The sequence below is a fragment of the Pseudorca crassidens genome, chromosome X (assembly GCF_039906515.1).
Source record: "Pseudorca crassidens isolate mPseCra1 chromosome X, mPseCra1.hap1, whole genome shotgun sequence".
NCBI lineage: Eukaryota > Metazoa > Chordata > Mammalia > Artiodactyla > Delphinidae > Pseudorca > Pseudorca crassidens.
This window is the reverse complement of record NC_090317.1, coordinates 50,601,600-50,673,688: the sequence shown is the minus strand read 5'-3', so window position 1 is coordinate 50,673,688 and position 72,089 is coordinate 50,601,600. Positions and strand designations below refer to the sequence as shown.

The 72,089-nt window shown below is 36.0% G+C and overlaps 1 long non-coding RNA gene and 1 pseudogene across 1 annotated transcript; one reads left to right on the top strand and one right to left on the bottom strand.

Annotated features, from left to right (window-relative positions):
• Window positions 1-16,651: 16,651 nt before the first annotated feature.
• Window positions 16,652-53,875, bottom strand: LOC137216425 (uncharacterized). The gene is made up of 2 exons (XR_010939768.1): window positions 53,761-53,875; window positions 16,652-19,079 (listed from the first exon to the last, which is right to left on the bottom strand). It is a non-coding gene; the product is annotated as an uncharacterized lncRNA (long non-coding RNA).
• A 16,556-nt stretch (window positions 53,876-70,431) lies between these two features.
• On the top strand, window positions 70,432-71,277 carry LOC137216628 (heterogeneous nuclear ribonucleoprotein D-like pseudogene; annotated as a pseudogene).
• Window positions 71,278-72,089: the final 812 nt, after the last annotated feature.

Sequence of the window (72,089 nt, the reverse complement as noted above, 5' to 3'; positions counted from 1 at the left end):
ATTCTTTCATGTGTTTGTTGGCAGTCTGTATATCTTCTTTGGAGAAATGTCTATTTAGGTCTTCTGCCCATTTTTGGATTGGGTTGTTTATTTTCTTGTTATTGAACTGCATGAGCTGCTTGTAAATTTTGGAGATTAATCCTTTGTCAGTTGCTTCATTTGCAAATATTTTCTCCCATTCTGAGGGTTGTCTTTTGGTCTTGTTTATGGTTTCCTTTGCTGTGCAAAAGCTTTGAAGTTTCATTAGGTCCCATTTGTTTATTTTTGTTTTTATTTCCATTTCTCTAGGAGGTGGGTCAAAAAGGATCTTGCTGTGATTTATGTCATAGAGGGTTCTGCCTATGTTTTCCTCTAAGAGTTTGATAGTTTCTGGCCTTACATTTAGGTCTTTAATCAATTTTGAGCTTATTTTTGTGTATGGTGTTAGGGGGTGATCTAATCTCATACTTTTACATGTACCTGTCCAGGTTTCTCAGCACCACTTATTGAAGAGGCTGTCCTTTCTCCACTGTCACAGTGTTTTCAACATCTAACATTTGTTTTGATTCTTAGAATTCCACATCCCTGTTTACATTTTCCAACTGTTCCTACATGTGTACTTTTATCCATTATAGCCCTTAGCATATTAATCATAGTTTTTCCTTTTCTTTTTTTATCAAGTTATAGCTGACTAACAACATTATATTAGTTTCAGGTGTACAACAGACTGATTCAAAATTTTTCTAGATTATACTCCATTTAAAGTTATTATAAAATATTACCTATATTCCCTGTACTGTACAATACATCCTTGTAGGTTATTTATTTTTTACGTTGTAGTTTGTACCTCTTAATTCCCTACCTTTATCTTTTTTCAACTTTTTGGTATGCTTTGTAGTTTTTTTTTGTTTGTTCTTTTTGGTATGCTTTGTAGTAATTTTTGTTCATAGTTGGACATAATATACTGTGTGAAAAGAACTGCAGTATATAGGCCTTTAATAAGGTAGTTGTAAGGTGATTAGGTCTCAGTCTAATGGTGAGCCTGTGCCCCTGAACTGTGGATATCACCACTGTTCTCAGTCCTTCCCTCCCAACCTCAGGTAGGAAAGGATGGCTGTTGGTGGCCATAATTATGTATTGCCTTTCCCCACATAGGAAAGTTACAGGAGGCTGGAGTTGGGTGTTTCCCTTCTCCCATGTAGAAGGCTAGAGCTACCTGGAGTTAAGTTTTCCCCTTAGGCTCTGATAGAAACCTTGCAAGTTATTCTCCGGTAAAATAGCTTCTACTTGGGGCATGCCTCGTTAAGAAGAAAAGAATGCTCTGCCATATTTCAAAATGGTTCATTTTCCCCTCTGGCAGCCAGAAACATGAGGGGATTTTTCTCCAATATTCACTGTGAGGACCTGGTAGAACTCCTCTAGGTAAATCTAACAAAAGTGTATAGGCCCTTCTGTGACTGGGTCCTCCTAGAGTTTTAACTCTCAGAGTTGTCCACACTGAGCCTCTAGCATTTGTCAATTACACTTCAGGTTTTCCTACCCTGGAATTGGTCCCCACAGAAGTTTTTGCTCATGGATTTCTGCTCTGTAAATTATGATTCTCTGTATCTGCCTGTCTCTCTCTCCAATTTGGGTGCATTGGTTTGCCCTGTGACCTCACTTCTTTGATGAATCAAAGAAGAATGTTTTTTCTTCAGTTTGTTCAGCTTTTTACTTGTTTCTAGGATGGAGTGGTGACTTCTAAGCTTCTTGCATGCTGGACCAGAAACAGGGAGTCTCTAGTTTTTAAAACAAATTTTTAAAAATAGGATAAAATTAATTTTTTAGGATAGTTTTAGATAAACAGAAAAGTTGCAAAGATAGTGCAGAGAGTTCATATAAACCTCAGGCCTAATTTCTCCTATTGTTAGCCTCTTACACTTGTATGGTACATTTGTCACAACTAATAAAGCATTGTTGATAAACTATTATTATATAAAATCTATACTTTGTATGGGTGCCCTTAGATCTATCTAATGTCCTTTTCCTATTCCAGAAACTCCCATCCAGGAAACCACATCACATTTAGTCATTATGTCTCTTTAAGCTCTTTGGTTGTGAGAGTTTCTCAGACTTTCTTTGTTTTTGATGACCTTGACAGTCTTAGAGAGTATTCATCAAGTATTTTGTAGAAAATACCTCAATTTTGGTTTGTCTGTTATTTTTCTCAGTGTTAGACTGGAGAAAATTTTCTCAGGGGGGAATAATACCACAGGGGTAAAGTGCTATTTTCATCACATCACATCAGGGATACATGGTATCAACATGAATTATCACTGATGATGTTAAACATAATATCCTGCCCCTGGTAGTGTTCTCCAAGTTTCTCAAAAACATTTACTTTTTTCCATTATTTATACTCTATTCTTTGCAAGCAAGTCACCAAACAAAGTTCACGTGCAATAGGAAGAGAGGGATTAAGCTGTACTTCTTGGAAAGAGGAGTGTCTACAAAAAATTATTTGGAATTTTTATGTAAGGAACTGTTCCCACTTCTCCCACATTTATTTATTTAATATTTATTCAATCATTTATCTATATCAGTATGAACTTGTGGAGATTTGTTTTACTCTTTGCATTATAATCAAATACTATATTGTTTATTATGTTGCACAAATTGTTCCAGCTTTGCTTATTAGGAGATATTTTAGGTTGGCTCCTGTGTCCCTTTGATATTCCCTCATCCTTTTATTTTCTGAGCACTACTCTATTTTCTGAGCACTACCTTACTTTCTGACCCTACAAGATGTTCCAGGCTCATTTGTATATTCCCTACCCCAGCCCTAATAATTTTTCCTAGGAGCCTTGATTTTCTTTTATTGGGGGAATGGTACCTAGAAACCTAGATATGGCACTGCTGTGCTCAATGCTACTGGGGTCATTGCTTCCCAGTTCTCTCAGTTGATGGATTTGGGAAATACATGTATGTATACTAACCCATGTATACACACCTATCTATAATTATTTCTTTATCTCTCCATCTGTATCTCCATCATGCTGATGTCTTCAATCACAATGCAATATCATATGGCTCATACCAGCCTTTCTCTCCTTTCTTATCTGGAACTTCCTTCTCCAACCACAAAAAACGTAGTTGCTACCATGCACTTTCCACTTAGTTCAACCCCATTATACATGTAAAGTAGTTACTACTACTATAGTAGTACAGTAGTAACCTATACCTCTGTGAGAAACAACTTTACCAATTAGAGAACAATGTTTATATATAGGTCTTTCTATATTTAGCCTTAAAGTTTCTAGTCAAATCACCATTTTCAAAACTTACTTAGGTCAGCTTTTTTTCCCCCATTCCTTTCAGTGAATTCATGCTGTTTTAATACAGTTAGATTCTGCATTTCATCCTTGGATCCCTGACCTACTGGTTGACTTTTTTTTTTTAATTTGCATTCATTGAAGTTCAGTCTTTGCAATGTTCAGTACTATGTGGCTTGACAAATACAGTGTTATGTATCTACCACATCAGTACCACATAGAAAAATTACATCACCCTAAAGAATTACCAGTGCATACCCTTGTAACCAACCACTCCCCTCCAAACCCCTGAAACCACGTTTGTCTTCTTTCTCTATATTTTTGCCTTTTCCAGAATATCATAGGAATGGAATCATTTAATATGTAGCCTTTTTGATCTTTTTTCACTTAACAAAATGCATTTAAGTTTCATTCATGTTGTTGCATGAATTAATACTTAGTTCTTTTTTTTACTGAATAATATGTTCTTTATAATTATATCCACAATTTGTTTTTGTATTCACCTATTGAAGTAAAAAACAGACATTTTGGTTGCTTCCATTTTTGGTGATCATGAGCAAAGCTGCTATAAACATTCATGTACAGGTTTTTGTGTGAATATAAATTTTCAGTTCACTGGGGTAAATACTTCGGTGTATGATTGATGGGATTGTGGTAATTCTGTATTTTACTTTATGAATAACTACTAAACTGTCTTCAATGTGGCTGTCCCATTTTGCATTCCCACCCACTATGAATGAGAGTTTCTGCTACTCCACAACTTTGTGAGCATTTGGTGTTGTCAATTATATTTTTTTAATTTGTGTTTGTCTAATGACATATGATGTTGTGCATATTTCATATATTTATTTGCCATTAGTATATATTTGTCTGTTTAGGTCTTTTATTCATTTTTTCATTTATTCCCCTTATTATTGAGTTTAAAGAGTTCCTTGTATATTCTAGACACAAATTTGACTGTTTTCATCAGGTATATAATTTGAAAATATTTTCTCCTAATCTTTCACTCCTGGTCTTGTCATTCTCTTAACAACATATTTTTGCAAATCAAAGCATTTAGCTTTGATAAGGTCCAATATGTTGGGGTTTTCCCTTCATGACTCATGCTTTTGCTGTGTCTAAAACTCGTTGCCAAACACAGGCTATGCAGATTTTCTCCTAGAAGTTTTATATTCTTTTAATTTTATAATTAGGTCTGTGATCCACTTTGAGTTAATTTTTGCAAAAGATGTGAGGTATAGGTATAGAATTTTTTTTTTCATATGGTCTTCCAAATTTTTCAGCACCACTTGTTAACAAGACTATCCATTTCCCATTGAATTTCTTTGCATCTATTTCAAAAATCAGTTTATTTGTGTAAGTCTATTTCTGGAGTCTTTATTTTATTCAATTTATCTGCATGTATCCTTTCACCACTACCACACTGTCTTGATTACTGTAGCTTTATAGCAAGTCTGTAAATGGAATAATGTGAGTAATCCAACTTTTTTCTTACTTGAGCCACACAAGGAAGTCCAAGAATTAGTTTTAAATGTAAATAAAATGTCCAGTGCTTATCAAAGTAAAATTAAATGTAATTAAACTATCACTAATAAGATTGGTTGAAAAGGTTTGGGTTTTGAGATTCTTTTCCCCAAAACTCCCTCATTTGAAATAATTTCTAAAGCCATGTTCAATTTCCTTTGAGCCTCTATTATAATAGCTTTATATCTTTTGTCTTATATCCTCATCTTTTCCCAGCCAACCTTCTCAAAACATTATGCCTGACAGCCATTATTAGTATCCCTGCTTGATTATATAATTATTGGCATTATTAATTTCAGCAATATAAAATTCAGCAGAAGAAATTGAGAACTAATCAAGATGGAATGTTCAGATCTCAGCATGTGAAGATCTGGAGTAAATATTCATTTGGATATTGGGAATTTAAGGTGTGCAACTTTCATTAATATTTTATAATATCCTTTCTCATTTTCCAGGTGTTGAAATTGGCACCCATAACATGGAGTGCTCTAACAGATCATCAAAAAGCATCAGCTGGGGCTTCCCTGGTGGCTCAGTGCTTAAGAATCCACCTGCCAATGCAGGGACACGGGTTCAAGCCGTGGTCCGGGAAGATCCCACATGCCACTGAGCAACGAAGCCCGTGCACCACAACTACTGAGTCTGCACTCTAGAGCCCACGAGCCACAATTACTGAGCCCGCGTGCCACAACTACTGAAGCCCGCGTGCCTAGAGCCCGTGATCCGCAACAAAGGAAGCCACTGCAATGAGAAGCCCGCACCACAATGAAGAGTAGCCCCCACTCGCTACAACCAGAGAAAAGCCTGCGTACAGCAACGAAGACCCAACGTAGCCAAAAATTAATTAATTAATTAAATTAAGTTTAAGAAAGCATCAGCCAATTTAACTTATGCCAAGACAGGTTTACTATGTTCAGCAAATAAGCAAGCAGTTTTTTTCTGTGTGACAAAGAGTTGGAGGCTGAAACTTCATTTGTGTTCTAACTCTGCATAAGAATATTATGTATTATCAGGGCTACTCCACAACATACAAATATAATGGGAACCAGGCGGAGCACTAGTTTTTCTTATCTATATTCAATGCACCTTGGGTCAGAAATCAGAGTGGAGGCCAGAGGCAGTATTTTAATGATGCTAGTGCAATGCCTTGAATTTTAATAGCACCTTTCTGGTGAGAAACTTGAGGCTTCACTCATCTTCCAAGAATTCAAATAAGTGTGGCACAGAGTGTATCTTAACAGACTTGAAAGTTTGGAATTTTAGTGGGTCATTTATTTAAACAAATAAGATAAATCCCAAACCATGACCCTCTTTTATATTTTCTTGTTCTTATTGGCACCACTGAGAAGCAGAGCTGGCCTTATATGGGAAAAAGAGTGATGTGACTTAACAGTTGTTATAGAAATTTAAAAAAAAAATTTTTACACTACCATCTGCTCTGGATATCTTTCATTCATCCTATACATCCATGCTATACTTTACCCTGTGTTCCAGGAGACTTACCTGCAAGAATCACATGAACATAGTCCCCTTCTCCTCTAGCTTAGATTGGGTTTGATTAATGGGGAGCCCTGGTAGGAGACTAGCAGGTGTGAGGAGAATGAAGGTGGCAAATTTACTCTCTTGTCTTTCTCCCTATAGACTCCATGGGCTGGCTGTACCCTTGACTAAAGGTCGCAGCTCATATCAGGAAGCTCTCCCTACACAGTTCCTTTTCTCTCTGTTCCTTCTCCTTTGACCTTTCAGACCTAGGAAGGTAACTGTCACTCTCATCCCTAACTCCGTGTTATTAATCCTAGAACCCTACACCATCCCTTACGGTTTTTGTATGGCAGGCTTACAGCTTTGTAAATAGGCCCTTTATTATTAATCCCTGAAATTATTTAATTGGGGATTATCAGCTATTTTCCACCAGCACTCTGGCTGATAGACTATCCTGTGATAACGTCTGACATTCTGTCATTGGAAATTTACTCTTTTGGCTTTCATTGTACCACCAGAAGAACACTGTTAAGAATTTTAATTCTTTTATCAATCACTTACATATCCATAGAAAACATAAATGTTTTCCGATTTAACAACTCACCATGCCTGGCATCATTCAAGGTAGGGCTATAAAATAATCTATCAATAGACCATTGACAGAAAATGTTATTCATTTTTATATTTCATTGTTGAAGACAGTGTTATATAGTGATTAAAAGTCATGTCACCAGAATTATTTTCTTATTGGAGTAGAGTTTATTTACAATGTTGTGTTACTTTCTGCTGTACAGCAAAGTGAATCAGTAATACATGTACATATATCCACTCTTTTTTAGATTCTTTTCCCATATAGGTCATTGCAGGGTAATGAGTAGAGTTCCCTGTGCTATACAGTAGCTCCTTATGAGTTATCTGTTTTATATATAGTAGTGTGTGTATGTCAGTCTCAATCTCCCAATTTATCCCTCCCCTGCTTCCCCCAAGGTAACCATTAGATTGCTTCCTACATCTGTGACTATTTGTTTTCTTTTTTAAATACACCAAAAATATTTTTATTCAAAATTTTTTATACGCAGCAGCTCAAAATTTTTTATATTCAACAGAAACAGAGATGGCAAATTCTATGAGGCTTCATATTCAACTAAATTCCAACTCATTAAAATTGGTTTTCTTTTACTTTAAAAACATTATCATACAGTAAAATTGACCTTTTGGTGTACAATGCAATGAATTTTAACACAGGTCTAGATTCACGCAGCCACCACTACAATCAGAACACAAAACAATTCTACCAGTCCAAAAACCTCCCTCCGTGCTCTCTTTGTTGTCACAATCTCTTCCCACCCCTAACTTCTGAAAACTCCTGATCTGTTCACTATCCCTGAGATTTTTCTTTGTGAGAACGTCACATAAACGGATCTTTTGAGATTGGCTTCTTTCTCTCAGCATAATGCCTTTAAGATTCATCCAAGTTATTGGTGTATCAATAGCAGTTCTTTCATTTTTGTCACTGACTTATTCCATGGTATGGATATACCACACTCTATTTACTCATTCACCACTGGAGGGCATTTGGATTGTTTCCAGTTTGTGACATTTCTGTGTGAACTGAAAATTTCACTTTTCTAGTGCAAATACCCAAGAGAGGGACTGATGGTTCATATGGTGAGTGTATATCTACTTGGTGAGAAACTGCCAAACTGTTCTCCAGAGTGGCTGCACCATTTTACACTCCCGGCAACAATGTATATTTGCTCTCCAACCCCATCAACACTTTACCAAGTGTCAGTGCTTTTTTAATTTTAGCCATTCTCATAGGTGCGTAATGGTGTTTCATTGTGGCTTTAATTTGCATTTCCTTAATGACTAGCAGTGATGAACTTTTTTTTTAATTCTATTATTATATTTTTTTATACAGCAGGTTCTTATTAGTTATCCATTTTATACATACTAGTGTATACATGTCAATCCCAATCTCCCAATTCATCACAGCACCACCACACCACCTCCACTGCTTTCCCCCCTTGGTGTCCATACGTTTGTTCTCTACATCTGTGTCTCAATTTCTGTCCTGCAAACCGGTTCATCTGTACCATTTTTCTAGGTTCCACATATATGCGTTAATACACAATATTTGTTTTTCTCTTTCTGACTTACTTCACTCTGTATGACAGTCTCTAGATCCACACATGTCTCAACAAATGACCCAATTTCATTCCTTTATATGGCTGAGTAATATTCCATTGTATATATGTACCAAAACTGCTTTATCCATTCATCTGTCAATGGACAATTAGGTTGCACTTTCTTTGTGCAACTCAAATTGTAAGAAGGCTCCTGTCTACTGCATCTAGATATGAGTCTGACTTTATATAAAAAACTGTTTGTTTTTTCTCATAAACCCCCACACATACATATTTTCCTCTTTGATCAGGCAAATAATAGAATAACATGCCATTCAATGGCCCATTGGTAATAAAAGACACAGCAAACATGGCATTTCAGGAGGGAAAAGATACTTTTTTTAAAAGAAAGTGAGTTAAGGGTGATAGTACTTCTAGGTAACATCACAGGAGACTCATTTCCCAATTTGAATAGGGGGCTGAATCCCAGGCTGAAAAAGAGATTGGTCTTGACCTGCAGGCATGGCACAGAGTACAGAAACAGGTACTGGGTATTAGCATCATGTTGTGCTCATAATTTTTTTTTAATTTACTTTCAGCTATGCAGCTTTCTCTAATGCTTCTCCTGTGGCCATGTTGTTTTTAACTTTGGCGTGTTTTATTTTAAAAAAAAGAACACAGCAACAATTGAACTCCAGAAAACAAAACACCCTCAACTTAGCTGTCTTTAACAAAACAAGAGATTTTGTGTTGCTTTAGGGACAGCAGAAATAGAAGTTGTACTTCAGTAAAACTCTAAAGGAATAAGATTCATTAAGGGACAATTATTTCATGCTTGCAATTTCATGATTCACTTCCCCAAAAAGAGACATTTCTATGCATGGAACATAAGTAAATGAACCGTAGAGAAGCTTTCCTATATTGTTGCAAAGAGAAACTTAATTTCCTTCCTTTCATATTCTTTCACTTCTTCTCTTAGTTATTCCTCAATATCTACTAGTCCCTAGTGGTTTTAATTTCAACTTACTTCCTGCTCCAACTGCTAGATCTAGATCTATTCCTCTCACAGTTCATTTTGCTTAACATCTTTTCAACTCAATAGTAGACTCAGTTGAAAAGTAAGACATAAAAATGGCACTGATAGTATAGATATGGACCACCATGGCAAAGAGAAGAGAGATAGCATATGTAATAGACAATGGCACTAATATTCAAATGGATTATTCTTATAATTTTTTGTCTTTCTAAAATTCACATGAGAATACATTTTTTTGTGAAAGGGAAAGAAAGACAAGCTATAAAAAATGATATTTTGGGCTTCCCTGGTGGCGCAGTGGTTAAGAATCCACTTGCCAATGCAGGGAACACATGTTTGAGCTCTGGTCCAGGAAGATCTCACATGCCACGGAGCAACTAAGCCCGGAAGCCACAACTACTGAGCCTGTGCTCTAGAGCCCATGAGCCACAACTACTGAGCCCACGTGCCACAACTACTGAAGCCTGTGCACCTAGAGCCTGTACTCTGCAACAAGAGAAGCCACCACAATGAGAAGCCCATGCACTGCACAAAGAGTAGCCCCTTCTCACCACAACTAGAGAAAGGCCGCACGCAGCAATGAAGACCCAATGCAGCCAAAAGTAAGTAAATAAATAAATAAATTTATTTAAAAAAATGATATGTCTCCTATACCAAAGACATAAAGTGGACACTGTCCTATTTTCCTCCTGCTTGTTTTTGAGGCAATTATTTCTGAAAACGTCTTCTTTTTGAGTTAGGTCTTCTCTAGGGCTGAGGGATTCAATATTTACCTCTAGAAAAACTATGAATTGTACTGTGAACATCAGTATCTAAAAACCAATTAGTTCTCAAATTAATTTTCTTTTAAAAACCTGATCATTTAATTATAGATTGTAACCCAATAGCCCTGGAACCAGGAAACAGGTAATTTCTACCCTAGTTGTTTCATAGGGAGCATATGGTATTTCTGGAACCATACTCCTTAGTGATCATTCCAGAGTACTTCAATGAGTATCATAGTTTTGAGATTCAGTGCGAGAATTCTTGAGAGGAAAGAAGATTTAACTTTTTTCATCACTTTCTATCATATTTTCTTCCCTTTAGACCCCGAACTTAACCTGTATAATGATCACTTCATAATGAGTGAACTTTCACCATAATCTATGTGCCTCTTGCTTCTCCTTGTACTTCTAAAGCCTAGGGGCATAATAAGTAGTGCTGTGATTTCATACCAAAAATATAGAAAAGATAAATTCTAAATCAGGTAGCTAAAGCAAATTCAAGCAATCTATTCAAAGTCATGATATGAAACACAACTACTGAAGGAAATGGGGGGAGGAGCAAGATTTTCAACATACACAATGAAGCCATATTATGAATCTCATTTTTGTTCATGCTAAAAATTTCATTTGAAACGTTGTAAATGTACAGACTTACAAGAAACACTGACTTTAATAAGATCCACACTGTGCCTTAATCATCAAATCTTGTAGAGGATCGAGAACAGAGCTCCATTAAATGGATATTGCTAAATTTAAAAATTTTGAAGATTTCAGGATAAACCATATTTCATTGATTTTTTTCACATTTTAGCATCCCCAAAATCAAGATGCCCCTTAAAATTAATGGTATATCAGAGTTTAGCAAGTAGAATCTTTTTCTTTCTTGACATAAAAATATAATGCATCTTATAATTGATGGCATTCTAGATTTGATAAAATATGGTATTACCTTGTTATTGTTACCATATTTATATACACTTTATTTTCTACTTCTTTTAATTATTCAAGCTTCCAAGAATGTTAAGTTTCTGCCATAATAACATCCTGAATCCTGAAATCATAATGTTATTTTAATATCTTTTGTTGTGAATAGTCATAATTTAATTTAATGCTACTTTGCTGTAATTCTCTTTCACATAAACTAAAATACTGTAAGGATTGGCATGCCATATCCACACTCTGAGATATTTATTGACTAGACTAGATTGACGGAAGCATCAATTATGATATTTGTTTCAATTTTTTCATAAAATAAGTAACTCCTCTATTGTTTATTATAGAAAACTTCTTTAGTATCACACTAATATTAGTATTTTAATTTGCCAATGTCAAACAAATTCAAACTAGGTTACTAAGAACATTTTAACTTTGGCCCTAAATTTTATTTTGGCAGAGATAAATAAATTAATAAATAAAAATAAAAATATTTATATATGGCATAAAATGGCAATGATAAAAAATAAGAGTTTTAGGGAGATTGGGATTGAGATATATACACTATTGATACTATGTATGAAATAGATAACTAATAAGAACCTACTGTATGGCACAGGGAACTCTACTCAATGCTCTGTGGTGACCTAAATGAGAAGGAAATCAAAAAAAGAGGGGATATATGTATATATATATAGTTAACTCACTTTGCTGTACAATATAAACTAACACAATATTGCAAAGCAACTGTACTCCAATTAAAAAAAATAAGATTTTAGTGTACTTCTGTTGGCATCAAAATGTCATTTGGAAATATGGATTAACATGTACCATAAAAATTCAGACAATAAGTTAAATGATTTATCAGTTAATATCTATCTCTTGAAGCATACAAATTGAGAATGTATTATACTTAGTACCATATTATAATTTGTAATATGAAACACAGTTTCTAATAATTAACTGTGGCTTCACTCAAACTTCAGAACATTTGGGCTACTGAATTACTGTGGGCATAGGTCTTGTAATCAATATATTCCGAGCAATTAGTGTGGAATCTATGAAAGCAAAATAAGAAAAGATTTCAACTAAATTTATGATAAATTAACATTATAGAGTCTTTTCTGTCGGCTTGGATTATCTATATTTGCATCCTATACTAAGCAAATTCATCACCAAATGATTACTCAAACAATGTGTTAAACAATAAGCTCCTAGAAGTCTCTTTTCATTAATCTCTGTATTCCCTCAGCACCTAGAAAAGTGCTTTGAATACAATAGCATCTCAGTAATGGTCTGTGGAATAAACTGCAGAAGTAGAAAAACATGTTGCCTAGCTCTACAGCACAAACATTTGAATGAGGAATTATATGTTTGTTTGTTTTCTGGACAATATAATAATTGCATACTCAAACATAGTAATTCCATAATTGAGGAGCATTTGTAATAATACGCTTGATACCTTTATATTACTAGCTATGATTATAGACGAGAAACTTACCTCTCAAAGACTCAGTGTCTTCATCTATAAAATCGGGAGATGAAACTAAGAAGACCACATGTAGACAAAATGCTATACAAATATAAGTTAAAACATTTTTAAAAAATAAATTCAGGACTTCCAAGTTGCATGACATTAGGAGGCACCATTCCTGTGTGTAATAAAAAAGGTTGACATCATTTTTGATGTTTCACTGCTGACAGGTTTCAAGTCCCACCACTCTTCCTTTTCCCTTCTATCCCACATCTGAGCAAGCTGACGAGAAAGCTGCAGTGTTCTCTCTTTTTGGGTACCAGCAGGAAGTTAAAACCACACCAACCCTGAACTGCTTCTAAGAACCCTAACCCTGACCTCAACCACTAATCACATAAAAACACCCCAAGCCAATCTCCTTTCCCTGACCTCTCAAGCCATTTTCAGGCCAGCTTGGGAATCACTCTGTTCTCTCTAGAAAGCTTCATTAAAAATAAGAAACTTTTAAAATACCTTCTTGGTGTGTGTATGTGTTTTCATCATTTGACATCTGAACTACTTTTTTTTTTTCTTTTGCGTTATGCGGGCCTGTCACTGTTGCGGCCTCTCCCGTTGCAGAGCACAGGCTCCGGACGCGCAGGCCCAGCGGCCATGGCTCATGGGGCCCAGCTGCTCCGCGGCATGCGGGATCCTCCTGGACCAGGGCACGAATCCGTGTCCCCCGCATCGGCAGGCGGACTCTCAACCACTGTGCCACCAGGGAAGCCCTGAACTACATTTTGAATATGGGGAAATCCACCCTGCTTCTATGGAATGGCCACAACATCAGTCTTAGTCAATGTCAATGATTTCCTTTATTATTCAGTGTATAGTCAGTGCCGCTGAACACAGGGGCCCTAGATAGTTCCATCTATTTGCAATAACAGAAATATCATCATTTGTGTTTTTGAATAACATATGTTTATTTCTGGAAAGAGGTCACCTATTTTCAACATACCTTTCTCTTAACATACCTCTCTCTTCCCAAGCACCTCTTTAAAAATGAGGAACAAAAATCACAGAAAAATTAAGTAATGTATGCAGGGTCCCAAATTATTTAATACAAGAACAAACACTAGAATCCAAATTTCAAGTTCTTGGTCCAGTGCTATTTTCACTATACAACTTTGCTTTTATGACTGCCCACCAACTACAAAGAGACTTGGCCTTGAGATCTTCCAAGGGCTGGACTTCTCTTCACATATAAAAAGTTGTTCTGGAGATAGTACAAATTTCATAGCATCCCGAGCAGCCATGTCCACTGACCTAACTCTACCCTGAAACTCTAGACAATAATCTCCTGCAGGTTTACTCAAACTTCCTAAAAGGATCGCTTGATAATTAGGAATTTCTGAGTATAGTGTCTCAAAATGAACTTTATTACATATTTGTATGTGTTATATCTTTGTTCAAAGCATAAGCTTCATAAATGCACCAAGAGTGCTAGGCACATAGTAGTTGATCAATTAATATTTATTTGTTCATTACTATATGTGCACTGTCAAGTGCTCATCACACCACATTATTAGAGAAAGAGAATGTAAACAGTTTGTCTTTGATTCTTATATTCAGAATTTTTCTACAATCCCAGTTTTCTATAAAAAATAAAAATACATAAAAGAAGCTGGTACTATGAAGTGTATTTTAGGTCCCTTAACTGATTTTAATTCCAGGTTATATTCCAAACTGGTTTTTTTCTTTAATCAATGCAAATGTCCTAGTTTCATCCTTATGGATGTTCTTCTGATGGGTTGTTGGTCAATGAACAGCACATTGTGTTTATCTAAACAATGAATACCATTTTATAGGAAATAAAGCAGGAGAAACAACAAAGGGAAATATAAAAAGGAGTGTCTATGGTCCTTGCCTAAAATCTCCCTTTGGAGAGAATTATGTAACCAACATATTTCAAAATTTTATCAAGTCCATATGGCTTAATGCCATTTTCCCCCATGTTACATTATATTTATAAAAGATTCTAGCTCAATCCCTGTCTTCCAATATTCATGGATTTATTGAAAGAGGATTTTAATGTCCTAGAATATAGGGAGAGGAACTGGAGGAAGATAATTTAGAAAGAAAGTCTGATGGCTGTTATTGGGTGAGGAGCACTATCTTCATCATGATGTAGTGGAGAAAGCATAGCTGGCATTCAGCATCTTACTAGATGCATGGCATCCTTATGTTGGCTCTCCATTTCCACTCTTGGATAATCCACAGGTACAGATCATTATCTAACAATGTAACCTATACATTTTACTGTGAAAACATTTTCATGAATACTCACTAGTAAGTTATCCAAACAGATTTTGCAGCAGAGTGTAGACCTCTAGGGATTGATATATTTAAACATAACATACCAGGTATCGGTTCATAATGTCTGTTCAATCATTGATCCAATGTGTTGCAGCATTAAAATATATAGTTACACATAATTTACCACTGTGTAGTATAGTAACAACTGCAGAGATAGGGAGACAGAGGAAGAGACAGAACAAACCAATAAAAATATAACAAATTTCATGCTTAAAAAAAAATCCCCCCCAAATGTTGATATGGCATTTAAAAGTTTACCAGGTGAAAGCAGGTCATCTCTTTTTCCATTTTCACTAAGGTAGTTGATTATTAGTAGTTGGCATGAAATTTCTTTCCAAATGAGACCTTTTGTTGGTGAAAGAAAGAATAATAGTACACAGTCAGGAAGTCTCTCACTGTATAGTCCCGTATAATTGGCTGCCAGTATCTATTTTTGTTGGTATATGTCAGTCCCATAAAACTAATCAATATATTATCTAGATCTCTTTTTTATATTGCCATAAAATGTTATCTAAAAAGCATAATTTATAATTTATAGTTTTAAATGTCTAAGTTAAAAAAATATCTTCTATCTTTAAAAGTGAGCATGTAAACCGATCTTACAGGTAAAAACCCAATTGCAATTATGTTGTCATAATTGTGATAAATAGATTTCTAGGTTCTACTTTCCAATCATCGTGGTGTTCTGAAAATATGAATTCATTTAATTACAACATACAGATAACTTGAGAATGAAAAGACAGTTACAATAACCTATATAACTGTTTTTCAAGTATCAGCACAAAACTGAAACTGCACTTAACATAGCAATGCATTATCACACAAGGTTCTGCACACATTCACTATATTAGAGATTTGATGATAATATTACATATTAATACATTTTCATAACTTATAATTAAATTCACAGTACGACTTAATCTTATCCAAAGCTATTAATTGTCTAAAGCTTGAAATGTATTTTTTTCATTTGTTTGTTACTCTGGCTTTTAACTTCTTTTTAAATGTGCCCATGAAATATCATTTTTCATGTGGTCTCTGTTTCAACTAATCACAGGCATTTCTCTAAATGATGGATGTAAATCCACTTCAAAATTTGGAAGCTAAGCAGCTGAACACAAGAAATTCAGGTTCCAAAGATTCTTTTGTCATTTTACTGACTGCCAGAACTACATCAAAATCCCTGATATCCCCTTTTCCAACCCCATGCAGAAAGAAACAACAAAACAAAACCAACCAAACATAAAAAACCTTCTCCAGTTCTTCATGCAGAATCACACTAACTTTTTGTATGAAAACAGTAATAAACTTACAACGATTTTAGTGTTGCTGAATACTAGTGCCAAAATATGCTTATTGGTATGAGGGGCATAAAAAGCATAATTCTTAAAAACAGAATCTCAGGAGACAGATCACTCTACTATGAGGGCAGGGATTGTGCATGTTTTTGCTTGACACTATACCTCTAGTGCTTACAATGTGCTTGATAAAGTATAGGAACTCATGTCTTTATTGAATGAATGAGTAAATGGGAAAAAAAGAGTATTATGCATTGTGGCACATCTTCATTTACACTAAATAGGAGGCAAAGGAATGAATCTAAAGATTTTGATGGCCCTAAATACTTTTCATGAAAAAGGAAATTATTAATCACTCTCCACTGGTAATTCATCTGTAAGCAAACGTTTATTTTATAGGCAAGAATAACTTTGACAACAAAGATGAAGAAAGCTTTGAAACAATGTGACGAGACACAGGTATTATTAGTACATCTCATTGGGCTCTTTTTTACAGAACATCTTGATGTTTTAGATCATTATAAGAAACCTCACCCATGCAGTTAAAATAAAATTCTAAAAAACTTTCTGGAAATTTGTATGTAAACAGTTGAATTATTGAGGGTAAATACAATGCGACAGAAATGGGGAAGTATTTCTTTCTCCAAACAGTAGTTTAAAGAAAACAAAGAAAACCAAACAAACCTCTGCATACTTGTAAGAATCAGAAATATTATGATTATTTTTTATTTTGGAATTCACTCATATGTCCAAATGCTTTCCCTTCGCTTCCCATAAATTTTACCACAATTATTACACTTGTGATATGTTTGGTCGTCTTCCTTGGTTTGAACATTGGAACTGTTGAGGAAAAATCTTATACAAGTAGGCAACTATAAGGTATGTACTATCTTCATTGTAAGCCATTGTATTTGAGTGAGGTTTTTAATAGATGTAAATTACCTAGTCCCAAAGTGTTATGCTTAGCATTAAGAGAATAAGCCTCAGGGATATAAGAAGCAAATCAGAATTATGTTAAATCATGTCCAAGTGATAAAGCTTTTTACTTAAGTTTATATATGTGAAGGTGATGTATACAAGCCACATATTAAGCCCTAAAATAACTCAGAGAAAACTATATTTAAAATAGTTTGGAAAGCTCTAAGAACAAATTTACAGCAGTTAACAAAAGCATATTGTCCTTTTCACTTTATATCATGTTAAGTTATAATTATTTAAGACAGCACTGTGATAGTACCTTTTAAATAGAGTTCTAGGTACTATACCTGGATTACATTTTTAACCTCAGTAATTAGAAACATAACATTAGACTTATGACTATAGAAAGAGGCAATGATCTTATCTGGAACTAACTGGATAGCAGAATAAGAGAGCTATTTAAAAGTAGTCTGGTTTCTCCATGAAAACTCCTCAGAAATAAAGCCATCATTTGATGGCGTTAAGTCTGTGTACTCCGTGGCAGAACCCTCAGGAACAGAGTCATCCAATAAAGGAACTGAAGATGTAGTTAATGTTATTTCTCTTTCAGATGCCATTTCAATATAACCGCCAAGCCTGTGGTCTAAGACTTTATTGGTCCTGGACAAAATAAAATGCAATGCAGCATTAAATGTAACCAGTTTGGACTGATATATATTTTTCCTAACCAGTGGAGGGCCTTGGTGAATGGGATGAAAGGCCTTCTCATGCGTCCACCTGGTAAAATTTGAGGGAGCCCACTCAATGGGAAAAGGAGGCTGAGTAAGGCCTGTAATTGAGTGGTGACACTGAGGGCAAAAACTAGCTCTGAACATTCGATCTAGGTCAGCTTCTGAATAATCATTTTGAACAAGTCTAGTCTGTAGTAACCAATGACCTAGAGCCAGAGTAGGGAGACATGGCTCTTTACAATCAGGGCAACACCACTTGTCTAAAGGCATCTTTGTTGCAAGATAGTAGAATTAGTTAACAAAAAACAACAGCATTAAATATTACAGGGGTATTAATTCATTATTACAAAAATAACTTTAGACTTAAGATTTAAGTCTGAAAAAATACACTTTGTGCTTACTTATCCCTTAGTTTTCAGCCTCTATATCCAGGAAAATATAGTAACAACAATGGAAGAACATCTTATCCACAAAATAATAATGATCTAGTTAACAATTTTAACTTTGTAAATTCTCAGTACATTAAATGATAAATAAACCTACTGACATTAAATAGGAATACTAGGGAGAAGTATTTAAGTAGGATATTATTAATATTAGGATTAACTTTAGCAACAGTCTAGAAGTCTATCACACACTGGAAAGATGTGTCTACACCTCAGTGGAATTTGTTGAGAACCAGTGTCTCTTTTTCTCTCACTTCTAAGAGCAGTCTTAGTTCTTAAGAGCCAGTTCGGTACAGCATGGAATTTGTCACTTCCCAGTGACACAGTTCACAGGATTGGAATATTAGTCCTCCAAGATGAGATGGGTTCTGTCTGAGCAGGGCAGCTTTATATAAATTCAGATGCTAAAGAAATCTTACAGAAGGATCTGCACAATCATCTCAGCTGGTGGCATTATTATGTCCACTTGATTTTCAGTAGTTGACCAATCTGTTGAGCTGTTGTCTGGTATAGGTGATTTACACCAATGAGGTGTATAAGCCTTGTCCTATAATTTCCTGTAATGTTGTGTGGATTAGCAGAAAAATCTTGTCAGCCTCCTTCTCAGAGTATCTCTGGTAAAGTTCTTCCTTTGTGCTCCTAGATCTTGACCCAATCTCTTAGAAGCAGTTGATGAAAGGAATCTGATTACACTCGGGGTATCTGTAAAAGAAAATTTTACAAATCCTATGAAAACTTTGGTAATTTATATAGTGAAATTAAAAAGTTTACCGAGTATTATGGGTTAATGGCCTTTGTAAATGTGATTTGTTTTTCCTAGTTGTACTTTTATCTGATTTTTAAATTAGCACAGGTTAATTAATGTGAATGTTGAATAAGCTTGTGTAACCATATGTCACACGATTGTATTTCTTGAAACTTAAAAAAAACTTATAAACTTGTTAATTTTAGTTAATATACAGTAAGTATATTATACTTAACTAATATCAAATAATAAAGTTAGGAAATAAAATAGCAATTTAATATTTTGATCATTTTAGGAGGTTTACCTCTGAATACTAATTTCTTCATTTTAGTAGCTGACAAATGAAATTTCTGATGTGGAGCTATTTGTAATAATTTGTTTTTATTGTGCCTTTTTAACACAGAGTACATTTAAATTACAGTTTTAATATTAACATTAAAGCAAAGTACAGTAGCGTTTTGCAAAAAGACTTTTAAAAAATACATTGGATCCAAAAGAATGAAGGACTGAGCCTGTCAGTTATCTGACAGGTTTTTAATTCAAGGAGGGATATTGATTTTAATGATGGATCTGTCTTAATGTGAAAGCTAAAATCACTTTGATTTAGGTGTGATTTTTTATTATTAATTTACTTTTCAGTTGGTGAGATATCTGCATGTTCTAAGCTAAGCTGCTGTAGAAAACAAGAACAGATACTAAATAAGGATATACTAAAGAGAGGAGAATTTGACAAACTTACAAAGCAACTATTTAAGATGTATAAACATTTTATGTTTGAAATCTCTCCCAATTAGGGATTTTCAAATTTTATTTGTTTTTTTAAATTTTAATGTAATATAACTACAATGACAAGGCAAATCATTTGGTGTGTTTTCTGTGGCCATACTTTATGGAGAAGGACTTGAACATATTTGTTTTCATTGTCAGAAGGTAGACAGTATTACCACAGACAAAAGTAAAGATAGAGAGATAGATTAATAAATAAGTGATAAATATGTATTTTGATTTTTATAGTTGGTATTTAGCACGTTATAGTAATAGATATACTTGTTCAATGTAAATCATGGACTGATTGCAAACTTTTCCAATAAAAACTCACTTGGTCAAAGAAAAAGCATGGTCTAGTGCTGGACACTGTTTCTAAAAGAGATCAGAGACTATTCTGGAATTAATCTCTTTCATATGAATGTGCATTCATTTATTTAGAATTACACAATTACTAGAATATATTTATCCTAAATTTACTCTGAGAAAGTTAATTAGAATTAAATAGAAGGCTCAGGGTGCCAAAGAGAGGCTTGAGTTTGGCAGATAGGGTGTAAGACGTAATAACCTTAAGTTTCGTCAGAATTATTTGTAAGATATCAATTGCTAAACATTGTCCAAACAGACCCTGACATTGTTGACTATTATACTGGATCTTTTTATCTTGCATTTTTTGATTAATCAGATCTATTGGCCAAATTTTACTAATTATTTAATTAGATTTAATTGTTGGTGCCATCATTTCTCCCTTTTCCTGGGTCATCCTGTACGTCACAAGACGATTAGGTCACAGATGATTGAAGTGCAACATTCATCTGGTCTTTCCTTTTTGTTCAACATTAATTTGTATGACCTCATCTGCTAGAATGTTAACCTTGTAAGATCTGACACTGAGAACCTTGTAAATTATTAAGTTTACAAGATTTTAGGAAGAAAAAAAGCTACTGTTTCAGCTTCAGAATTCGTTGAAAATACAAGTAATTTCCTAGGAATTTAATGAATGTCAGTTCTGTAGAATCGCATTTGGTTATACTAATCTGGAAAATAATTAAATCTGTTGGGTCAGTGTAATGTAGAGCCAGCTCTAGAAGAGTTTATCTTGGATTGGAACAGCTTTCTGAATTGTGAGTTCCTACTTAAGAACTTAGGACTACTAATAGTCATGAACATATGATTTAAAACTGGAACTGCATGATTGTTAAGACTTTTTTCTCTGAGTTTTCTGAACTAGTTTCTGTAAATAGTACTGAATACCAATTGAAGAAGATGGTCAGCGATTTTAGTTTCATGGCTAATTAAGAACTCAAGTATCTGGATAAGTAAATAAGAAACTCCAAATGAAAGTGATCCTCTGTTATTCATGATCATCCCAAATGGAGGGATTTCACCTATCTTTAAAATATAGGAAATTTTCTTTTAATAATGAATATCCATGAGCCTGATATTTTTTTTAGAAACGAGACTTATTAATTTCTTCCATGGTTTAGTATCTCTTAATTGACCTTCCATAGGAGACTACTTAATGATTGATAATTCTTTTTCCTTTTGGTACTTGTAAGTGATCTGGTAACCTTGAGATGATACTGACACCCTCTGGAACTTGACTAAGATCACTTCCAACAGCACAGCACCCTGATTCTTGAATCTATCTGTTGTCACTCATATCACCTTGAGATCTTCCTGGGGCCACTGAGTGAAGATAAAGCCTTTGGCATTATCTGAAGACCTGTTGCTACCCACGGTCTAACCAAGGGTAATCCCTGGTGCCCTGAAAACCATTTAGTGCTATTTAATCCAATTTATAGAAAAGACAGAAAACCAACATTCAGATAATTGCTGCCTTAAAATAATCTGTACTGAAAGGTGATAGAGTGTAGTGGTGAGGAGTTGGAGTTGGACTGCCAGGTTATGATTCCAAGTTACCCAATTCATCACTGGGTAACTTGGATTCTCTGCACCTCAGTTCCCTTATATGTTAAGTTATGAAAATAAGCATATCTAAATCATCACACTGTTGTGAAGTTTAAATGGACTAATGTTTATAAAGTACATGTAGCCATTCCTAGCACACAGTGAGAGCTATATTAGACTTAAATATTAAATAAAGATAATGTGGTCATCTGTCAGATGACCTGACTAAAGTCAGTTGAGTTGTCAGAGTTATGACTAGAAAATTTCTTATCTTAGTCTGCATTTTAGTACTGGTGAAGAGGGATGTCTAACTCTGCATAATTATGATAGATCACAAGACCATTAATTGTTGTGGTACAGGAGTTAGCATTCCACACTGGTAATCAGTCTGTAAGCAAAGTTTATGTTAGTAGAGTAGGATATAAGCCAAATTCTGTTATAAAGATGGAGGAGGCAGTGAATTAACACTTAAGACTTAACTCACAGGCTGTACTCCAGGACAGAATCATGAATAAACTGGAGGACAAGCAGGACCAGATGATACCATGAAGAGAGGTTTACAGGCTTTCTATTGCCAACTGTTAATCGTGTGGCAGACAGGGCCTTGGTGTGCCGGCCAGGTGTCAGGTCTGTGCCTCTGAGGTGGGAGAGCTGAGTTCAGGACATTGGTCCACAAGAGACCTCCTAGCTCCATGTAATATCAAATGGCAAAAGCTCTCCCCGAGATCTCCATCTCAATGCTAAGATCCAGCTCCACTCAATGACCAGCAAGTTAGAGTGCTGGACACCCTATGTGAAACAACTAGCAAGACAGGAACACAAACCCACCCATAGCAGAGAGGCTGCCTAAAATCACAATAAGGCCAAAGACACCCCAGAAAACACCACTGGACATGGACCTGCACACCAGAAAGACAATATCCAGCCCCATCCACCAGAACACAGGCACCAGTCCCCTCCACCAGGAAGCCTACACAAGCCACTGAACCAACCACACCCACTGGGGGCAGACACCTAAAACAATGGGAACAACAGACCTACAGCCTGCGAAAAGGAGACCCCATACACGGTAAGTTATCCAAAATGAGAAGACAGAGAAATATGTAGCAGAAGAAGAGCAAGGTAAAAACCCACCAGACCTAACACATGAACAGGAAATAGGCAGTCTACCTGAAAAAGAATTCAAGTAATGATAGTCAAGATGATCCAAAAACTTGGAAATAGAAGGGAGAAAATACAAGAAATGTTTAACAAGGAATAAGAAGAACTAAAGAAACGTTTAACAAGGAATAAGAAGAACTAAAGAACAGACCAATCACAAACAAACAATGATGAACAACACAATAAATGAAATTAAAAATTCTCTAGAAGTAAACAATAACAGAATACCTGAGGCAGAAGAACAGATAAGTGACCTGACCAATAAAATAGTGGAAATAACTCCTGCAGAGCAGAATAAAGAAAAAAGAATGAAAAGAATTGAGGACAGTCTCAGAGCCTTCTGAGACAACATTAAATGCATCAATATTCAAATTATAGGGGTCGCAGAAGAAAAAGAGAAAAAGAAAGGGACTGAGAAAATATTTGAAGAGATTATAGTTGAAAACTTCTCTAATATGGGAAATAGTCAATCAAGTCCAGGAAGTGCAGAGAGTCCCATACAGGATAAATCCAAGGAGAAACACACCAAGACACATATTAGTCAAACTATCAAAAATTAAATACAAAGAAAAAAATATTAAAAGCAGCAAGGGAAAATCAACAAATAACATACAAGGGAATCCCAATAAGGTCAACAGCTGATCTTTCAGCAGAAACTCTGCAAGCCAGAAGGCTGTGGCAGGACATATTTAAAGTGATGAAAGTGGAAAACCTACAACAAAGATTACTCTACCCAGCAAGGATCTCATTCAGATTTGATGGAGAAATTAAAACCTTTACAGACAAGCAAAAGCTAAGAGAATTCAGCAGCACAAAACCAGCATTAGAACAAATGCTAAAGGAACTTCTCTAGGCAGGAAACACAAAAGAAGGAAAAGACCTACAAAAACAAACCCAAAAGAATTAAGAAAATGGGAATAGGAATATACATATTGATAATTACTTTAAATGTAAATGGATAAAATTCTCCAACCAAAAGACACAGCCTCAGTCAATGGATACAAAAACAAGACCCATATATATGCTGTCTACAAGAGACCCACTTCAGACCAAGGGACACATACAGACTGAAAGTGAGGGGATAGGAAAAGAAATTCCAGGCAAATAGAAATCAAAAGAAAGCTGGAGTAGCAATTCTCATATCAGACAAAATAGACTTTAAAATAAAGACTAGAACAAGAGACAAAGAAGGACACTACCTAATGATCAAGGGATCAATCCAACAGGAAGATATAACAATTGTAAATATTTATGCACCCAACATAGGAGCACCTCAATACATAAGGCAAATGCTAACAGTCATAAAAGGGGAAATCGACAGTAACACAAAAATAATAGGGGACTTTAAAACCCCACATTCACCAATGGACAGATCATCCAAAATGAAAATAAATAAGGAAGTACAAGCTTTAAATGATACATTTAAAAAGATGGACTTAATTGATATTTATAGGACATTCCATCCAAAAACAATAGAATACACTTCCTTCTCAAGTGATCCTGGAACATTCTCCAGGACAGATCACATCTTGGGTCAAAAATCAAGCCTCAGTAAATTTAAGAAAATTGAAATCATATCAAGTATCTTTTCTGACAACAGTGCTATGAGACTTGATATCCATTACAAGAAAAAAAGCTGTAAAAAATACAAACATATGGAGGCTAAACAATAAGCTACTAAATAAGCAAGAGATCACTGAAGAAAGGAAAGAGGAATTCAAGAAAAACCTAGAAACAAATAACAATGAAAACAAGATGACCCAAAACCTAGGGATGCATCAAAAGCAGTTCTAAGAGGGAAGTGAATAGCAATATAATCCTACCTCAAGAAACAAGATAAATCTCAAATAAACAACCTAATCTTACACCTAAAGCAATTAGAGAAAGAACAACCAAAAAAAACTCAAGTTAGCAGAAGGAAAGAAAGCATAAAGATCAGATCAGAAATAAATGAAAAAGAAATGAAGGAAACAATAGCAAAGACCAATAAAACTAAAAGCTGATTCTTTGAGAAGATAAACAAAAGTGAAAAACCATTAGCCAGACTCATCAAGGAAAAAAGGAAGACTCAAATCAACAGAATTAGAAATGAAAAGGGAATAGTAACAACTGACACTGCAGATATACAAAGGATCATGAGAGACGACTACAAGCAGCTACATGCCAATAAAATGGACAACCTGGAAAAATGGACAAATTCTTAGAAAAGTACAACCTTCCAATACTGAACCAGGAAGAAATAGAAAATATGAACAGACCAATCACAAGCACTGAAATTGAAACTGATTAAAAAGCTTCCAGCAAACAAAAGCCCAGGACCAGATGGCTTCACAGGTGAATTCTATCAAACATTTAGAGAAGAGCTAACACTTACACTTCTCAAACTCTTCCAAAATATGGCAGAGGGAGGAACACTCCTAAACTCATTCTATGAGGCCACCATCACTCTGATACCAAAACCAGACAAAGATGTCACAAAAAAAGAAAACTACAGACCAATATCACTGATGAACATAGATGCAAAAATCCTCAACAAAACACTAGCGAACAGAATCCAACAGCACATTAAAACGATCACACAAGATGATCAATTGGGGTTTATCCAAGAAATGCAAGGATTCTTCAATATATGCAAATCAATCAATGTGATACCCCATATTAACAAACTGAAGGATGAAAGCCATATGATAATCTCAATATATGCAGAAAAAGCTTTAGACACAATTCAACACTGATTTATGACAAAATCTCCCCAGAAAATGGGCATAGAGGGAACCTACCTCAACATAATAAAGTCCATATATGACAAACCCACAGCCAACATCATTCTCAATGGTGAAAAACTGAAACCATTTCTACTAAGATCAGGAACAAGACAAGGTTGTCCACTTTCACAACTATTATTCAACATAGTTTCAGAAGTTTTAGCCACAGCAATCAGAGTCGAAAAGGAAATAAAAGGAATCCAAATCAGAAACGAAGAAGTAAAACTCACTGTTGGCAGATGACATGATACTACACAAAGAGAAGCCTAAAGATGCTACCAGAAAACTACTAGAGCTAATCAATGAATTAGGTAAAGTAGCAGGATACAAAATTAATGCACAGAAATCTCTTGCATTCCTATACACTAATGACAAAAAATCTGAAAGAGAAATTAAGGAAACAATCTCATTTACCATTGAAACAAAAAGAATAAAATACCGAGGAATAAACCTTCCTAAAGAGAAAAAGACCTCTATGAAGAAACTTATAAGAGACCGACAAAAGAAATTAAAGACAAGATAAACAGATGGAGAGATATACCATGTTCTTGGATTGGAGGAATCAACATTGTGAAAATGGCTATACTACCCAAAGCAATCTACAGATTCAATGCAATCCCTATCAAGCTACCAATGGCATTTTTCACTGAACTAGAACCAAAAATTTTACAATTTGTATGGACACCCAGAAGACCCCAAATAGTCAAAGCATTCTTGAGAAAGAAAAATGGAGCTGAAGGAATCAGGCTCCCTGTCTTTAGACTACACTACAAAGCTACAGTAATCAAGACAGTATGGTACTGGCACAAAAACAGAAATATAGATCAATGGAAAAGGAAAGAATGCCCAGAAATAAACCCACGCACATATGGTCACCTTACCTTTGATAAAGGAGGCAAGAATATACAATGGAGAAAAGCCAGCCTCTTCAGTAAGTGGTGCTGCAAAAACTGGACAGCTACATGTAAAAGAATGAAATTAGAACACTCCCTAACACCATACGCAAAAATAAACTCAAAATGGATAAAAGACCTAAATGTATGACCACACAATATAAAATTCTTAGAGGAAAACATAGGCAGAACACTCTACATAAATCACAGCAAGATGTTTTTGATCTACCTCCTAGAGACATGGAAATAAAAACAAAAGTAAACAAACGGGACGTAATGAAACTTAAAAGCTTTTGCACAGCAAAGGAAGCCATAAACAAGACAAAAAGACAACCCTCAGAATGGGAGAAAATACTTGCAAATGAAGCACCGGACAAAGGATTAATCTCCAAAATATGCAAGCAGCTCATGCAGCTCAATATCAAGAAAACAAACAACCCAATCCAAAATGGGCAGAAGACTAGACATTTCTCCAAAGAAGATATACAGATTTCCAACAAACACATGAAAAAATGCTGAAATCACTAATCATTAGAGAAACGCAAATCAAAGCTTCAATGAGGTATCACCTCACACCAGTCAGAATGGCCATCATCAAAATTTCTACAAAGAATAAATGCTGGAGAAGGTGTGGAGAAAAGGGAACCCTCTTACACTGTTGGTGGGAATGTATATGATATAGCCACTATGGAGAACAGTATGGAGTTTCCTTAAAAAACTAAGAATAGAACTATCATATGACCCAGTAATCCCACTACTGGGCATATACCATGAGAAAACTATAATTCAAAAAAGACATGTACCACAATGTTCATTGCAGCACTATTTACAATAGTCAGGATATGGAATCAACCTAAGTGTCCATCGACAGATGAATGGAAAAAGAAGATGTGGCACACAGATACAATCGAATATTACTCGGGCATAAAAAGAAGTGAAATTGAATTATTTGTAGTGATGTGGATGGACCTAGAGGCTGTCATACAGCGTGAAGTAAATCAGAAAGAAAAACAAATACCATATGCTAACACATATATATGGAATCTAAAAAATAAACCAACAAATGGTTTTGATGAAGTTAGGGACAGGACAGGAATAAAGGTGAAGAGGTAGAAAATGGGCTTTAGGATATGGGGAAGGGGAAGGGTAAGCTGGAACTAAGTGAGAGAATAGCATTGACATATATACACTACCAAATGTAAAATAGATAGCTAGTGGGAAGCAGCCACATAACACAGGGAGATCAGCTTGGTGCTTTGTGACCAACCTAGAGGGGTGGGATAGGGAGGGTAGGAGGGAGACACAAGAGGGAGGAGATATGGGGATATATGTATACATATAACTGATTCACGTTGTTATACAGCAGAAACTAACACAACATTGTAAAGCAATTATACTCCAATAAAGATGTTTAAAAAAAGAAAAAAAACCACTGAGCATCAAATTTGGAAATAATCATTGCCCTGTTTAGAAAGTGCTGGTTAAAACAACAACAACAACTACACATAAGTATTATTTCCTAAGGAAGAGTTGAATGAATTACTCTTTAGGAATTTAAGATATGTGTTTGCATAATAAAGATAACTATTACTTGTTGAAGAGGAGGCATTGACATTTTTTAACCAGGACAGTGATGGAAATATTGTCATGTCATAAGTTCAGTGATCAGATACAAACACAAAGTAGAATTAATGGTTCCTTGATGAAAGCTTTCCTAGATTCTGTGTTACAGAAGATGACAAAAGGAAGTGATTGCTTTTTTCCCATAAAGTAATAAAATGATAAACACCAAGTAAGTTAGACAATTTAGTTATGGCTACATTTATTTCTAATCTGTGAAAACTCTCTAGAGTTTGAGTGATTTTTGGTTTCCCTTAAAGTTTGCCATAAAATCTCTGACAACTATTTGAATGTGAGGAAGTGAGGCCTGTTTAAGCCACAGGGAAATCTCTTTAATGTTGAGAAACAAATATTTTCTTTAGAAAATTTCCCCTTTTTTCCTTAATTTCATTCTAACTTTCAATCACAGAGCTACCAATTAATATTTGAAGACAAACCAGGGATAAATGCCAGATAAAATTGTAAAAGGTGAACCAGCTGGTATTCCTAACCTTCATACTTTGTTACACACAGCCCTTCCCCTTTTCCTGGTTGCTGCTGCCCAGCCCACATGCACAATCTGTTAATGCTGCCCCAGACTTCCCAGGACCTTTCTAGAAGCATTTTCTATTCTAAAACTTTTACAAACTTTTCATCAAAACTTCCCTGGCCTGTCTCACTGGCTTAAGGCTGACATATAGAAGAATGTGTCTGATAAACTTTTCAAGTTTCAATCTTAAAGGATGAGAGCTTAACATGCCTTAATTCTATGAGTGCACTCTGATTTTAAACTGTAGCTCCCTAGAGACCCAATACAGGATACAAGATGTGTCACTGGCTTTGAGTACAGATCTTATTGCCAGCCTTAAAAAAAAAACAAAACAAAACAAAACAAACAGAACTATTTACGTGATTCTTCATCTGCCTATGCTTAGGGATGGGTGGATTTTTGTAAAAAAAAAAAAAAAAAAAAAAAAGGTCAAATTACATAAATCTACTTTTCACTTTGTTTTACCTCCATAGGGTTTAACTGGAGGAATCACAGAGAGAAAAAAGACTACTACTTAGTTAAATGGCCCAAAATAAGAGATGTAACTTATTCATAGTTCATAGCGACTATATTTTATTCACCCACAATCATTAAAAAATATTTTAAAGGGACTTCCTTTCTTTCTAGAGAGCCAATTTTTCTGACACTCCAGAAAAAATTTAGGATAATTATATGCACATAGCTAATTTTGAGAGATGGAGTTGAAAAAGAGAATGTGTTTAAATTACTTTCAACTATCCCAATTTGGGTGGTAAGGCAATTGTAATAATATTTATCCTTTTTTTTCTCTGAAAAGAGATCTTAAATGAAACATTCTAAGTTCTTGGATGGTAAATTGGTTCTGTCAATAAATGCATGCCAAAGCAACAAACTTATGCCAGCATTTGCTATCTTTTATGTAAGTGTGGAATTTATTTATTCACTGAACAATTGTTTATTGACTGTCTCCTACATTCCAGGTACTCTTCTAGACACTAAGTAACATAGCAGTGGAGAAGAAAGACTACATCTACAAACTCATCTTACAAATTTTGAAAACAGGTCACTCAGTTTTCTTCTGTTAAAAAAGAAATAAGACAATCTATTTAAATCAAGTAAGTGAATCTCTGAACTTTAAAAGGAACAGCATTGTTTTCTAGAGACCTTTTCTTTTTCCTCAGAAGAGTTAGGCTGGGGTAAGGTAGCACATATAAGTATGTGTGTGCATTATGTATATTTACATGTATGTGGGCTGAGCTACTCCTAGATGATATACTTTTTTCCTGTTCTAGTCTTGGAAATAAGGATATGAGAAACTGAACTGAAAGGGCAAGAGTGTCTACCTAGTCATCTAGGGAATATAATTATACATGTGTTTTTCATTCTTTATAAGGTTTATCTCAGGACAAGGTATTAAAATTATCTTCAAGAAAAATAACCAAGCTACCCCATTATATTTTAGGAGAGATGACTGATAGATAGATAGATAGATAGATACTACATATTTACATCTCTATCTACCTACTACCTACCTATATATCTATCTAAAGATAGGCTTTTACTAAATGCCTTTATTAAAATAGTGTCCATACATAGTTTATTTTCTCATTTTTCTCTGTTTGAATAGGGCAAAACATCTATGTTTTGATGCCTTTATTGATTTCTTACCACCTTTTATTAAAAATATTCAGGGTGAACTTAGGAGAAAAGAAGGTTAAATTTCTTATATGGGTCTATAATCTTAATAGTAAGTCATTTGAACTTTGTGACTATGGGTAAGGGAAATAAAAAGCTATGTAATTATTCTCTGAATAGGTACATTTACATGATACAAGACTAGTTGAAAATTTGAATATAGACAAAGCAGTCAAACACAATACTATTGTAAAATTTTATAGAATAAAGAACAAGGAAGAGACAAGTGGAAAATATCTGATTGGCTGGGGCCACATAGTCAACCTTATTTGCAGTGAGAAGCCCCAGAGCTGACTTGGCATTTGGGGATTAGTTGACTGCATACACTGCATGCCTGGTCAAGAAAAGCATTTACCTCTGTAAGTTATCAAACTTTCATTTTGATGATGTGGCACCCCAGGCAGGAGTGGTCCCATTCTGGGACTAGACATTTATTTCAACAGTCCTCCTTTCCTCCTTTTGATCACCCTCTTGACCATTCAAAAGCTTTAATAAAAAATATCAGTTTAAGAGTAGTGGCCAAGATAGTGGAATAGCAAGTGTTCACCTCCTCCCATGGGCACCAAAGTTACAACAATTGGCAGAGCAACTATTGATGAGAAAGACCAGAAGATGAGCAGAAAAAATCTTCTACAACTAAAGACATGAATAAGGAACCATAATGAGACCGGTAGGAGTGGTGGAGACACAGTATAGTAAGACACATACATACCCTGGGGTGGGTGACACACAAACGGGAGGATACTTACAATTGCAGAGCTTCTCCCTAAGGAGCAAGGGGTCTGAGCCCCACATTGGGCTCCTGAGCCTGGGGAGGTCCTGCACAAGGGAGACAAGACCCCAGGACATTTGGCTTTGAAGGCCAGTGGGACTTATATTCGGGAGACCAGGGGAATGTAGGAAATAGAGACTCCACTCTTAAAGGGAGCACACAAAATCTCACAAGTTCCAGGACCCAGGGCAGAAGCAATAATTTGAAAGGAGCCTGGTCAGACCCACCTGCTGATCTTGGAGAGCTTCCCAGAGACTGGAGCTCACACTAGGGACACAGACACTGGCAGCAACCATATTTGGGAGCTCATACTACCAAGAGGACACTAGTGCTAGCAAGTGACATTTTGGAATCTTCCACCTAGCTTATTAGCTCTGGGACCTGGCCATGTCCACCAGCCTGTGGGTACCAGTACTAGGAAGTCTCAGGCAAAGCAACTAGCCAGGCAAGGACACAGCCCCACCAAGCAGCAAGCCAGCTGCCTTAAGACCTCCTGAACCCATAGCCACCTTTGGACACAGCACAATCCACCAGAGGGTCTAGGACATGACTCTGCACACCAGCAGGGAGACACCAGCCTCAGGACTACCACAGCCCTACAGTGTTCCATGGTGGGACCCAGCCCACCCAACAGCAGGCCGGCACCAGCCCCTGGACACCCTGAGCACAGGCCATGTAAGTCAGCATGTGAACATCAGCTCTGGACCACCACGGGCCCTGCAGCCAGCAGTGTCAGGAACAAGCCCCATCCACCAGTGGACTGACACCAGCACTGGGACCCACAGGGCCCTTCATCAAGGGCCCTTCATCCAGGGACTTAGCTTAACCCACCTACAGGTGGGTACTAGCCCCAGGACCCCCAGGGGCAAGGATCTTCCCACCAGAAGGCTGGGACCAGACCTGAGACACACTGGATCCTGTAGCCAGCAATATCAGGAACTGGCCTTACCCACCAGCAGACCAATACTAGATACAGGACCCCCATCCCCACAACCATCCATCCTGGAACACAAATCCACCCACTAGTAGACCAGTGCTAGGCCCAGGACCCCCTGAGGCACCATGGCCAGCCACCTTGTGACCAGGTCCCACCTATGAGAGAACAGCAGCCTCCATGCAAGGCAAGGCCTGGCAACCAGTTAGACTAGGGGCCAGCCACAACTATAAAACTGCCCACAGAAGTCACCCTACAACAACACAAGGACCCACAAAGCCCACATAGGTGTCACCCCTAGAGCATATAGCCCTGGTGACCAGAGGAGGGTTCACTGCTGGGCCACCTAGGAAGTCTCCTACAAAAGGCCAAGGTTGGGAAATATAAACAACCTACCACATACATAGAAATAAAAGCAGCAAATTAGACAAAATGAGGTGACAGATGAATATATTCCAAATGAAGGAACAAGATAAAACCCCAAAGAAGAACTAAATCAAAAGGAGATAAGCAATCTACCCAATAAAGTATTCAAGGTAATGATTGTAAAGATATTCAGTGAACTTGTGTGAAGATTTGATGAACAGAGTGAGGATTTGGAAGTTTTTAACAACGAGTTAAAAAATATAAAGAAGAATCAACAGAGATAAAGAATACAATAGCTGAAATAAAAATACACTAGAAAGAATCAACAGTAGATAAGATAATACACAGGAATAGGTCAGTGAGTTGGAAGATAGAGTAGTGGAAGTCACTGAAGCTTAGCAGAAAAAATAATCAGAACAGGGCAAGAGACCTCTAGGACAACAACAAGCATACTAACATTCACATTATAGGGTCCCAGAAGGAGAAGAGAGAAAGAAACAGAACATATTTGAAGACATAATAGCTTAAAAATAACCTAAACTGAAAAAAGGAAACAGATACCCAGGTCTAGGAAGCAGAGAGAGTCCCAAACAGGATCAACCCAAAGAGGACCACACCAAGACACACTTAAGTAAAATGGCAAAAATTAAAGATGAAGAGATAATATTAAAAGAAGAAAGGGAGAAAAAACCAAGTTATATACAAGTGAACTCCGATAAGACTATTAGCTGAATTTTCAATGAAAATTCTACAGGCCAGAAGGGAGTGGCATGATATGTTTAAAGCAATGAAAGTGAAAAACCTACAACCAAGAATACTCTACCTGGCAAGGCTTTCATTCAGACTTGATAGAGAGCAAAATTTTACAGAGACTGAGCTCTGCCCACCAGAGCAACAGCCAGCTCTACCATCCACCAGTCCCTCCCATCAGGAAACTTCCACAATCCACTTAGATAGCCTCATCCACCAGAGGGCAGACAGCAGAAGCAAGAACTATGATCCTGGAGAACTGTGGAACAAAAACCACATTCACAGATAGACAAGATGAAATGGCAGAGGGCTATGTACCAGATGAAGGAAAAAGACAAAACCTCAGAAAAACAACTAAATGAAATGGAGATAGGCAATCTTCCAGAAAAAGAATTCAGAATAATGATAGTGAAGATGATCCAGGACCTCAGAAAAAGAATGGAGGCAAAGATGGACAAGATGCAAGAAATGTTTAACAAAGATCTAGAAGAATTAAAGAACAAACAGAGATGAACAATACAATAACTGAAATGAAAAATACACTAGAAGGAATCAATAGCAGAATAACCGAGGCAGAAGAACGGATAAGTGACCTGGAAGACAGAATGGTGGAATTCACTGCTGTGGAAGAGAATAAAGAAAAAGGAATGAAAAGAAATGAAGACAGCCTAAGAGACTTCTGGGACAACATTAAACGCAACAACATTTGCATTATAGGGGTCCCAGAAGGAGAAGAGAGAGAGAAAAGACCCAAGAAAATATTTGAAGAGATTATAGTTGAAAACTTCCCTAACATGGGAAAGGAAATAGCCACTCAAATCCAGGAAGTGCAGAGAGTTCCATACAGGATAAACCCAAGGAGAAACACACCAAGACACATAGTAATCAAACTGGCAAAAATTAAAGACAAAGAAAAATTTATGAAAGCAGCAAGGGAAAAATGACAAATAACATACAAGGAAACTCCCATAAGGTTAACAGCTGATTTCTCAGCAGAAACTCTACAAGCCAGAAGGGAGTGACATGACCTACTTAAAGTGATGGAAGGGAAGAAACTAAAACCAAGATAACTCCACCTGGCAAGGATCTCATGCAGATTCGATGCAGAAATCAAAAGCTTTACAGACAAGCAAAAGCTAAGAGAATTCAGCACCACCAAACCACCTCTACAACAAATGCTAAAAGAACTTCTCTAAGTGGGAAACACAAGAGAAGAAAAAGACCTACAAAAACAAACCACCCAAAATTAAGAAAATGGTCACAGGAACATGATAGATAATTACCTTAAATGTGAATGGATTAAATGCTCCAACCAAAAGATACAGTCTTGCTGGAGGGATACAAAAACAAGACCCATATATATGCTGTCTACAAGAGACCCACTCCAGGCCTAGGGACACATACAGACTGAAAGTGAGGGGATGGAAAAAGATCTTCCATGCAAATGGAAATCAAAAGAAAGCTGGAGTAGCAATAATCATATCAGATAAGATAGACTGTAAAGTAAAGAATGTTACAAGAGACAAGGAAGGACACTACATAATGATCAGGGGATCAATCTACAAAGAAAATATAACAATTATAAATATATATGCTCCCAACATAGAAGCACCTCAATACATAAGGCAACTGCTAACAGCTCTAAAAGAGGAAATTGACAGTAACAAAATAATAGTGGGGGACTTTAACACCTCACTTACACCAATGGACAGATCAACCAAAATGAAAATTAATAAGGAAACACAAGCTATAAATGACACAACAGACCAGAGAGATTTAATTGATATTTACAGGACATTCCATCCAAAACCAGCAGATTACACTTTCTTCTCAAGTGCTCCTGGAACATTCTCCAGGATAGATCACATCTTGGGTCACAAATCAAGCCTCAGTAAATTTAAGAAATCATATCAAGCATCTTTTCTGACCACAATCCTATGAGATTAGAAATCAATTACAGGGGAAAAAATGTAAAAAACACAAACACATGGAGGCTAAACAATACATTACTAAATAACCAAGAGATCACTAAAGAAATCAAAGAGGAAATCAAAAAAATACCTAGAGAAAAATGACAATGAAAACACAATGATCCAAAACCTACGGGATGCAGCAAAGGCAATTGTAAGAGGGAAGTTTATAGCTATACAAGCCTACTTCAAGAAACAAGAAAAATCTCAAATAAACAATCTAACCTTACACCTAAAGGAACTAGAGAAAGAAGAACAAACCAAACACAAAGTTAGTAGAAGGAAAGAAATCATAAAGATCAGAGCAGAAATAAATGAAATAGAAACAAAGAAAACAATACTAAAGATCAATAAAATTAACAGCTGGTTCTTTGAGAAGATAAACAAAATTGATAAACCATTAGCCAGACTCACCAAGAAAAAGAGGGAGAGCACTCAAATCAATAAAATTAGAAATGAAAAAGAAGTTACACCAGACACCACAGAAATACAAAGCATACTAAGAGACTACTACAAGGAACTCTATGCCAATAAAATGGACAACCTGGAAGCAATAGACAAATTCTTAGAAAGGTATAACCTTCCAAGACTGAACCAGAAAAAAGTAGAAAATATAAACAGACCAATCACAAGTAAGGAAATTGTGATTAAAAATCTTCCAACAAACAAAAGTCCAGGACCAGATGGCTTCACAGGTGAATTCTATCAAATAGAGAAGAGCTAATACCCATCCTTCTCAAACTCTTCCAAAACATTGCAGAGGAAGGAAAACTCCCAAACTCATTCTATGAGGCCACCATCATCCTGACACCAAAACCAGACAAAGATACTACAAAAAAAGAAAAATTACAGACCAATAACACTGATGAATATAGATGCAAAAATGCTCAACAAAATATTAGCAAACAGAACCCAACAACAGATTTAAAGGATCATACACCATGATCAAGTGGGATTTATCCCAGAAATGCAAGGATTCTTCAATATATGCAAATCAATCAATGTGATACACCATATTAACAAACTGAAGAATAAAAACCACATGATTATCTCAATAGATGCAGAAAAAGCTTTGGACAAAATTCAACACTCATTCATGATAAAAATTCTCCAGAAAGTGAGCATAAAGGGAAACTACCTCAACATAATAAAGCCCATATATGACAAACCCACAGCAAACATCATTCTCTGTGGTGAAAAACTGAAAGTATTTCCTCTAAGATCAGGAATAAGACAAGGATATCCACTCTCACCACTGTTATTCAACATAGTTTTGGAAGTCCCAGCCACGGCAATCAGAGAAGAGAAAGAAATAAAAGGAATACAAACTGGAAAAGAAGAAGTAAAACTGTCACTGTTTGCAGATGACATGATACAATACATAGAGAATCCTAAAGATGCCACCAGAAAATGACTACAGCTAATCAATGAGTTGGGTAAAGTTGCAGGATACAAAATTAATGCACATAAATATCTTGCATTCCTATACACTAATGATGAAAAATCTGAAAGAGAAATTAAGGAAACACTCGATTTACCACTGCAAGAAAAAGAATAAAATACCTAGGAATAAAACTACCTAGGGAGACAAAAGACCTGTATGCAGAAAACTATAAGACACTGATGAAAGAAATTAAAGATGATACCAACAGATGGAGAGATATACCATGTTCTCTGATTGGAGGAATCAATATTGTGAAAATGACTATACTACCCAAAGCTATCTACAGATTCAATGCAATCCCTATCAAATTACCAATGGCAGTTTTTACAGAAGTAGAACAAATCATCTTAAAATTTGTATGGAGCCACAAAAGACCCCAAATAGCCAAAGCAGTCTTGAGGGGAAAAAAGGGAGCTGGAGGAATCAGACTCCCTGACTTCAGACTATACTACAAAGCTACAGTAATCAAGACAATATGGTACTGGCCCCAAAACAGAAATATAGATCAATGGAACAGGATAGAAAGCCCAGAGATAAACCCACACACCTATGATCAACTAATCCACAAGAAAGGAGGCAAAGATATACAATGGAGAAAAGACAGTCTCTTCAATAAGTGGTGCTGGGAAAACTGGACAGCTACATGTAAAAGAATGAAATTAGAACACTCCCTAATACCATATAGAAAAATAAACTCAAAATGGATTAGAGACCTAAATGTAAGACTGGGCACTATAAAACTCTTAGAGGAAAACATAGGACGAACACTCTTTGACATAAATCACAGCAAGATATTTTTTGATCCACCTCTTAGAGTAATAGAAATAAAAACAAAAATAATCAAATGGGACATAATGAAACTTAAAAGCTTTTGCACAGTAAAGGAAACCATAAACAAGATGAAAAGACAATCCACAGAATTGGATAAAATATTTGCAAGTGAATCATCAGACAAAAGATTAATCTCCAAAATATATAAACAGCTTATGCAGCTCAATATTAAAAAAACAAACAACCCATCAAAAAATGGGCAGAAGACCTAAATAGACATTTCTCCATAGAAGACATAGAGATGGCCAAGAAACACATGAAAAGCTGCTTAACATCACTCATTATTACAGAAATGGAAATCAAAACTACAATGATATATCACCTCACACCAGTTAGAATGGGCATCATCAGAAAATCTACAAACCACAAATGCTGGAGAGGTTTTGGAAAAAAGTGAACCCTCTTGCACTGTTGGTGGGAACGTAAATTGATACAGCCACTATGAAGGTTCCTTAAAGGACTAAAAATAGAATTACCATATGACCCAGCAACCCCACTTCTGGGCATATACACACAGAAAACCATAATTCAAAAAGATACACCCCAATGTTCATTGCAGCACTATTTACAATAGCTAGGTCATGGAAGCAACCTAAGTGCCCATTGACAGGTGAATGGATAAAGAAGATGTGGTACATATATACAATGGAATATTACTCAGCCATAAAAGGAACGAAATTGGGTCATTTGTAGAAACGTGGATGCATCTAGAGACTGTCATACAGAGTGAAGTCAGGAAGAGGAAAACAAATATCATATATTAACACATATATGTGGAACCTAGAAAATGGTACAGATGAACTGGTTTGTAGAGCAAAAATTGAGACACAGAAGTAGAGAACAAACGTATGGACACCAAGGGGCAAAGCGGCTGGGGGTGTGGATTGTGGTGTGATGAATTGGGAGATTGGGATTGACATGTATACACTGATGTGTATAAAATGGATGACTAATAAGAAAATAAATAAATAACTTAAAAAAAAAACAAACAACAACAAAATGTTTTACAGAAAAGCAAAAGCTGAAAGAGTTCAGCACCACCAAACCAGCATTACAAGAAATATGAACAGGACATCTCTAAGAGGAAAAAAATATCACCACTACAAATATGAAAATTACAAAGAGAAAAATCTCTCTGCTAAAGGCAAATATACAGTAATGTTAGTAAATCAACCATGTATAAAGCTAGTAAAAATGTTAAAAGACAAAAGTAGTAAGATCAAAAAAAAAAAAAAGGAGTAAGATCATCTATATCCATAATAAGAAGATAATGGATACATGAGAGAAAAGTTGTAAAATATGATGCCAAAAACAGTAAAAGTTGAGGGGGGAATAAAAAATGCAGGGTTATTATAATGTGTTTGAATTTAAGAGATCAGCAACTGAAAATCATCATGTATAGAGTTATATACAACCTCATAGTAACCACAAACCAAAATCTATAATACATATGAATGGAGAAAAGAGAAAAGAATCCAAACATAACACTAAAAGTCATCAAATCACAAGGGAAAGAGCATAAGAAGAAGAAATTTAAAAACTATAAAAACAACCCCAAAACTATTAACAAAATGGCAAAAAATACTTAGGAATCAACAATTTCTTTAAATATAAATGGACTAAATGCTCCAAACCAAAAACATAGGGTGGATGAATGTATACAAAAACCAGACCTGTATATATGCTGCCTACACAAGACTAATTTCTGATCTACAGACACAAATATTCTGAAAGTGAGGGGATAGAAAAAGGTATTCCATGCAAATGGAAATTAAAAGAAATACAGGATAGCAATACTTAAATTAAACCAAATAGACTTTAAAACAAAGACAGTAATAAGAGACAAAGAAGGACATTATATAATGATCAAGGGATCAATCCAAAGAAGAAGATATAGCAATTGTAAATATATATGAACCCAACATAGGAACACCTAATACATAAGCAAATATCAAACAGTAGAGAAAACAACAGTCATACAAAAATAGTAGAGGACTTTAACACACCATTTACATCAATGGACAGATCATGCAGCAAGAAAATCAATAAGGAACTATATGCCTTAAATGACACATTAGATCAGATGAACTTAAAAGATGTATATAGAACATTCCATCCCAAAGCAGCAGAATACATATTCTTTTCAAGTGCACTTGGAACATTCTCCAAAATAGATCACATGCTAGGTCACTAAAAAAGTCTCAGTAAATTTAAGAAAATTAAAGTCATATCAATCATCGTTTCCAACCACAACATTATAAGAATAAAAATCAACTAAAAGAAAAAACTGCAACCAATGGATCACTGAAGAAATCAAAGAAGAAATTTTAAAAATCTGGAGACAAATGAAAATGAAACACAATAGTCCAAAATTTATGGGACACAGTAAAAACAGTTGTACGAGGAAAGGTTATAGCAATACAAGCATACCTCAGGAAAGAAAAAAATCTCAGATAAACAACTTAACCCTACACCGAAAGGAACCAGATAAAAAAGAACAAACAAAACCCAAAGTTAGTAGAAGGAAAGAAATCCCAAAGATTAGAGCAGAAATAAATGAATTAGAGACTAAAAACAAACAACAGAAAGATCCGTGAAACTAAGAACTGTTTCTTTGAAAAGATAAACAAAATTGATAAACCTTCAGTCAGACTCATCAAGAAAAGAGAGAGCCCAAATCAATAAAATCAGAAATGAAAAAGGAGAAGTTACAACCAACACCACAGAAATTCATACAATCATAAGAGATTACTAGGAACAATTATATGCCAATAAAATGTACAATCCATAAGAAATGGAAAAATTCCTTGAAATGTACAATCTCCCAAGACTGAACCAGGGAGATATAGAAAATATGAACAGACTAATTACCAGTAATGAAATTGAATCAGTAATTTTAAAAGATCCCAAGAAACAAAAGTACAAGACCAGATAGCTTCACAGGTGAATTCTACCAAATATTTAGAGAAAAGTTATCACCTATCCTTCTCAAACTATTCCAAAAAACTGCAAAGGAAGGAATTCTTCTGAACTCATTTTACAAAACCTGTATCACCCTGATACCAAAACAAGACCAAAGACACACACACACACACACACACACACACACACACACACACACACACAAATTACAGGCCAATATCACTGATGAACATAGATGCAAAAATACTGAACAAAATATTAGGAAATCAAGGCCAACAGTACATTAAAAGTTTCATATACCATGATCAAGTGAGATTTATTCCAGGGATGGTAGAATAGTTCAATATCTGCAAGTCAATGGGATGTACCACATTGACAAAAAGAAGGATAAAAATCACATGATCATCTTATTAAGTGCAGAAAAAGCATCTGACAAAACTCAGCATCTATTCATGATAAAAACTCTCATCAAAGTGGGTATAGAGGGAGCATATCTACATAATAAAGGCTGTTTACAACAAATCCACAGTCAACATCATACTTGGTGGTGAAAATCTGAAACTCAGGAACAAGACAAGGTTGCCCACTCTCATCACTTCTATTTAGCATAGTATTGGAAGTCCTAGCCACCTCAATCAGACAAGAAAAAGAAATAAAAGGTATCCAAAGTGGAAGGGAAGAGGTAAAACTCACTATTTGCAGATGACAGGATACTCTCTATAGAGTGCCCTAAATTCTCCACCAAAAGATTATTAGAACTAATAAATGAATTCAGTAAAGTTGCAGAATATAAGATTGGTATAAAGAAATCTGCTGCTTTTCTATACAGTAATAATTAACTATTACTAAGAGAAAGCAAAAACATGATCCTGTTTAAAATCACATCAAAAAAAAAAATAATAATAACCTAGGAATAAACTTAACCAAGGAAGTGAAAGACCTATACTTTGAAAACTATAAAATATTTGTGAAGGAAACTGAAGGTGAAACAAAGAAATGGAAAGACATCCCATGTTCTCAGAGTGGAAGAATAAATATTGTTAAAAAGTCCATATTACCCAAAGCAAATATATATTTAATGCAATCCCAATCAAAATACCCATGCAAATTTTCACAGAACTAGAATAATTCTACAATTTTTATGGAACCACATAAGACCCTGAATTGCCAAAGCAATCTTGAGAAAAATGAACAAAGCTGGGGGTATCATGTTCCCTGATTTCAAACTATACTACAATGTTACAGTAATCAAAACATCTTGGTACTGGCACAAAACAGACACATATATCAATGGAACAGAATAGAGAGCCCAGAAAATAACCCACACACCTATGGTCAATAAATCTAAAACAAAGGATGCAAGAATATACAATGGGAAAAAGACAGCCTCTTCATTTAGGTGCTGGGAAAATTGGACAGGTACATGTAAAACAATAAGAACATTTCCTCACATCCTATACAAAAATATCCTAAAAATGGATTAAAGACATAAAAGTAAGACATGAAACCATAAAACTCCTAGAAGAGAACATAGGCAGAACACTCTGACATAAATTGTAGCAATATTTTTGGAATCTGTCTCTTAAGTGAAAAAAAAGTACACAAATAAGATGTAATTCAACTTAAAAGCCTTTGCACAGCAGAGGAAACCATCGACAATATGAAAATACAACCTACTGAATGGGAGAAAATATTTGCAAATGATATGATAGATAACGGGTTAATATCAAAAATATATAAATAGCTCACAAAATGCAGTATCAAAACAACAACAGCAACAACCCAATCAAAAAAATGGGCAGAAGACCTGAATAGACATTTTTCCAAAGAAGACATATAGATGGCTAACAGGCACATGAAAAGATGTTCAACATCATTAATTAGTAGAGAAATGCAAATCAAAGCAATAAAATATCACCTCACACCTGTCTGAATGGCTATCATCAAAAAGTCTATAAATAACAAATGTTGGCAAGGATGTGCAGAAAAAGGAACACTTGCACACTGTTGGTGGGAATGTAAGTTGGTGCAACCACTATGGATGTTCATCAAAAAATTAAAAATAAAACTACCACATGATCCAGCAATTCCACTTCTGGGTATACATCTGATGAGAACATAATCACAATCTTGAGGGCATATCTGCACCTCCATGTTCATTGCATCATTATTTATTATAACCAAGACATGGAAACAACCTAAGTGTCCATCAACTGGTGAAAGGATAAAGAAGAAATGGTGTACACACACATGCGCATGCACACACACACACACTGGAATATTACTCAGCATTAAAAAAGAATAAAATTCTGCCACTTGCAACAACATGGATGGATACAGTGATTATTATGCTTAGCGAAATAAGTCAGGCAGAGAAAAACAAATACTGTACAGTATCACTTATATGTGAAATCTCAAAAATAAAACAAATGAATGTATATAACAAAACTGAAAGCGAATGAAAGAGACTCATGGGTATAGAGAACAAACTAGTTACCAATGGGAAGAAGGAAGGGGTGAGGGGAAAAATAGGGGTATGAAATTAAGAGATACAAACTACTATGTATAAAATACATAAGTAACAAGGATATATTGTACAGCACAGGAAAATATAGCCATTGTCTTGTAAAAACTTTAAAAGGAGTATAAGCTATGAAAATATTGAATCACCATGTTTTACACCTGAAACTAATATAACATTGTATATCAACTATATTTTAATAAGAAATAAATAAGGATACATCTTGCATGTGAAAAAAAACAATCTTTTTTACAACCACATCAAAATAATAAAATATCTTAGAATAAATATAACAAAGGATGTAAAAGACTTGTACTCAGAAAATTACCAGACATTGATGAGAGAAAATGAAGATGACACTAAAACATGGAAAGACATACCCTGCTCATGGATTAGAAGAATTAATATTATTAAAATGTCCATACTACCCAAGGCAATCTACAGATTCAATGCAATCCTTATCAAAATACCAATGGCATTTTTACACAGAACTAAAACAAATGATTCTAGAATTTGTATGGAAACACAAAAGACTCTGAATAGCCAAAAGAATCTTGAGACAGAAGAACAAAGCTAGGGGTATCACTCTCCATCATTTCAAACTATACTACAAAGCTACAGTAATCAAAACAGTATGCTGCTGGCACAAAAACAGACATTTAGATCAATGGAACAGAATAGAGAGCCCAGAAATGAACCCACACTCATTTTGGTGATTGATCTATGACAAAGGAGGCTTAATATACAGTGGGGAAAATATGGCCTCTTCAATAAACGGTGTTGGGAAAACTAGACACCTACATGCAAAAGAATCAAACTGGACTACTCTCTCAGACCATATACAAAAATAGACTCAAAATGGATTAAAAACTTAAATGCTATACCTGAAACCATAAAACTTCTGGAAGAAAATATAGGCAGAATACTCTTTGACATCAGTCTTCCTAATATTTTTTGGGTATGTCTCCTCAGTCAAGGGAAACAAAAGCAAAAATAAACAAATTGGACTACATTAAACTAAAAATTTTTGCACAGCAAAGGAACTCTCAACAAAACGAGAAGGTCACCTACTGAATGGGAGAAGATATTTACAAACAATATATCCAAAATATACAGAGAACCCATACAACTCAACATCAAAAAAACAACCCAATTAAAAAAATGGTCAGAGGATATAAAAAGGCATTTTTCCAAAGAAGACATACAGATGGCCAACAGGTACATGAAAAGATGGTTGACATCACTAACCATCAGAGAAATTAAGTCAAAACCACAATGAGATATCACCTCACACCTGCTAGAATTGGTATTATCCAAAAGACAACAAATATCAAGTGCTGGTGCAGATGTGAAGAAAAGGGAACCCTCATTCACTGTTGGTGGGAGTGTAAATTGGTAGAGCCAATAGGGAAAACCATATGGAGATTCCTCAAAAAATTACAAATAGAACTACCATATGATCCAGCAATTCCATTTCTGAGTATTATCTGAGAAAAATGAAAACACTAATTTGAAAAGGTATATGCACCCTTATGTTCATTGCAACATTATTTACAATAGCCAATATATGAAAGCAAACTAAGTGCCTATCAATAGATGAATGGATAAAGATGTGATATGTATGTATGTATGTACACACACACACACATACACACACAGTGGAATATTACTCAGCCATAAGAAAGGATGAACTCTTGCCATTTGTGACAACATAGATGGACCTATATGGTATTATGCTAAATGAAGTAAGTCAGACACAGCAAGACAAATACTATATGATTTCACTTATATGTGGACTCTAAAAGATAATATAAATGAACAAATAAAACAGAAAGTGAGTTATAGATTCAGAGAAGAAACAGGTATTTTCCAGAGGGGAAGGTGTGGAGAGAGGAAAGAATAGGGAGATTAAGAGATACAAACTTCCAGTTGCAAAACAAATGAGTGATAGGTATGAAATGTATAGTGTGGGAAATATAGTCAATAACTATATAATATTTTTGTATGGTGACGTGTTGTAACTAGATTTATCATGGTGATTATTTTGAGAGGTATAGAAATATTGAGTCACTATGTAGTGTAGCAGGAACTAATACAGTGTTATAGGTCATTATACTTCGTAAACCAACAAACTCCTAGAAAAAGAGATCAGATTTATCATTACCATAGGTGGGGGGTGGGGGAGAGGGAGTTAGATAAAGGCAGTCAAAAGGTACAAACTTCCAGTTATAAGATAAATAAATACTAGGGATGTAATGATCAACATGATACATACAATTAATACTGTTGTATGTTATATATTAAACTTGTTAAGAGAGTAAATCCTAAAAGTTCTCATCAGGAAAACATTTTTTCCTATTTCTTTAATTTTGTATCTATATGAGATGATGAATGTTCACTAAACTTATTGTGATAATCATTTCATGATATATGTAAGTCAAATTATTATGCTGTACACCTTAAACTTATACAGTGTTGTATGTCAGTTATACCTCAGTAAAACTGGGAGAAAAAAAAAATTGGTCTTAGAGTGACTCTCAGTTAACATTGCCTCTCCAGGTCTCATTATAATATTCACAAGAGGAGATGTCAGGCTCCTATTCTTGGAGCTGGTTACATTCTTCTATCTTCTTTTGTTGTTCCAGCCAGAGAGTGACCATCTGCTGGCTGGTCAATGGCTACCCACATGCATTTAAAACTTTTGAGAGAATTCAGCGTATTACGGAGACAGTAATAATTATGAGTGTTCCTGAGTCAGGATCCTCATGACCCAAACCAGTTAGAATCAAGTCAAGAAATAATCTCAAAGAGGAGGATACTCCCCGAACCATTTGGGCTGTTTCTGTATTTCATGTAACTGTGTCTCCATTTCTCCAGAAGTGAGCTTGTTTTAGAAAAACTCAATCATTGGAAATCAGGGAGATGTTTGTAACAGGCAGAAAAACCTACAGGATCACCAGCATCTTAGCAAATTTAACGGTTGTTTGGAGGTTGAATTACCGTCCTTTGCAATGGCCTGAGATATGTGAACAATGGCATTATCTTTTCAGACCAGAGCAAAGAAAAAGTAGGCAAAATAATCATAAAGACTTTCATGGTTTAAGAATTAGAAAAAGGATGGTCAGAGAGGGAAGGAGGAAGAGCAAGAAATGTTCTCGATTTGACATCTTGGGAAGAAGCAGTGTACCTCAACGTCAACTACTTCTCCTCTTAGTCAATTTGATTTTGGGGTCTCTGGCATTTACACAGGACCAGATGTCAGTTGGAGGCTTCTTCAGTTTTGAAATAAGTAATCTTAGTTTTGACACCTTGTAATTTGGCAACAGTGTCAGTGTTCGAGTATCTGATAGAGTCCTTTCCATTAATCTCACTTTTGTAAAAGCATCAGAGTAAAACAATAACTCTATGTAAATGAAAAAGACTTAAAATGCCCATTGTTAAAGACCTGGCTAGTGTTCATTTGATAAGGAAAAGTTATTTCTGTGGCATACAATAATTTAGGATAATAATGGACAATGAGAGTATTGACAAATTTCTAGAAATTTCAAACAATTTCTGGAATGCCTATTTAGTAACATGTACCCATACACACATAACCTAAGGTTTATCATCACTTCTTATTGGGCAATGCTTCCATATAATTTAGCATACCAAATAAACCTAATTAGTTGAGCATCTCTCTTTTACAAGATGAAAGAGAAATCCTTTGAGCTTTTCCAAGGACCCTCTGGGAAATCTCAAAGTTAGTTTGAGATCAAAATGACTCCATTTAGAATTTGATTTGGGGGAAGTTTGTCATAAATATCCATTTAACCAAAGTGACAAACACTCTGAAGGAAAACACAGAAAGTTACATAGCTGTGAACAAAATTTAGTTCTTTTAATACTGAGAAGACTGGATTTTCTTAAGTAATCAAAGAACTGATGCAGACAATGGGAAGCACGGTAAATTATTTTGGTAAGACAAATTCTTTGCTGTCCTGATGGACTACTTAAAAGGTAAAGAAAAACTTCTGCTTACAATTTCTTATTAAGAGTATACCAATAAGCTAAGAAAATGTTGTCCTTTTAACAGAGAGAAAACCAAATTCTAATTTTGCACCAGTATACTTTTGATATTAAAACTCATTTTTAAAAAATTAGATAAATCCATTCCAATCTTAGCCAGCTTGATCACATATAAAATTCCTTTCCCAAGATTCCATTTCCACAAACCTTCTCTGCCTTTTTTTCTTTTTTTAGAATCCTTAATTCCTAGAGAAAACTAAGAAGTGAGCAATGGTGATCTGTCTGTTACACCAGCATCCTGTGGATTGTCAAATTTATAAATACATTTCATAATTTCAGGAATATATTCTCCCTTATATTAAATCTTTCAATGTGGCACAGAACATGTTTACTAATAGAACCAAATATCTTTAGTTCCTCTGTGAAAGGAAGCCAAAGGTGGATGAACCGGTATTCAGTAATTAATGTTTCAGTATTTTATCTTACTTGGAAAAGATCTAGATATTCTATGAATATCCATCATTTAACTTATATCAGTGTAACTTTAAGGTTTCAAGTTACAAAAAAAGATTTTGGAAACTATTTTTAGGTAGACATACCATAAAACATAATTACTGTTGAAAAGTTCATTTATAAGCTTTTGTCTTACATTTATTTAATTTATTTGTTCTTAACAATTATGTTTAGATTACTTGTGAAAATTTCATGAGACATTAAGCAAGTAACCATCATCTTAAGTTATGCTTCTTAATGATAATTTCTATAACAGTTATCTCTGTTATAGCTTACTTGACTTTTAGTAAAACTAGATAGAAAAATGTTGTATGTCTGTATTATATTTAATTTTGACAGCTCTAAAGATATGCCTGTTTTAATTAAACCATTATACTTAAACTAGCTTTTATTTACTGAAGATTATCCTCAACCACATGAACTTGAAAAATATTTGGGTTAGTTTTATATTTCTGAGAGTATGCTTGATTTATAAAATGTTTAATTTTCCTTAGGCCAATTAAATAGAGCTTTTTACAATTTAATTTGGCAATACCATCGAAAGGCAGGAAAATATCACACATCTACAACATACATATGTAGATAAACATACAGATAGAAACAGAGACCTTATAACTTTTGTTTTAAAAATTTAGCCGTGGATGGGTATAATAATGCAAAACTCACTAGTTTATAAAAGAACAGTTGGATCCAAAACATGTTTCTGGTAGAAGGGATAAGTTAAGGTTACTTGCTCAAATGGCTTACACATTTTATTAATAATTGTGGAGAAGACTTTTAAGATTTGTCATTCACCTAGTTTCCAAAGAGCCTTTCCCTTTTATATTTTTGTTTCTTTTTGAAAAGAATTACCTGGGTTCCTAGAGAGGACCATTTAGATGTAAAGGTAGAACATTTACATCTCAAAAGTACCTAGAAAGAATACAAGTTCCTCCAAGAAGGGTTTTTGTTTCCTAAGGCCAGAATTTTTACAATACCTACAAGACTTTTGAGATGAATAGGGGAGGTTTGGGGATTGATAAAAAGGATAGGTGGGCTTTTTCTGTTTTTGTAAAGACTCAATTTTTAAAACAAGTTGTCTTCAATTTGTAGGACAGTTGTTTTTAATTCCTCAAAGAATTGGGTTGTAACCTGAATGATATTAAGGCCCTGACCCACCCATCTAACTACGTTATCTTTAATTTGCTTCTTTATATCAGAGAAATCTTGAACTATGATAGAAATCAAAAGATTCCTATGTTCTAGATTTTGAGCTGTTCATCTTCGGAATGTTTTTCTTTCCATCTGGGTACATAGCTTCATTTAGATTAGGGGAGAAGGCCTAAAGAATGTTCCTATCAGGCTCTGAATATCAGCTTACAATTTGGCCAACTTCTGAACATAGAGATACTTTAAAAAAAAATCCTTTCAGATTTCTTGTCAGGCTTCAGTTGATACAAACAGGAAATATTCCTGGCAGCATTGAATAACCCCATGTATGAAAGTGGCATCCCCAAAGAAGGTGCAAAAGATACAGTCCTCCCAAGATTCAGAGGCACTCCCAAAGATAGGCAAAAGAAAGAAGAAAGAAAGAAAGAAAGAGAGGGAGGGAGGGAGAGAGAAAGAAAGAGAGAAAGAGAGAAAGAAAAAGAGAGAGAGAGAGAGAGAGAGAGAGAGAGAGAGAGAAAGAAGAAAGAAAGAAAGAAAGAAAGAAAGAAAGAAAGAAAGAAAGAAAGAAAGAAAGAAAGAAAGAAAGAAAGAAAGAAAGAAAGAAAGAAAAAGAAAGAAAGAAAAACACTTAAAGAATATCCCTGAGAGCTGACAACATTTGGTAGGGCCCTAGCTGTAAATGGAGTGCAACCACAGTTCTGTCTGGCTGTATTTGGGGGCCATGAACCTGTCAGGCAGAAAGTCAAGCCAAATTCTCAGGACACAAAATGAGACAAAAAAGAAGGCAATACCTGTCCCTGGTAGAGAAAGGGTTGATAACCAATGGGAACCCCAAAATGAAATTCACAAGATTTTGGATTTGGAAAGGAAGAGACGACACAAAATTTTACCTTCCTTTCTTGACCAGACACAGACAGATTCAGAAGAACTGACACTGGTAAGAATTCTCACCCTTTACTGGCTTCTGCCAGTTTTCCCAGGATCCCCTCTGCAGGCTCCTGAGCCAGTGGGGGTTAAAGTAGAGAGTGTAGCCCTGGTATCAACCAGAATTTGGCAAGATTTTCCATTAATTTTAATTTTAGTTTCCCCTTGGCTGTTTAAGGGAATGATGGGTAGCAGTTTACTGAAGAATCACTCTGAGTTCTGTATGGGGAGGGGCTATATGGGGAGTAGATATGGGGGCATTCAAGTTGGTGTGAAAGGATTTGACAAAAACCTTCAAGGACAAACTTCTTCTAGTATCCCAGTTGATTACAAATGAGACACCAATTTCTGGGCCAGTGTTTGGATGATAGACCCCTAGAAGGGTCCAACAGGGGAGGACCAGGTATTTTAGGTTTCTGGTCTTGGAGCTGTTACAGTTGTAAGGCTACTAACTTGGTGGACTTTTGCTTCTAGTCTTGTGGTCTCTTTACAGTGAAAAGACAATTTGATAGAGGATTAGTAGAATGAGTACTCAGTAAAGGAGAATAGAGGGGAGTAATAGGAATCATGTCAGTCTTATGGTCTTTTGTTTAAGGTATTCCTTGTGCCTTTAATTTTTCATTAGCCTTTTGCAATGGACTATCATGGAATTTTGAAGCATTTTGGAGTCTTCTGCCTGCCAATTAAAATAGGTATCCTATCATATTTGTTGATTTGGGAACCCTTGCTTTCAAGTACACTTCTAAAATGAACGATCTTATTTAATTGGAATGTTCCCCATAATGGCCATTGTAATTCTAGGGTGTGTTTGTAAGGTTTTGCTGTTTTTATAGGTACCTATAGCTTCCAGGACGCTTAGATATAAAATAAGCAGTGTGCCATAATGGGATGCACTTAATTCTTTGAAACTTGAGGATCCCATTTCTTTAGCTAAGTCTTGGGTCTCTTGAAGCCAAATTAATACCTAAAAGGGATGTGCTGCTAGGTTGAGGATTCTGTAGTGTTTTACAGCATACCTTATTGCACAGAAATTTTCTTGAGGTTGGTGGGTGACCTAGTGTCAATCTAACCTGTTCCATGACTAACTTATCCTAACACGGGAGTCTTAGAGTCAGGTGATGAGCACTGTAACAGCTTTTAAGTGCTCGACCCATGCCCACCAGTTTCACGGCTTTGGCTTCCAAGATTTCCATTAGCAATAGACCTATTACTCCCTTCACTAGAAGATTTCTTTGTATAGTTGGCCCTCCGTATCTGTGGATGTGGAACCCACAGATACGGAGGGCCAACTGTACGATGCTATTTTATAGAAGGGACTTGAACATCCACTGATTTTATTATCTGCAAGGGATCCTAGAACCAATCCCCCACAGATACTAAGGGATGATTTTAGTGGCAGACACCCTGATGGCTTTTAATAGTGTGACTTGTTCTACCTTAGATTTTGATTTTGAGGTCAAAACATTCTGAATTTTTTCTCTTCATTTATTTCCCCAAGTCTCTCAGTAGTTTAGGCTGTGGACTTATCTGAAGGCTTTGTGAGTACCCTAGTTGTTGTCACCCATCATGGACTCTCAATATAAGTATCCCAGAACGTTTCCAGGGATTGAGTACCTTTCTGGGAACAGTATTTTTAAAATAAGATTTGTTTGGCTCAGAGGGCTGCACAAAAGGCAGCAAAGCTCAAATCCAAGAATGACTTACCCATAGCCCTTGGTAACAATGGGAGGAACGGTGAACTCAAAGGGTTCTAAGGGCACCTCCCCTGTGCATCTCATTGTCCTATAGGCTATTAACAGTCAGCTTCAGATCCCATTCCTCATCACCAAAAACTTAAAAATTATCAAAGAGGACAAACTTTATTTAGTACTCATGAAGTGGACAATCTCCTTTCAAAGAACTGCAAAATGGAACAAAAGGCAGGGAGTTTTTATATGATAAAGGATAAAGAAAAAGGAAGAAACAAATAGAGAATATCTGACTAGCTGGGGCCACATAGTCAACCTTGTTTGGGTGACAAAGACCAAAGTTATCTTGGCATTTGTGGATGGGCTGACTGAATATACTGCATTTCTGGTCAAGCAGAGTATTTATAGGGATGCCAAAGTTTTCTCAGGTTTGGTTTGCTGATGTGACACCCCAGGCAGGGACAGCTCCATCTTGGGCCTAGAAATTTATTTCAACAGTTGTTATGAATTGACTAGTTGATTTTGACCTAGAACTATTTTCAGGATCCGAGATTTAGGTCTCAGGGTCAATCCCAGAAACCACCAAGAGAGGTGAAGGAAAGTAAAGCTGTGGGCACAGACATGCACAAAGACCCTGAAGTAAGAGTGAGAAGGGAAAATTAATAGACCTGTGAGGTAATTCAGTATAGCTGGTTGAGTGTGTAGGGGAACTAAGTGCTTTTATAGCCTGAAGCTATCTAAAGTGGGGGAGGGTGAAGCAAAAAGCTTGTTTTGGTGTCATACTGTGGGACAAAGGACATGATCTTGCTTTTGCTCTCTATGTAAGTAAAAAAAACTGTTTAAGTATATCTGAGCTCATTGTTTCTTACTGGCTGAATCTGTCAGTCTGCTGAACAGTATAATAGTGGGAAGTGGGGGAAGGGAGTTTCCAAATAGCCAACCTGAAAAAGCAAACAAGGGCTGGTACCCAACTCAGGTTCGGCTGCTTGCCACTCAAAAAGTCAATACTTAGAAGATGAGTGTTGGTTGGAAAAGGAGAGGTTGCTTTAACCAGGGAGCTGGCTACCTGGGGAGAAGGCAGACCCATGGCCCAAAACCAACTCTGAAGATTTTGCTTGGCCATGAAAGTTTTTAAAGGGAAAAGAGGGAAATAATCTCAGTCAATCAATAAGGTAGGAGATCAGATTCTTGGTCACTTTTCCATTGCGTGCAATCCTGCTGATTTCTCCTGATCTTTCTTTGGATGTTATCTTGCCTACGTGGTCCACTTGCAACTGGGTGCTATTCTGCCTGCAAATTTGCTAAGGGGGAAGCTGGGAATAGAGAGTCAGTCATTCTTTAACTACTTAATTCTTCATTCTTACTCCTTCTAATCCAGGAAAGGAATCAACAGGTTAAGCAAGGCATTGTATATATTCGGTAGAGCAAATCAGGAGTTAGGTTAAATGTTACCTAGTGGTCTCATTTTTATAATTAAGGTCTGAGGAAAACCAGATGGACAAACAGAAAAGAGGCAAAAGAGCTGCTTACAGGACCACATCAAGAAAAGTTGCAAGCTTTGTTAAGCAATTCATCCTATGCATGATATGCATCCACTTAAGTATATCTTCAAATAATTGCTGATCGTGAATGATATCTAACTTGGGTAAGAATGTAATCATTATATTATATATAATTTATATTTATAATTAATATATAAAATATATTAGTCATTATATATTTCTAAAATAAGCAAAATACATGTTTCTTAGATATGAAAATATAATTGGGGAGGATGGAATGGGTCTTTTCTATGAGAATGAGGGGGAGAAAGTTACAGACATTTCAGCAGTAAAGTTTTGAGAAACTGTCCTAGATTCTAGAAAACTAGCTTTCCTTTGTTCCATTAAGACTCAAAAACCATATATATATCAAAACATTTTGAACCTCAAATATGAAATGTTACAGGTAAAGAAACATAAGTGTACTTGCTTGTGGCATTTTCCAATTTTTTTAAATGCTTCTGGGAAAAAAATTTATAACTCTTTTTAAGAAAAAAAAATACTCTTAAGAGGAACACTGAACTCGCAAAAGACAAACCTTCCTTTCCTGAGTTAGCCACTGTCTAAGCAAAAAAAAAGGAGAGAGAGAGAGAAAAAAAAAAAAATAAAGAAACAGGCCCAAAGTGGAGCCACATGCCTCCAGGACATCAAACCAAGAATTAATTGCAGTTTCAACCTCTCCCAGGAAAGAAGTATCTGGAATTTCTAGGTCGGCACTAGGGAGGTAACCTTGCCTGAAACAATCTTTTATTTCCCTAATAACCTCTTTGTCCCACCCCGTTTCTATAAAATCCTTCCATTTTGTACACTTCCTCAGAGTGCTCTTCTATTTACTAGATGGTATGTTGCCCAATTCATGAATCATTGAACAAAGTCAGTTAGATCTTCAAATTTACTGGGTTTAATTTTCTTCTTGAACACTGCTAGTGTATTAGGGTAGAGAAGACAGACTGTAAAGTGACGATGGAGGTACTGTAGGAAACTTACTGAAATTCCAAAGGCCTCCTTTGATCCACCTTCCCCTGTGCTGACAGACATCAAATCCAGGTGTAGGACACAGGTGAGCCACTTGCACTCTAATCTATAAATGGCAGAAAGCCCTAGAAAACATTATTAATGGACTGGACACTTCACTTACAGTTTTTCACTGAAGATGGATAAAGCAAAAGCAAAGCAGAGTGGCTTTTGCCTCCATGGAAAGCAGAATTGCCATTAGTAAACCCACCATGCATTCAAGAAAATCTTCTATAGCTCACTTCCTTTTTTTTTTTTTTTTTTGAATTTTATTATTTTTTTTAATACAACAGGTTCTTATTAGTTACCTATTTTATACATATTAGAGTATATATGTCAATTGCAATCTCCCAAATCATCCCACCACCACCAACCCCACCCCCACTTCCCCCCATGGTGTCCATACGTTTGTTCTCTACATCTGTGCCTCTATTTCTACCTTGCAAACTGGTTCATCTGTAACATTTTTCTAGATTCCACATATATGCGTTAATACACAATATTTGTTTTTCTCTTTCTGACTTACCTCATTCTGTATGACAGTCTCTAGGTCCATCCACATCTCTACAAATGACCCAATTTCGTTCCTTTTTATGGCTGAGAAATATTCTATTGTATATATGTATTCCATTGTACATAAATATTCCATTGTACATATGTACCACATCTTCTTTATCCATCTGTCGATGGGCATTTAGGTTGCTTCCATGACCTGGTTATTGTAAATAGTGCTGCAATGAACATTGGGGTGCATGTGTCTTTTTGAATTATGGTTTTCTCTGGTTATATGCAAGGTAGTGGTATTGCTGGGTCATATGGTAAGTCTATCTTTAGTTTTTTAAGGAACCTCCATACTGTTCTCCATAGTGGCTGTATCAATTTACATTCCCACCAACAATGCAAGAGGGTTCGCTTTTCTCCACACCCTCTCCAGCATTTGTTGTTTGCAGATTTTCTGTTGATGGCCATTATGATCAGTGCGAGGTGATACCTCATTGTAGTTTTGATTTGCATTTCTCTAATAATTAGTGCTGTTGAGCAGCTTTTCATGTACCTCTTGGCCACCTGTATGTCTTCTTTGGAGAAATGTCTATTTAGGTCTTCTACCCATTTTTTGATTGGGTTTTTTTTAATATTGAGCTCCATGAACTGTTTATATATTTTGGAGATTAATCCTTTGTCCATTGATTCATTTGTAGACATTTTTTCCCATTCTGAGGGTTGTCTTTTCATCTTGTTTATAGTTTCCTTTGCTGTGCAAAATCTTTTAAGTTTCATTAGGTCCCATTTGTTTATTTTTGTTTTTATTTCCATTTCTCTAGGAGGTGGGTCAAAAAAGATCTTACTGTGATTTATGTCAAAGAGTGTTCTTCTTATGTTTTCCTCTAAGAGTTTTATAGTATCTGGTCTTACATTTAGGTCTCTAATCCATTTTGAGATTATTTTTGTGTATGGTGTTAGGGAGTGTTCTAATTTCATTCTTTTACATGTATCTGTTCAGTTTTCCCAGCACCACTTATTGAAGAGACTATCTTTTCTCCATTGTATATTCTTGCCTCCTTTGTCATAGGTTAGTTGACCATAGGTGTGTGGGTTTATCTCTGGGCTTTCTATCCTGTTCCATTGATCTATATTTCTGTTTTTGTGCCAGTACCATACTGTCTTGATTACTGTAGCTTTGTAGTATAGTCTGAAGTCAGGAAGCCTGATTCCTCCGGTTCCCTTTTTTTCTTTCTCAATATTGCTTTGGCTCTTTGGGGTCTTTTGTGTCTCCATACAAATTTTAAGATTTTTTGTTCTAGTTCTGTGAAAAATGACACTGGTAATTTGATAGCAATTACATTGAATATGTAGATTGCTTTGGGTAGTATAGTTATTTTCACAATATTGATTTTTCTAATCCAAGAAGAGATGGTATATCTCTCCATCTTTTTGTGTCATCTTTGATTTCTTTCATCAGTATCTTAAAGTTTTCTGAGTACAGGTCTTTTACCTCCTTAGTTAGGTTTATTCCTAGGTATTTTATTCTTTTTGTTGCAATGGTGAATGGGATTGTTTCCTTAATTTCTCTTTCTGATCTTTCATTGTTAGTGTATAGGAATGCAAGAGATTTCTCTATATTAATTTTGTATCCTGCAACTTTTCCAAGTTCATTGATTAGCTCTAGTAGTTTTCTGGTGGCATCTCTAGGATTCTCTATGTATAGTATCATGTCATCTGCAAACAGTGACAGTTTTAGTTCTGCTTTTCCAATTCATATTGCTTTTGTTTCTTTTTCTTCTCTGATTGCCATGGCTAGGACTTCCAAAACTATGTGGAAAAATAGTGGTGAGAGTGGACCTCCTTGTCTTGTTCCTGATCTTAGCGGAAATGCTTTCAGTTTCATATCATTGCGAATGATGTTTGCTATGGGTTTGTCATATATAGTTTTTATTATGTTGAGGTAGTTTCCCTCTATGCCCACTTTCTGGAGAGTTTTTAATCATAAATTGGTGTTGAATTTGTCAAAAGTTTTTTCTGCATCTATTCAGATAATCATATGGTTTTTATTCTTCAGTTTGTTAATATGGTGTATCACATTGATTGATTTGTGTATACTGAAGAATCCTTGCATTCCTGGGATAAATCCCACTTGATCATGTTGTATGATCCTTTTAATGTGTTGTTGGATTCTGTTTGCTACTATTTTGTTGAGGATTTTGCATCTATATTCATCAGTGATATTGGTCTGTAATTTTCTTTTTTTGTGACATCTTTGTCTGGTTTTGGTATCAGGGTGATGGTGGCCTCAGAATGAGTTTGGGAGTGTTACTTCCTCTGCAATTTTTTGGAAGGGTTTGAGAAGGATGGGAGTTAGCTCTTCTCTAAATGTTTGATAGAATTCACCTGTGTAGCCATCTGGTCTTGGACTTTTATTTGTTGGAAGATTTTTAATCTCAGTTTCAATTTCATTACTTGTGATTGGTCTGTTCATATTTTCTATTTCTTCCTGGTTCAGTCTTGGAAGGTTGTGCTTTTCTAAGAATTTGTCCATTTCTTCCAGGTACAGCTCACTTCTAAATAAATTCCACACAGAGGACATGTAGAACACTCTAAGTGAACTGAGTATTATTTTTGAAACTTTGTAGTACACCAACTTAGAATGCTCTCTAAATTCACCTCAACCTCAATTTCACTGATGCCTTTAAAAATGAACTTCCATGATAAACACTTTTACCTGGAATTTAGAGACTCTTTTGTAGTGAATCTCTTGCCAAGAAAAACTCATGCATCAATTATATTTTGAGTCTTTTACCATCCTAAGTCACCATGCAATTTACCTTTTCTTGCCCTGAGTTATATGTCCTCAGTTTTCATACAGCACTTCTTGGCCCCCTTGGCACTGCACGTAATACAATCTAAAGACAAGTTGATAAAGGACATATAGAAAGAGCTTTGAAAATGACACCTGAATTCCACGGCAACCCCCATGGGATTACTGTGGATCCTCTTCCAGCCTTTAGCAGAGTCTCAAATGTCCCCATCAGTGTGAAAGTTAGAAGCAATTTTAAAGCTACCAGTTGATAGTTGTTACAGAACTTATATCTAGCCCAGTTCCCCCATTTTCCACCTTTCATTTTCCTCATATTTTCAGCAAGAATGTAGAAAAAGTGGTTTGGAGGACCATTCTCATCCCAGTGCTTCCAGGTTAGTTTTGCATTCTGGACAGATGATAATTATTTAATTTTTAAAGATGTTGGAGGAAATTGACTTCAGTAAACCATTCTGAGCTTCAGTAATGGCTAGTTGCTGATTCTCATTGTTATGATTTTTAGACAAGGACAGGGTTTGTTTTTTTTTTTGCGGTATGCGGGCCTCTCACTGTTGTGGCCTCTCCCGTTGCGGAGCACAGGCTCCGGATGCGCAGGCTCAGCGGCCATGGCTCACGGGCCCAGCCGCTCCGTGGCATGTGGGATCTTCCCGGACCGGGTCATGAACCCATGTCCCCTGCATCGGCAGGCAGACTCTCAACCACTGCGCCACCAGGGAAGCCCACAAGGACAGTTTTTAACCTCCACTAAACTGGATCCACACAGCCACAATTACTATAGTCATTCAGGCCAAAAATGTGCGTTTGCCTGAATTATCAAGACAATTACATTATCCCTAGAGTGGCTGCTGATTGAAAAGTGGAAGAGCTTGATTGCAGCAAAGCTCTGCATTTCTTTGTCTTCATTTTCTTCCAGGATGTTTTTTCTCAATTTTTATAAGACCAAGAAAACAGGAGACTCCAGAACCTCAGTATTGTGAGGACAATAGAGAGTTTATTTGCAAATTAGGAACAACAAAGCTGTGAGAAGAATAGGGGAGAGGAGAGTAACAACAATTTGGAAGAACTGTCATCTTATTTTAAAGCCTGGAAAACTGTGTGACATTATACTCTACTGTGAAGTCTACTGCTGGGTGAAAAGAGATAATCCACAAGGAGGAGAGAAGGGGGAAAGATTTGTATTATTAACGGTTTAAATGCATCATGGTCTCTGTTTAAATACAATCTTGATGAATTGTTCTTAAAAATGGTATTGATCTAGGTAATCAATCTTGGAGCTTTTGTCAAAAAGGATTTTTTCACCAAAACTGCAATATCGATTACTTGCATCAGAGCAGAGTTTAAATAAGAGAAATGCGTTCAAGTCAAAGCTATTGCTGATGGCCCTAAAAATACCAGAGTTGCACATCGACCCCCATTAAAAAAAAATAAAACTGATTCCAGGAGCAATCACTAGTGGTTATTTGCTTCATTCCCTATCTGTCCTCTGACATATATTGTTAATCTTGCAGACTCATGCTACCTACCCCTCACTTTAACAGGCTAAACTGCAGTAATTGAGCTCTAGTCTTGCAAAACAAAGGCAAGAACAACAAAATTACAAAGGTGTTTAATGGTTAAAATAAAGGCCTCACCAGCCAACTCCAGAATCAGGAAAGATAACCTGTCAAACTGAGTGAAATCTTGCAGTTTCAAAATCTTGAGGGATTCCTGCATTAGCATAAAGCCCCAGAGAAGCAGAGAAAACACTGAGAGCCTGCACACTATAGTCAGTCACTTGAAAGATTTATTTGGTAGGTTAAGGATGAGTTTAGCTATCCTGGTGGGCCTGTATTTTTGATGGTAACGCATTACAAATTCTCTACATATGTGTCTTGGAGTGCACCCACTCCAAAGGGTGCACCCACCAGCTGTAAAAGAATTATTACTATTTATATTAATTAGTCAAATCACTGCCCTAACCTTAACACAGGGAAGCACATCTAGGTACTTGGGCCATTGTGGAGATTACAGAAAGATGGATTCGATTGAGATAATCCTAGTCAGTCGCGTGGGAGGAGGCGATACACGGACACAAGACCTGGTATTCTACCAGGGATCACCTTCCAGTTCTACATCATGTGGCAGGAGCAGCAATAGCATTGCCGTTCAATGCCTCCTTTAGGCCAAAAGGCTCTATCACAAACCTGGAGCAATAGCCAAAATATAAAGTCCAAGCATAGTATCTTTAAAGAATGAGTAAGTTTGGGGCTTCCCTGGTGGTGCAGTGGCTGAGAGTCCGCCTACCGATGCAGGGGACGTGGGTTCGTGCCCCGGTCTGGGAAGATCCCACATGCCGCGGAGCGGCTGGGCCCGTGAGCCATGGCGGTTGAGCCTGCGCGTCCGGAGCCTATGCTCCGCAACGGGAGAGACCACAACAGTGAGAGGCCCGCGTACCGCAAAAAAAAAAAAAAAAAAAAAAAAAAAAAAGAGTAAGTTTATAACCATATATTGCTATATCACGAAGAGAAATAATCAAATGACATCAAAATATTCATGTTGAGAATCAATAGAGTCATAATTGTATCTTGACTTTTGTTTTTTAAGAGACAAGCAATATTGAGCCTCACACATGGAACATATTAAGTAAATGGTTAGATATTTCTGACTAGATCAGAAAAAGATGTTGCTCTTAGACAAAAAGCAAGATGAAATAAAATGTCATTCTAAAACCACTTCATAAAGAACATACTTTTAAATAACTATACCATGAAAGAGTAGAGTATGGAGTGGGAGAAAAAGTAGTTTACATTGGAGTAACCTGGCAACCACTGCCTCACCAAGGCAATCAAGGTGATCATCAGTGCCAAGTCATGCTCTTTGCATGTACCCATGATCTGATGTCTGATGAAAAGGGCACTTACCTCTGTTGTTTTCCTCCCAAGAGCCCATCACACCATTCTAACCAAGAGAAAAAATCAGAGACACCCCAACTGAGGGATGTTTCACAGAATACCTAACCAGTACTCCTCAAAACTGTCAAGGTTATCAAAAACAAGGAAAGTCTGAGAAATTATCACAGCCCAGAAGAGACTAGAAGACATGACAAATGTAACAGAGAAAACATATTAAGGAAAAACTAGTGAAACCTGAATAAACTGTGGATTTTAGTTAATAGTAATGTACAGATGTTGGTTCCTTACTTGTGACAAATGTACCACAGTCCTATAAGGGGAACTGAGTGTTGGGTATTTGGGAACTCCCTACTATCTTTGCATCTTTTCTATAAATCTACTATTCTACAATTAAAAAAAAATTCTTTATTGAAAAAATAAAAACCAACTAAATCTCTCTGAAAAAAATAAAACTATGAAATCTTTTTACCATCCATACTACCTTTTCTGAATCAAAATATTTTTGAAGTAGGACCTTTACAATTACCAGTTAACTTTCACCTTCTAGAATCCAGATTGTGACAAGATATTAAATCCATAGTTTGGCTATTTTGTGGCTCCATTGTTTGATCATAATTATAAACATAGGCTTATTGTATAAAAAAAAAATCTGAATGTCTTAAACATATTTTACACCCAAATAACTATATATATACATATATAACTATATATATACACATATATAACTACATATATAAAATATTATAACCATATAACTATAAAACTTTTCTTCCTTCCTTCCTTTCTTTCCAAGCTGTCCACTATAGGTATAAATATTTTTTTCAGAGATTCTTTTGGAATATACATGAATGTACCTAGCCAATATCTAATTCAAACAGACCAAGATAGAAACCTGATCCAGGAAAATTCTCCCTTCTCCCTTAAGTGTAGAAAAATCAGCCCCCTTTCTGTTTCTTACCTCCTTAGATATTGGGAAGCTGAAATGTTTCTCTTTTGTGAGGCTTCACAAGGTTTACTGTGGAACCACAGAAAACAAAATGAGAAGAAGCAGGTAATTCAATAAACTATTTGGCAGCCATGTTAGGTGTTATTTTACACATATTGCTCTGTTAATAGAAAACTAAATTAAAGGGTTTGTTTCTTGTTTTATATTGCTATAGGTGATGACTTCTGAACTTATAACTGTTTGAAGAAAATAGTTTTCTATATATATTCTTCAAGAAAATCTTTAAGCCTTCACAAAATCCTCTAAGAGGATTTTACTGATGCCGGGTGCACTCTTATGCTCAAAATCCAATAAGACAACTAAAAAATGATACAATAAGGTAAGGAAAAATACACCTCCACCGTGGGCTGACTCAGAACCTCCATTTCAGAACACTGAATGTGACTGACATTAAGGTGGTTAAAGAGTATTAATAATCCTCAGAGTAACAAAATGTCATAATTATTTTGCAACATTTATATTAAGTTTTTTCAGTGCTTACTGAATATTTCCAAATTCATCTTTCACCTGAGAACTGTAATTAAAAAATCAGTTGTTCAGTTTGTCCAAATGGAGCCTATACACTTATATATATGGGTATACACTTCAAAAGTTGTTATTAAAAAAAAGTCAACTAATCTACTCATAGCATACATAGAAATAAGTACTTTAAAGCTTCATGATCCTTGCATTTCCTCACAAAATTCCATTGCACTTTTCTAGTTGCTCTAGGAAACATTCTAGAATATAGATGTTAAATCACTATAAACAACATATATTTGCTACTACAACATAGATCAAACTTGAGATATATTGAGATGTTTTCTAAGTTAGCCTAGAGAATTTTCAGGAATTCCATACATCTGAAACCAAATTGTGTGTGTGTATTTATACATAAAATCTTTCAAATAGGTTATGAAAATGTAATCAAAATTATCTTATGCAAGAAGCAAATGCTTGCTTCATTATTTTTTAACATTTTATTGATATTAAAATCTTCCTTTAATATTTCTAGGGTTAAAAACACAAAAGCATGAAGAAAAATCTGAAGGAAACTGGAACAATATATGTATACAAAGAAATGAACATACAATCCAGCATGCTAAAATAAAGGATAGGTAATTCTAGAACTTCAGGAATTCATTTCATTTTTAAGTTTAGACTCTCCAATGTTCAGTTAATTTTTCTATGATTAAACCATACAAAATATCTATTGTTATAACCATTTCAATATAATCAACTACTTAATTCTCATTTATGATATTTTCACTTGAGGAGCCCTGGCATGTTTTATAACTGACTTTTTGTTTGTTTTTTAATAGGTTTATTAATGTGTAATTTACATACCATAAAGCCATTTTGTGTGTATAATTTAATGATTTTAGTAAGTTTAGAGATATGCAGATATCACATAATCTGATTCTAGAACATTGCAATCATCCCTCCAAATTTTTCATACCCATTTTCAGTTGCTCCCTGTTCACACCCCCAGTCCCAAGCAACCACTACTCTATTTTCTCTCTCTCTAGATTTCCTTTTTCTAGACATTTCATGTGAATGGAATCATACAACATGTGATCTTTTACATCTGACTTCTTGCACTTAATGTTTTTGAGATTCATCTATGTACCCAGTCCTTTTATATTTCTTTATATTTCATTATATGGATATACCATACTTGTTTATATATTCACAAGTTGATAGACATTTTTTTCCACTTTTGAGCTATTATGAATAATACGGATATAAACATCTGTGCACAAGACATAGGTTTTCATTTCTCTTGGGTAGATCCTAGGGGTTGATTTGCTAGGGCATATTGTAAATATGTTTATCTTTTTAAGAAACAGCAAGCTGTTTTCTAAAGCAGCTTGCCATTTTACATTCTCACTATTAATATATGAAAATTCTCATTTCTCCACATCCTCACCAACACTTATGATTATTTATGTATGTTTATTATAGTTACTCAAGTGGGTTTGAAGTAGTATCTTATTGTGGCTTTAATTTGCATTGCTCTCATGATTAATTATGTCATGCATCTTTTCATGTGCTTATTGACCATTTCAATATCTTTTTTAGTGAAATTTCTATTCATATCTTTCCCTCATTTTTTAATTGCATTATTTGTTTTCTTATAATTGAACTGTAAATACCCCTCATATATTCTGAATGCAAGTTCACTATTGGATGTTACATGATTTGAAAATATTTTCTCTCAGTTTGTGGCCTTCCTTTTCATTTTGTCAATGGTGTCTTTTGAAATGCAAAAGTTTTAATTTTGATGAAGTCTGATAAAACAAATGTTTCTTTTATTACTCCTGCTTTTGGTGTCCTATATTTAAATAAATGACTGTTAATTCAAGCCAAAAACCATATATTTTTGGCTCATTCATGTGTGGTCACAAAGATACACAAAGGTTATTATGTAAATATATCACTCTCTATAGGGGAAATCAACTAAATATGGTGACTGTAGTTTAATCATTTTCTGAATCTTCAAGAGGAAGCACTTTTCTAAAGCATTCTAAAGACCAAATAGGTTTCAACTTTAAATTGCCATAAACTCCATACACTGTGAAAATCTCCCTGGTCCCTTAAATGCTGGAGCATCTCGGGGTTTAGTGCTGGCCTCCCTTGGCTTCTCATTCTGTTCTCTTTCTTCATGACATCTTACCCCTTCCTGCATCCAGGCTATGATTGGTACTCCCCTCCTCCACTCCCTGAACAATCTGTGTTTACCTCTATGACTGTATTTACATTATAATGAAGCTTGAGTTTATAAGCCTATCACCATCCTACTGTTAGTTCATAAAATTCTCTATTCATCCTTGTATCCAAAAATCCTAGTACAGTGCCTGACACATGAAGGTTCAAAAATGTTTATTACATACTCAAAAAGGCCCATATTTCCAACCTCATCTCCTATCATATGTTTTCATATGAAAGGCACCCCAGCTACCCCACTACTGCTCTAAGAACAAATCTAAGTTTTTGTGCATACTGTTTTCTCTGCCTGAGATACCATTATTCCCCCTTCTCTGTCTGATGCTCATTACATGTTGGCTGAATGCTTGAAAACATTGAATTTATACAAGTGCTACACTCTTCCTTAAGCTCGGTCTCTGACAAGCCTAGGAATGGTTATTAAGGCTGGAATAGACAATCTATTAGGAAACAACATCTACAAAGAGAAGGCACAGATAATTTGGATATTAAATTGTCAGGGGAAAAAATGAAGCCCTGATTACCAGAGATTGAAAAAACAAGATAAGACAAACCTGTGTAGTTGTTTGCAGGCAGAGAGTCTACATTGGCGAAAAACTAAACTCGATATTGGCAGATAGAAAAAAATGAACTGCCAGGTAAGGATTATTGCTCCCCACATACACAAAAGTACTGGGAACTATACAGTTCAGAATTCTAAAGCCTGCCATTTGCATGAACAAAGAAAAAACAATTGGATGGGCATAAATACTTGGTATTTGGATTCTTCAGCCACTGTCTCTTAATGCAGATAATACTTCCATACAGAAGCAAATCAATGCCAAAGGAAACAGTGAGAAGCCTAAAATTAGTTTATAACTGACTACTGATTCACCATATTCCATTTCTTTCTAACACAGTGTTCATCTTCATCTTTTTGTTTTAGTCCAAAAGATATCCTTGTAAGTTTGTATTTGTTTTCTTATCTCTGATTCCTCTAGTTCTAGATGTACCTAAAACCTCTCTTGTCTAAGGACCTGACTCAAAGGTTTCACTGGAGCGGCATTAGACTTCCTTTGTCCATCTCTGTCAGACTATTCTCAATACTACCTCAGTTGGTATTGATTGTATTCTTGAATCCTTTCTGCATGTCCTATGCACTTGGCACAGACCTCTGTGATTCTGACTCCACAACTGTTCTTTCTGTGATCAGCTTAGAATGTGTGGGTTGTAACTGGTAGGGGGTTAGACATGAGACATGAAACACAAGGATTGTATATTTTGATTTTTAAGCATGTTCTTCTTCACAAAATCAGGAATTAAAAAATAATCACGACTGGAAATTATTGGTCAGTGTATTTTTCCCCAGAGGAGATATGTGAAAAAATTATTTATGAGCCAAAAAAAAAAAGGCACGACAGAAATAAAACCTCTTCTCAGTATTTTCATTTCTTAGACTAAAGACCAGAGTCCATGAATATTTAAATATAGATGATTACTTGACCCAACAAAAATAACTAGAAAGAAATTCACATTAAATAGTATAGCTGGTTCTCTGTATCTGCAGATTCAACCAAACTCAGATTGAAAATATTTGGAAAACAACTCCAGAAAGTTCCAAAAAGCAAAAATTGAATTTTCCGTGTGCTAGCAACTATTTACATAGCATTTACACTGTGTTAAGTATTATAAGTAATCTAAAAATGATTTAAAGTATACAGGTGGATAAGGGACTTGAGCATCCATGGATTTTGGTATCAGAAGGGGGTCCTGGAATTAATCCCCCGAGGATACTCAGGGACGACTGTATATGAATCAAGTAATCAGACTTTCTTTATAAGTCTTCAAAGAGCATTATATGTACATACTTCTTATAGTGTATAAGTTGATTTCATATATTTATTTATATCTATGTTTGCACAACAAGAATATCTAAACTCTACATTTCCATGATTCATATGCAAGTATGGTTACCTTTATGACTTTTACAAATTCACATATAAGCAATACAGATTCCATTAATTAAAAAAGTCCAAGCAAAGCCCCTCCACCAATGACTTTTATAAAGAAAAAAAGTGAGTTGGCAGGTAGAGCTTTTTCCCCCTACCAAAAAGTTAAAGCCACAAAAATAAATAATTAGATGAGGCAAAATATCGAAACAGGCTACAAACTTTATGGATTTTAATTGAACTCAACGGTTGTGGGCAACTCTGACCTACATCAAAAAAAAAAGCCAGTTTTGGAATCTGTCTTTTTATCTGTACATCCGTAGGGCACCCCCATTCTTTGAGATGACACTGGCTAATTAGAAGGTGAAGAGGGAAAAAGAGAATTGCAAGGTCATGTACTGTTATTCCAATATTCTCCAGGTTATGCATAGGTGCTTGGGGAATGGACTCCCATTCCTTCCGTGGTAGATCCTACCCAAACACACAACTAGGAAGTCTTTGAGGCTTTCATAATTCTTCTAAGGAAGACTGGGAGACACAGAGTGCATCTCAGTAGACTTCCCTTTACTATATATTGCATAGTGATGGAGAATGAGTCTTCCTCTCTACCAAGCCTCCCTCTTTTAAAAAAAACCTGTAAATATTCAGTCTGAGATTAGCATAATTGAACTGCCTATGTTAAGTGGTATTCTCAAGAGAAATGGATGTTTTAATACCTACACGTGTCTTGTCAAGCAGTTCTTGAAACTGACACATTTATGTGGTCTTCCTACAACCCGGCACATTTGCCTCCTTTGCAGATGGCAAAAAAGTACTTTTTAAATGACTGTCATCTAGGCAAAAGTCCAGCAGCTGGACTCAGCTGTTAAAAACTTTTTTTTTTTTTTTTTTTTGCAGTACGCGGGCCTCTCACTGTTGTGGCCTCTCCCGTTGCGGAGCACAGGTTCCGGACTCGCAGGCTCAGCGGCCATGGCTCACGGGCCTAGCCACTCCGCGGCATGTGGGATCTTCCTGGACCGGGGCCCAAACCTGTGTACCCTGCATCAGCAGGCGGACTCTCAACCACTGCGCCACCAGGGAAGCCCTGTTAAAAACTTTTGATGTCAAATTAATTTTTAGTCTATGTCCAGTGGACTACATTCAGCTAGATCACTATTTGGATACACTCAAATTTAGCACAGAACAGTATTTCCTAAATGATCATTTTTCAAACTATCTGCTAGCGCTCTCAATTTAAGTAATGGACACTGGCAGTTTCTGTGGAAAATGAAGAGGAAAAAGAGTAAGGGAAATCTCACTTTATCAAACAACTAACTAGACCAAGTATGTCAAACACATGCATTTTCATTTCACTAAAGAGAACAGGTTCAACAGAGCATTAAAGAATATATTATCACAGAGACAGGTCTATGCCAGCATATCAAATCAGGATACATCCAGGTTACCTTCCTGATTTATGGGTCCCACAGCATCCTTCTGCCAACGTTGAGTCCCATGATAAGAGAGGCAGATTAATTCTAAAGGCATATGTCATCCTTCATCTTCTCCCCCATTCTCCAACAATTATAAATAAGATACTAACATCCAAGGGACAATCAAATTAAGAGCTATAAATACAGCAGGCATGGTCTAGATCACAGTAAAACAAACCCAGGTCAGGCATCCCATGTTCCCTAAAATACAAAAAATATGACAGCCTGCATGTATTATAGCCCTTGGTCCCCCTACCCCCAAAAGCAGCAATTCCTGACTTTATATCCCTAGCTTCTTTGCCACTTGATCTTTGTGTTATGGGTTTTTTCTTTCACAAGCAGTCCACTTTTGTAAAATACCTTTGATAACTGTCTGGGTGCCTAACATTCATTCATTCATTTATTCATTTCTTAAAGAAATCTCCAGTTCCTTCAATTCTCCAATATATGTGTATTTTGATTTAATGTGGAATAAGAATAAATTGCTAGTCAGAATTATTGTTACTGTACTGCTCATAAGGAGAGTTAACATTAGGAATCTGATGACAGTATTTCAATACCTAAAATATGTTATGTTGTGTGGCACCGTCGCCATGAAAAACTAAAGCTAAACAGTACAGATTTTAATTTCTTTAGACATTACAGTGGAAAGGAGTCATTTTAAAACATTTTAGACAGCTAAAGATCACGGAGCATGTGTGTGAGAGGACAGTACCTCAGTGAGCATAATTATTTTCATTAGGGGACAAGGAGTAGACACAATCTTTTTTAAAATGTTCCATTTTACTGCCTCAGAAGTAATTACAGTAATCATGTGTTGTCTTTCATGTACCAGTATGACACTACTGACCCAAGATCAGTAGGTTAAAGGCTTTGAATTGTGTATCCAGAAGTGAGGACTGTCTTTTCACTGATTCATTGATGTGCTCTGACCCAGCAGCCCCTTGGAACATGTGTTTGCAAGGGCAAGGACTAGGGCCATGAGTGCAGCCTGTAGCCATGTAATTGAATAAAGCTAACCAGCCCTCACAGGGGTCAAAACTATGACATCAGCCATGGCTTAATTAGAAAAAGAGCCACAGGTAAATAACTAGCCATCAAGATGCCTCATTAGTTTAGAAATACAGAGGGTATAATGCCCCTAAGAGTCTCATTCTAGGGAAAGCAGGAGCTAAAGGGAGCTCCGGCTTCTTTGTGGTTTTCTCAGTTGGTTTACAGATGATCCCAAAATAAGAAAATTTCAATATTGCAGCCTCTTCCATAAGAAGATAGGTCAGATCTCCAAAACTGTGGCAGATCAGCATTCAGGAAGTTATCTGCAACAGGTTCATCCTCTCAGAGGCCAGTTAGACCAAGGATTTTCAAAAATGTGGCCCACAGAACTCCAATGCTTAGTTTATTTCAACAAGCATTTAGTGAGTTCCTTTAAAAAAAAATGTGCCAGGTATTACATGTATTATGCTTTGTGTTGAAACCTTTAGGTTAAGTATGGCACCGTGTCTGTCCATGAGAAGCTAACTGACAGACACATATATATATACATCTTGATAAAAATGTATAAAAAGGGTATAATAGGTTCACAGAGGGGAGGCTCTTAGAGGAAGCTATAAAGGTTAGGCAGACAGAATGAGGATGGGGTGGTTGGCAGAGGAGAAAACAAAGGCATTTGAGGAAGAATGCTCAGAATGAACAAAGGCACAGGTATGTGGAATAACATCAGAGAGGTGGGAGCAGATGGGGCCTCAAATAGTTTATAATTAAAATGTGAGCCAGGGCTTTTTTTCCCTAGAGTTTTTAACTTTACCTTTGCTGTGAAATTCATTTTCCCTATGGTTTAATTTCATAGAGGGAGTTTTTAAATTACAGTTCCCTTTCTCTTATCTCCAAATGATAGCAAGTACACATATTTGCAGAGAGAAATAAGCAGGTATTATTATTAACAATAGGATATTTTTTTTAAATGAGTAATTGCAGAAATTCACTGAGTCCAAGTATGTAGAGACAGAATCTGTGGGGTGATGCTGTGGAAGAATTAAAATACCCTCCCCTCAAAAAATCTAATATTTGAAGGAAGAAGACAAACACAAATTACTGGATTATGTTGGATAAGGCAATGACCAAGGAAGAAAGTAGCCAAACTAAGGCGTTCAAAAATTTGAGTTTTTGTCTTCAAATGGAAGGAAGGGTTAAGCTAATAACCTCAATAATCTAGATAATTGTGACAAATCCTATCTATACTGACTGACCATGCCAGAAATGCAAATGACTGACAGAAAACCCCCTTATACTTATTTTAACTATGATGCAGATATGGAATAATATAACAATATCAATGCTTTCAAATATTATTCTAGAGAAACACATAAACAAAATGTATAGCCATACAATGGAATATTATTCAGCCTTAAAAAAAAAAATGAAATACTGAAACATGCCACAACATGGATGACCCTTGAAAACACTGGGCTAAGTGAAAGAAACCAGACCTAAAGGGCCACAGATTGTATGATTTGGGAGGGTTGAGGGGAAAATGAGGAGTGACTAATTAATGGGGTACAGAATTTCTTTTCAGGGTATAGTTTCTAAAATTAGATAGTGGTAATGATCGCACAACTCCGTAAATATACTAAAAACGTTAGAAGGGCGAATTGGATGGTATGTAAATTACATCTCTACGAAGCTGTGACTTTTTTTTTAATGTGATTTTTAGGTCCCTTCAGCGTAACCAACAGGCATTGTGCTTTCCCGATAGTCTGCTTTCCGGTCTACCAGCCTCGACTCCTTTCCCATCCCTGCCCCCAAATACTGACACGGATACGAAAAGGACGGAAAAGGACAGCAATGAACAAAAGGCTCCATCTTGAAAGAACTAACGAGTTGCAACAAAACTTAAAGGAGACGCGATCCAAAGTGAACAAGATGAGGAGTGGCTGCGGTTGGTGACAAACTTTCATTTTGTTGGGCTATTATTTTTGTCTTAAGGGCAGAAACATCAGACCCCGGAAGTAAGCCGACTTCTGCGGGGCAAACACGGCTCGTTTTCCGGCAGGCACTGTCTTTACGGCCCATTTCAAAACGCAAACCGCTCGCTCTCGTGGTCCTACGTCACCACGTACTTCTTGCGTCACCTCGCCGGCCACTTCCCATATTCCCCCTCTCTTGGCAGTTGAGCCGGAGCCAGCCAGTTTACCGCCGACTACACCGCGCCGCCGCCAGCCTCTCTTCGGTGGACGCCGACAGCTTTGAGATAAGCAAAATGGACAACAGACACGAGCTCCCTGAGGGAGTCCTAATCAAAGTCACCAAGAATCTCTATGACGCCAGAAAAATGTTCATCGGCGGAATACCCCGCGATACCAGTAAGCAAGCTCTTCTTGAATACTTGGCCCAGTTTGGCGAGATAATGGACTTTACTATTAAAACCCATCCAGTCAGTGGTGTTCCCAGGGGGTTTGGATTTGTGCTTTTTAAAGATCATGCCACCGTTGAAAAGGTCCTCCAAGTCAAAGAGCACAAACTGGATGGCAAAACAATCGATCTTAAAAGGGCTAAAGCCATAGAATTTATATCTCTGCCAAGAAAAGTTTTTGTCGGAGGGTTGAATCCTCATATGTCTGAAGTAAAAATCAGAGAGTATTTTGGCGCATTTGGTGTGATTGAGAATATTGAGCTTCCAGTGTATAAAGGAACAAACAAAAGACGAGCTTTCTGTTTTATCACATATACTGATGAAAAACCAGTGAGAAGGCTGTTAGAAGCCAGGTACCATCTGACTGACTCTGGGTGGTGTGAAACAAAAATTGCACTCCCGAAAGAATATTTCAAGTCACAAAGCAGAGGAGGAAGAGATGTTCCATTTGCCAGGCTAGGCAACTACTGGGGAGGAAGAAGCTCCCAGGCAAACCCAAGTCCTTACGGAGCAAACCCAAATGCTTTTGGCGCAGACCCAAATGTTTGCGGGGCAGTTGGAGGCGGCGGTGGCAGAAGCCTTTCTACTGTTTTTGTGCCTGTTCCCTTCTCAACCAGTAATGAAGGGTTTAATTTTTCTGATCAAATGTATGGCAATTTCCCTAATGCCTACAATAATCAGCCAATTTTTAATACCTATGGTGGAGATTATTTGCTTGGCCATAACTATGGGATCCATGGGTGTGTAACTGCATTTACTAATTAAAATGTGCAAGTAAACGAAGCGGCTCCCTTTGGTACTGCTTACCAAGGATTTACCAGCTTTTCTGAAGGCGAAGAATGAAGCCACTGCAGAGCCACTCTATCCTCGAAAGAAAAAGTTATGTTACTGAAATAAGAAATGACTGAATGACTGTTTAGTAGGACGTTGTCACTAACTTTTGAAACTGTTTACAGCTGTTTATAAGAACCAGTTTTTATTTTCCATAACCTTTTGACATTGGAGCAACAAGAAGATAACACAAGGATTTGAGACTTTTATTTTATGAAAGTTAATGTTTTCTCAAAAAATAAATGTTTACTAGCTTTATATGCAGCTCTATAGTGGCTTCTGTTCTGTGTTGGTATTTTGTTTTGTTTTTTTCGGTGAGAGGAGTGGGGGAATTTGGGGTCCTTTTTTTTGTTTGTTGTTTGGTCTAGGGTGGTGGTTTTGGGTTAGAACTATCATCCACATTCAGACCTTAAAGTTTCCCTTTAGATTTGCTATTCAACCAGGTCCTTCTTTCATTCAGCAAACATTAAGGGTTATTCTAAGACGGAAAGTATATTCAAAGCAGGAGATTCAGAGAGAATCAGCCCCAGTGTTAAAAGAGGCAGAAGTAAACCAGGAAACACAATATAGTGTGTTAAGTCCTAAATAAGGCTTTGTGAAGGATGATGTGGTATTACAGACACAGGGCATCTAAAACAGGTCTTGAGAGGGAGTGGTCCAAGGTGGAGTGCAGTAGATAGGCCTTTGCCAATGGACTGTGCTAAGAAGAGAGAGAATACCAAGCAGACATGCAAAGGAATTGAAGC